This window comes from Sceloporus occidentalis, unplaced genomic scaffold, assembly GCF_023333645.1.
Source record: "Sceloporus occidentalis isolate IW3139 unplaced genomic scaffold, rSceOcc1.0.p SCAF_324, whole genome shotgun sequence".
Lineage (NCBI taxonomy): Eukaryota > Metazoa > Chordata > Lepidosauria > Squamata > Phrynosomatidae > Sceloporus > Sceloporus occidentalis.
In genome coordinates, this window is record NW_028317304.1 from 1 (window position 1) to 72,089 (window position 72,089).

Below are 72,089 nucleotides of genomic sequence, written 5' to 3' on the forward strand. Positions count from 1 at the left end.
TAGTAGTAGTGAGGGTTACAGGGTGAGATGGTGGTGTATTGCCGGCTGTGTGTGATTGGAGTAGTAGTGAGGGTTACAGGGTGAGATGGTGGTGTATTGCCGGCTGTGTGTGATTGGAGTAGTAGTGAGGGTTACAGGGTGAGATGGTGGTGTATTGCCGGCTGTGTGTGATAGTAGTAGTGAGGGTTACAGGGTGAGATGGTGGTTGTATTGCCGGCTGTGTGTGATAGTAGTAGTGAGGGTTACAGGGTGAGATGGTGGTGTATTGCCGGCTGTGTGTGATTGGAGTAGTGGTGAGGATTACAGGGTGAGATTGAGGAGGGAGAAGGGGAGGTTCTGCCCAGTTTTATGGAAATAAAGAAATCTCCTTGTTTTTTCGTTTCTGATGGATCTCCGGGAATCTGATGACAGAACCCGGCGGATTTGGATTTCTTTTTCTTGTTTTTCTCCCCATTTAACGCTGAGAACCTCTGTTTCTGTCTGAAGGTAACTCCCATCATGCAGAACCCGGACGCCCCCGACGGCTGCCTCCCAATCCATCTGGACAGCGCGGCTTTGGACATCGGGCTCGATGAGGTCGACTGCTTTGGAGAAGAAGACGAGAGCGGTGAGCCCCCCCCCCCCCCCACGTTGGGACGCTCCGGCCGGCATATACGCTTTAATGCGTATGATCGCTGTGCGGCCCCTGTAAATACTTGTGGTGGGGGTGCAGGGTGGGGGGTGGTTCATATATGCATTTGCCCTTTTCCCCGCCCCTGAGGTATTTCCCACGTAGGAGGCGTGTTCAGATCTCTCCTCCAGTCAGATCCTGCGGGTCCCAGGCAGCCCTTTAAACAAACAAAACGCAGCCAATCAGCAGCAGGATAGCGGTCCCATTGAAGTGCATGGGAGTGTTTTCCATGCATGCGCACAGGCCATAGCTAGTATATCACGTGATACGCATGCGTCTGCCCAACATACCTCCTGGGGGGCATTTAGCTAGGGGGTGAAGAAAGGAGCAACTTGTGTGTCTGCCCAACATACCTCCTGGGGGGGCATTTAGCTAGGGGGTGAAGGAAGGGGCAACTTGTGTGTCTGCCCAACATACCTCCTGCGGGGTATTTGGCTAGGGGGTGAAGGAAGGGGCAAACGCATATTTTACGTGGGACTCTGCAGAATCCCTCTGTGCATTTCCAAGGGGGGCAGACAACATGACCATTGCCCCCTTAACTAAGCGCCGTGATGTTGTTGCCCCTCCAGGCTCTAAGAAAACCCCCTTCCTCATCGTCTACGACCTGAAGCCTCTCAAACACCAGGGGTCCGTCTTCCTGAAGGGGGTCCCAGTGACGGCTCGGATCTCCCAGACTGAGCGTTACACCAGCGGCTCCAAGGTGACTCCGATAAATCTGGATTATGTTTATATGCCATAGCTGTGCCATCATCACCACGGAGAGGGTGCTAGATAAGTGGAACAGCCTCCCAGCAGCAGTGGTAGAGGGAATTTAACAAGCGTGAGATAGGCATGTGGTTATTGAAAAGTTATTGTGTGTTTTCTTTGCTTTACTAAATGCCCCGTCCCTCCGGCCCGCAGGTCAACACGAGCACCCTGTATTCGGTGATTCTTACCCACGGCCCGTTCACATGGACCATCAAGAAGAAATTCAAGCACTTCCAGGAGCTCCACCGCGACCTCCTCAGACACAAGATCTTTGTCAGCCTCCTCCCTTTCAACCCGCTCTCACGGTGAGGACCCGCGCATTTATGGAACTTTCAGTAACCTGGCCGGAAGCCCGTTATGGCCCCATGCCTCCTTGGGGCCGAAACGCCTTGTCCAGTTCCGAGCCTTGGGGCAATTCTGTTTTTGTTTGTCTATGTCGAGAGGGAAGCCCCTATAGTGTCAGAGATAGAAGGTGGACAACCAAAGGGTAATATGCAAAAAGTCCGCGGAAAGGGTGGTGGATGCCTGGAGTGGATCTCCGGTGGAAGCAGTGCAGGTGACTCCAAAGGGCAGTTAGATGGACTAAAGGGTTCTTTTCTGCCCTCGCTGTCCGTCATGTTTGGTCCATCTCTGCTGTCTTGCTGACGCCATTAATCTGCATTGTGTCTTCAGCTGCTGCGATGGTTTGGTCCATGTTTTGTGGACCAAACCAAATTTTACTCAAGCTATTTAAAGCCGGTCCCACTAAATGACTTCTACTGCCCCATGATGGCATCAAACCGTAGTTACCCTTCCTTTACACCACTCCGTTATGAATGAGGGGCAGAAATTTTGTATGGGGGCGGGGGGGTATATTAAAACGCACGGGCTCAGATAGGCAGTTCTTGGCAAGAAAGTAGAGCCCTCTTTGGAGATGGGGAGGTATATGGGAAGACCAGTGGCATCCGGGGCAAAGGGAAGAGCTGTGATCTTCAGTAGACCTCTCTACTCACGCGGCTCTTTCTTGTACCCCCAGCTTTTCCGTGACGAGATCCCACGCCGAGACCACCTCTTCCGAGATACCGTCTCTACCCCACGCCACCGGAGAGGCATCCCTGCGGACCTTCAGCAAGCAGTGCGCCCAGCTCCTTTACAGGTCCACCAACGCCCACGAGCGTGTCTCAGACTAAAGTAGTCTTCAAGAACTAAACCAAATCCAACTAGTGTGGTCCAAAGAGCTTGCGATCTGCACCCAATGAGCGTAGCCTTGAATATGTCGTTCTGATGGGCGGTGGTGGAACATTGACTATGGTCATGTGATATTTTGGGTGACTTTCCTGGCTCACACACCACACTGAGCTGCTGCTTTATGGCAATGCTAATGAAGTCCTTTCCTCCATAGACTTTCATTAGTCGGAGAGTCCGACTTGGTGATTAAGACTGAGTCATTCTATTGTTTATTACAGGCGTTGTCATATGGAGTCAGGGTGTTTTATTACATTTGTCCCAAGGGTGCAGCCGTCTTAACCTCCTGTTCTCAGGATCTGCATGATTATTCCTCCCCATGAAGTTGTCTCCCTGTTAAGTTGCTGATTGGTTCAGGCCGCTTTTGTTAGGATAGGTGGAGCAGAAGGAAGAAGACAGGAGACTGATTGGATAATTCTAGTTTTGCCTCCTTTTGCCATCGATCTCCGCTTTCCTGACATAAAATAACCCAGTGAAATGTTCAGATTCTACGTTTCTATGGATACGCTTTATATTTTCTTGAATATTTCACAAGAAAATGTTTTGATGACGGAGTCTTCGGTTTGTTTGTTTTTATTTGAGTGACAAACTGGCCAAACCTGCCGCTCCGGTATTTCTGACTAATCCAAAATTGGACGAGACTTGATCCTTGAGTCCGAGTGTCTTGGCACTCACTTTCTGAACTGTTTCTATAAAGGAAAACATGGCGGCTGCCCCAATCCCCTCAAAACCTGGAGACTTTTTTTTTTTTCTAAAGCTTTATGCGTATGTTACAAAAAAGACGAATGGAGCGGATGAGCGTGGCGGTCCGCGGTGTCGTTTTTAGGACGAGGCTACGTGTTACCTCACACGCAGCGTGTGTTTTGCGTGTAAATAAATGGGCGGGGCTCTTTCTATACATTTGGGACGTCCCATCGAAAGCGGCGTGCAATCGCGGATACTCCCCTCCATCCGGCGCGCCCGTTGCTTTCTTGTCATCGATTGGCTGGTACGTGTCCCGCCCCCGTGTTACCTAATGCATGTCTATAGCCCAATCATATGACTGAACACATCTCCTGCATGGAAAATACCTGGGGGGTGGGTAAAGGGGCAAACGCATATGGAGTAATTCCCCAGACCCCTCCCCCACGTGTTTGCAAGGCAGACGCCATGAGGGCCACGCAGCCAGCGTATGCGTTGTGATGGCCGGGTATCCCTTTAGGGATGGGCGGCTGTCTAAATTGTAAGACAGGTGGTTTCACGGAATACGCCCTTCAAGACAGGATCTTCTTGTAGAACTGGCCGTGGTAGGTAGTGGGTGGTGGATCAGTAGAACAGCCTCCCAGCTGATGTGGTAGAGGCTCATACAGTAAGGGAATTTAAACGTCCATGGGATGTACGTGCGCGTCTGGCATTGTATTCTCTTGGGAATGATGTTCCTCGCGCTGCTTTTGGTTCCAAAAGTGTTACGTTTAGCAGCGTAGGTGGGACTGCACCTTTACATAATCAAATAATATAATTGCGCCATTTCGGTTAACCCTTTGCTGGCATGACACGCAGAGCGTTTGGTTCCTGGCCCTATCCGTACTCGCAGGGTTAACACCGGGAAGGAAAGTGTTGGTTTTGGCGTGTAAGAGGTGGTTGGCGTGTAAATAAACCAGCCTCGGCAGCGTGGCGGGCGCGTGGTCACATCCGTGTCACGAAGCAGATTACAGCAGACTACACGGAAGCGCTGGCTCGGACCGGCTCGATCACATGCTGCGTTCCTCCATAGACTTTCATTAGTCAGGAAGTCCAGCTGGGTGATTAACACCGAGCCATTCTATGGGGATGGACGAGAGAAGAGAGATAGAGGGGATGGGAGAGAAGAGAGAGAGAGGGGATGGGAGAGAAGAGAGGGGATGGGAGAGAAGAGAGAGAGAGGGGATGGGAGAGAAGAGAGAGAGAGGGGATGGGAGAGAAGAAAGAGAGAGGGGATGGGAGAGAAGAGAGAGAGAGGGGATGGGAGAGAAGAGAGAGAGAGGGGATGGGAGAGACAATTAAATACATTAAGAGGTTTAATAAAGTGAAGGAGGGAATTTTATTTCAAAGGAGGAGAAAAGTTACCGAAATCTAACATTAGAGAGTCAGAGACTGAGCTGGAATGGAAGCTTTTTACTTTTTTAACTTTTACTTTACTGAGAGGGCGGTGGATAAGTGGAACAGCTTCCCAGCAGAAGTGGTAGGGGGTAATACAGCGAGGGGATTAAACATGCATGGGATAGACATCCGGCTCCTGAATCTAAGACGACACCAGCGAGTGGTTTAGGGTCTGAGTGGGGGGGGTCTGAGTGGTTACAGCGGGACAAGCGGGCAGCGATGATTTTCAGGCCTGGTAGTTGAAGCTGGTAACGTGGTGGAGGTTGATGGAGCCAAGCGCCCCTCCTCCTCACTTCATACCTCCCAACAGACCCGGTGTTCACGGAACAGTCCTCTGATCTCGAGTGGCTCATCCGGCGGGGGTCTGCGATGTTTGCCGCCGGTCTCCGGGGCTCGCTTTGGGTCTAATTCTGTAATAATTGGCCTTTATTTAGAAGCCCGTGCCCTTTCCCACACTCGCTGTTGCTAACCTGCTTTGTTCCGCTGGTTCCCCGGAGACTCCACAATGCATTCTGAGTCCAGACGTCTCCTACGGCTGCCAGGAAAACAATCATGGCGGTGGTAGATACCCGGAGCCGCTTCCCAGCAGAATTGGTTAGAGGCTAATACACTGAGGGAATTTAAAGATACATGGGATAGAACATATTTTCCATTTCTACTTTTATTTATTTTTTCCATTTTCATAACTGGATGATGTTCACCTGCTTTAGTAGAAAACTCTTTAAATTGAGCGTTTTGCGTGCAGGATCTGAAAAGCGAGCGTTTCTCGCGGGGTTTGAGATCCCTGTTTGCTGATTGGCTGGCGGCTGCGTTATTACGGCGCACGGAAAGAGAAGGTCGTGTGATATTACTGGTGTCGGTTTCTGGGGGGGTTAATATTTTATAAATCTTGCTTTATCTGGGCAGGAGGAGACACATGGGCTTGGGGTCCAAAGAGGGACTGGCCAAAAAACCCCCAAAAAACAGGGATACTTGGGCAGTATGCGTGTCATATATCAGGTGGTATGAGTTCTAATTTAGTGGCATTAACACTTAAAAAAACAAAATGCATCCGGGGGGAGTTGGTAGTCCCTGGACCCCTTAAGAGAGCCAGTGCAAGAGGCTGACCTCATCGAGTGCGGCCCCCCGGCAGTATATTTAACGTAGGTTTATACTCAGTTACTTGGTTATTCCTCCCCCATACTGCAGGTGGCAGCACTTTCCATGGTCCTGAAAAGATGTGGCCTCCCCAGTGGGCTACTGGCCTCCCCAGTGGGCTACTGGCCTCCCCAGTGGGCTACTGGCCTCCCCAGTGGGCTACTGGCCTCTCTAGTATGTTGCAGCTCTTAATAATCAGACATCACCCTGAACATTGGCCCATGGTATCTTTACAGCGTGTGAAAAGGCTGGGGTCTGGCATATGATGTCATATCCCGGGGGGCCGCATCATGAATAGGGAAGGGTGACGGACCCCCCCCCCCCGTGGAAGGATGGTGGGGCGCTGCCATAGGCAGGTGTTTATTTTCTCGATGGAGGCCACGGTTGGGGATATGAAGACGAACGTTCTTCTATCCTTTGGAATTTGATGGGTATATTTTATAATAATCTTCAGTCACCAGTGCAAAGCTTTCAAGGCCTCGGTGGTCCCTTCTTCAAGTATAACAAAAAAAAAGGGGACTCCCGAGCGTCTCTTCCCGGCCGGTTACTTATTTCTGTGTCTCCTCTTATCCTTTTCGCAGAAGTACATGGCTGAATACCTCAATGTGCTGCTGGCCAAGTCCTTCTACCGGAATTACCACGCCATGGTGAGCCTCGTTATCATGCATAGCGACTGTCGGGTACTAAAGGGTTAATATTCGAAGTCTCGCATTGAGTCGAGACAGTTTCCAGGTACGGCAAGTTGCCTTCCCTCAAGTCTTTGCTCCTCGGTTCTAAATGGCGGCATCCGGTTGCCTTGTAGGCTTTTGCTCCACCCCTTCATGTTTTCACCCAACAAGGAGGCCTTTAGCAGGTCAGGGAGGGCGGGGTCTCCGTGTTTGCCCTGCCCCCATACATCGGTAATGGATATATATATATATATACCGAGTGTCCGGACCGTGTCGTGTTTTTATTCCAGATGGAGTTTCTCGATGTCAGCCAGTTGTCCTTCATTCCTGACCTCGGACCAAAAGGACTGTGAGTCTCGTGCTAGTGGTAGTACTAGTGGTGGTGGTAGTACTAGTGGCGGTGGTAGTACTGGTGGTGGTGGTAATGACCGCATTTATTGGCCACAAATAGTCATTACATTTTCTGGCGCGTAATAATCCTGAAGCAGAACCCTCGCAATCCGTCCTTGTTTTACCCCCCCTCTCCGTCTCCCTTTTTCCCCCCCAGGGAAGGATTTATTCAGAAGCGCTCCGGAGGCCATCGCATTCAAGGAATCAACTGTTTTGGCCACCACCAGATCTGCTACCGATGGTCAAAGAGGTGAATGCGGCCCAATGAAAGGGATGATGATGATGATAGGACTCCTCCCCCTGGCTGCCGCTACTGAAAGCAGGAAGCATACTCAAGTATGCTTCCCGCACATGCTCAGTAGCACTCGCATTCTACTCAGTAGGAGTCGTAAAGACTCTGTATATCTAGCTTCGTGGGATAATAGAGCTTAGAACACGTATTTAGCACCCGGCACCAGTACTCCCAGTACTCCCAGTACTCCCAGTGGTGACGAGCAGTGGTTTTGTCCTCTCGGCAGGTGGCTGGTGGTGAAAGACTCCTTCCTACTCTACCAGAAACCCGACTCGGGAGAAATCTCCTTCGTGTTACTGTTCGACCCCGAGTTCAACATGGAGATCGGGAAAAAAGCCACAGAGGCCAAGTACGGGGTGAAGATAGAGAACTACTCCAGGTGAGAAGACGAGCGATCCAATCCGACGCGGAGACCGTCGGAAAACGGGGGCCGAACGGAGGCTTTATAGCTTTTTATTAAAAAAATAAGGTTTTAGGACCTCAGAGGTCTCTTTCTGTCATTAAAACCTTGCTGTACGTGAGATGCCCCCGGTGGCCGTGCGTGGAGTCACCACCATCTGTGAATCGTAGGGTGGGGTTGTTACTTTAATGCCCAGCTGGGTAAATACACAGAGGGGCTTCGCGGTATAGATTATGCAGATTTCGGTCAGTGCTGATCATCAGATATGTGACGTTTTTTCCCCGGGGGGGAACAGGACGCTCATTTTAAAGTGCAGCGGGTACCGGCAGGCCCTGTTCTGGGGGCAGGAGATTAGACACCTCGCCGAGGATTATGGGAAGGATTTCCTGCGCTCTCATCGATTCAACGGCTTCGCCCCGGTTAGGGAGAAAACCCAGGTGAAGTGGTGAGTGCTGTCTGTCTGTACTGACTGATACCCGTCTGTCTGTCCTTCTGTACCTGCTGAGGCCGGTCTGTCTGTACCCCTCGCCAACATCGGTTTATCTGTCTGTACCCGTCCCCGATATCCGTTTGTCTGTCCATCTGTACCCCTCCCGGATATCGGTCTGTCTGAGCGCCTATAACCCCCGATATTGTTCTGCGTATGTGTAGTTTTTCCGTGCTCTGGATGCTGAGGACTCGTACACCATGTTTTAGGATTGGTCGCCGTGTCGGTTTCCGTGCTCTGGATGAGGACACGTACACCATGTTTTAGGATTGGTCGCCGTGTCGGTTTCCGTGCTCTGGATGAGGACACGTACACCATGTTTTAGGATTGGTCGCCGTGTCGGTTTCCGTGCTCTGGATGATGACACGTACACCATGTTTTAGGATTGGTCGCCGTGTCGGTTTCCGTGCTCTGGATGATGACACGTACACCATGTTTTAGGATTGGTCGCCGTGTCGGTTTCCGTGCTCTGGATGAGGACACGTACACCATGTTTTAGGATTGGTCGCCGTGTCGGTTTCCGTGCTCTGGATGAGGACACGTACACCATGTTTTAGGATTGGTCGCCGTGTCGGTTTCCGTGCTCTGGATGATGACACGTACACCATGTTTTAGGATTGGTCGCCGTGTCGGTTTCCGTGCTCTGGATGATGACACGTACACCATGTTTAAGGATTGGTCGCCGTGTCGGTTTCCGTGCTCTGGATGAGGACACGTACACCATGTTTTAGGATTGGTCGCCGTGTCGGTTTCCGTGCTCTGGATGCTGATGACACGTACACCATGTTTTAAGATTTGTCGCCGTGTCGGTTTTCATTGCCCGCGTCTTTCTGTCCAGGTTTGTGAACGGTGCCACGTATTTCGAGTCCGTGGCTGACGCGCTGATGCAGGCGCGGGAGGAAATCTTCATCACGGACTGGTGGTGAGTCTGCCCCAGGCCCCCCGGCGGTGAGTCTGCCCCAGGCCCCCGTCGGTGAGTCTGCCCCAGGCCCCCCTGTCGGTGAGTCTGCCCCAGGCCCCCCTGTCGGTGAGTCTGCCCCAGGCCCCCCTGTCGGTGAGTCTGCCCCAGGCCCCCCTGTCGGTGAGTCTGCCCCAGGCCCCCCTGTCGGTGAGTCTGCCCCTCACCCCTTTCAGTCCCTGCCGTGGGGTCGTGCGGGGGATGCTGAATATTCTTCTTGTCTCCGTCTTTTAGGCTCAGCCCAGAAATCCACCTGAAGCGTCCGGCGCAGAACGACGACTGGAGACTGGACATCATATTAAAGCACAAGGCGGTAAATAGAGGGCTCGCTGACTTAACTATACATTATACAGGGCCCACTCGCTGATTCACCTGTACATTACACAGGGCCCACTCACTGATTTAACTATACATTATACAGGGGCTGGCTAACTGACTTAAATATACATTATCTAGGGCAGGTCTGACCTTCCATCTACCGCCTACTGGAGGATCCCAGTTTAAAGGCATAGCCCCTGACCTGCTGACATCGGCATTTTACTTATCTACAGAAAATCTTTACTAATGGATATGCAATATATTTTATATTTTTTTTTGTTTTTTTAAAGGCAAAAAAAAAAAAAAGCTCAAAAAAAACATTTTCAAGGTAAAAAAAAAATAAAAAAGGTAAAAACAATATTAAAGGTGAAAAAGTTTAAAAAAATTATTAAAAAGGTAAAAAATATATTAGTTTAAAAAAGGCTTCTAGAAAAGGTAAAGCGCAGCTTTCTGATGATGTCATTTCCGTCGCAGTGACGTCAGGTTATGTTGTTATACAGGAGGCCGGGGTTCGCGTCTGCATTCTCCTGTTTAAAGAAGTAGAGATGGCGCTCGGTATTAACAGTGGGTACAGTAAACGAGTATTAATGTTACTGCACCCCAACATTAAGGTAAGGGACCCCGCAACTGCACCCAACCCCACAGGCGGCGGTGGGCCGAACTCCCACTGACCTACCCCGGGGCGTCTTCTGTTCCAGGTGATGCGGCACCCAGATCACGTGTCCTCGCTTAGTTTCCTCTGGGCTCATCACGAGAAGATGGTGGCCATTGACCAGTCCGTAGTGTTCCTCGGGGGCCTGGACCTGGCCTATGGACGATGGGATGACCACAGCTACCGGCTAACAGATGTGGGGCCCATGGTACAGCAGCAAGTATCCCAGGTAATGCTCCTGTTACTGCATATAACTCCTTATAACGCCTCCTGTTACTGCATATAACGCCTTATAATGCCTCCTACTACTGCATATAACTCCTTATAACGCCTCCTGTTACTGCATATAACGCCTCCTGTTACTGCATATAACGCCTCCTGTTACTGCATATAACGCCTTATAATGCCTCCTACTACTGCATATAACTCCTTATAACGCCTCCTGTTACTGCATATAACGCCTCCTGTTACTGCATATAACGCCTTATAATGCCTCCTACTACTGCATATAACTCCTTATAACGCCTCCTGTTACTGCATATAACGCCTCCTGTTACTGCATATAACGCCTTATAATGCCTCCTACTACTGCATATAACTCCTTATAACGCCTCCTGTTACTGCATATAACGCCTTATAATGCCTCCTGTTACTGCATATAACTCCTTATAACGCCTCCTGTTACTGCATATAACTCCTTATAACGCCTCCTGTTACTGCATATAACTCCTTATAACGCCTCCTGTTACTGCATATAACTCCTCCTATTACCACATATAACTCCTCCTATTACCACATATAACACCTCCCTATAACTCCTCCTACTACTGCATATAACCCTCCCTATAACCAATTATTACTGCATATAACTCCTCCTATTACTGCATATAACTCCTCCTATTACTGCATATAACTCCTTATAATGCCTCCTGTCACTCTATATAACTCCTCCTATTACTCCATATAACCCCTCCCTAAAACTCCTCCTAGTACTCCATATAACTCCGCCTATTACTGCATATAAGTCTCCCTATAACTCCTCCTATTACCCCATATAATCCCTGTAACTCCTCCCATTACCCTATATAACCGTCGCTATAACCCTTCCTATTACTCTATATAACCCTCTTATTAAATCTTCCTATTACTCCATTAATCTCTCCTCGTTAACCCCTTCCTCTTACCCTTTCTGTAACTCTTGATGCTCTGCTCTCTCTTTCTCTCTCTCCTGTCTGTCCCGGCGGTCTCTTCTCCTGTAAGGTGGGTTCCCGCTGTCTCTCGGCAGAGCGGTGCCCCCTCCCCAGATGTTCCCGAGGAGGACTCCCCCATAGTCCCCCAGTTCTGGCTGGGCAAAGATTACAGTAACCTCATCTTCAAAGACTGGATACAGCTGGACAAACCCTTTGAAGGTGAGCAGCCTGTCCTCTGTGGCCCCCAGACTCGCGCACGTGGCAGGGTTACTACCCCATGGGCAGAAAGGGCATTCTCATTTTGTCAACACCCAATATTATCAATGCACAAAGAGGGGTACTTTTGTTTAGGGGGTTCGGCTAGGGGCGGGGCTTTAACCAGACTGTATTTTATTTACCCCGTTTGATTTATAAAGCCGTTGCCTGCTGTTTCTATACACATTATGGGGGCTTTTAGGGCTGTAGACCCCTGCGATCCCCCCATACCCAGCACACATTCCGAGCGGCTGTGTGGTTGTAATGCGGCCCCTGATCGCGTGTGCTTTTAGATTTCATAGACAGGATGAAGTGCCCCCGAATGCCGTGGAGGGACGTGGGAGTGGTGATTCATGGGAAAGCAGCCAGAGATGCCGCCCGGCACTTCATTCAGAGGTGGAACTTCACGAAGGTTGGTGTCGCGCTGCAGGCCGCTGCTACGTGCCTTTCCACACCTGCTATACCGCCCAACAGTCACGGCTTTCGCAGGCCACTCCTGATTTTCAGGCACTGTCTCTTGGTTAGGGCCCCCCCCCCCGCTCGATGACACTGCAACAACTTTTCTCTTTTTCCACAGACGCTCAAGACAAAATATAAAAGAGCTTTCTACCCCTACCTGCTGCCCAAATCCCACAGCACCGCTGACAAGCTGCACTACACCGTGCCGGGATCCCACGCTGCGCAAGTACAGGTGAGGTGTGTACGCCGAGGAGGGCCACCTCTGTATTACAAAGGCCCACGGCCAGCACGGGTTTCCATGGTAACCTTTGGCAGAAACGAGCCCCAAAACGTCATCTTAACTTCCCGTTCCCAGGACCTTCATGATTATTCCTCCCCATTAAGTTATCTCTCCCATATTGCTAAGTTGCTGATGGGAGAGAACTTCAGTACAGGAAGTTGATCAGATAATGCTGGCTCTGCCACCGGCTGCCACCCGTCTCAGCAGAGTGGCCCAACCTCCCACAGAGAAATAGACCCCCCCTGTACTGTAAGGGTTAAATTATTTTATTTACTTATAATAAAAGCCGTGGAGGCATTTAGTCGGTGCGGCAGTTCATTCAACTAACAGACCCGAAATATTCCGAAGCCGTATCTGTGACGCCGGTTTTGGCCACCCCGTTGGCCACCAAGCCAGGAATATTTTTCTCTGTTCCCTTTATTTTATTATAATGTTTTACTTTACGAGGTATATATTATATATTATAGTATATATTATTTATTATATTATATATTATATTATATATTTTTGCGGAGACTATTTCAAGTGCAACTGCGCCATCTAGTGGGTGAAAAAAGTAAACTGAAATTGAGCGAGAAATCACTATTTATTGATTTATATGACGCCATCAGATTCCTCCTCCGCGCTATGCAAGCTTCACATTCCTCCTTTTTAACCCTTTTTTGGATTATTATTCCCGTCTCGCTTACTTCCTCTGGGAATTCTAACATTCTGCCAAAAATCTTACGAAAGCACAAAACTGCCAAGATTTGTAACTTTCTTTCTCGCCTCTTGTATCTGCCCACATTGCCGGTTATGTTCCGTGTACTCGTTGTACAGCGCTGCGGAATATGGTGGCGCTATATAAATCCACAGAGATTAAGCACACCGTATGCGAATAGAACATCCCGGACCAGCGCATGTGTTCTTGCAGCCCAGCCGGGCCGTCATGTTTATGGTCAATGTGCCGACTCTGCCAGCCTAGAGCTAAACGCTAGAAACGATAAAGCGGTCCTTGTGGCGACCTCACAGCGTTGCTTCTGTGTCTTTAGGTCCTGCGTTCCGTCGATCGGTGGTCCGCCGGTTACAACGAGTCCTCCATTCTCATTGGCTACGTGCGTTGCATAGAAGAGGCTGAACACTATGTGTATATAGAGGTGAGCGCCCGCTGCTCTATAAATCTCGCAGAGTTTTAACACCGATCTCCCCCTGGAGTTCAGAAACCCCCCCCCAACCCAAGTCGCCCCCCCTACAAGGAGCAAGAAGGAATGGGGTCCCAGAATGTTTCTGACTTGTTCTTAAGGAAGGAATTATTTTCCCTTTAAAATAAACGGCCGTTTTATGTCCATTCGCTATACTATATATAATATATAGTATATACTATACATTCATTATACAGTTTAGCAGATAAGTACCCTTTTTTGCCCTCCCCTCCTCCTCCTCAGTAGAGGTGGGCAAAAACCACTTTCCCGTATTCCGAAAAGAATGTCCAGGAGCCCTTTCTACCCCCAGCGATGTGTACATCCCAATGCAGCCAAGTCTCAGGAAGTCGTTTTACTTTACTAAGAGGGTGGTAGGTAAGTGGAACAGCCTCCCAGCAGAAGTGGTAGAGGGTATGTAAACATGCATGAGATAGGCATATGGTCACTGAACTAAATCCAAGGACTGATTCATTTTTATTTCTCCTGATTTTCGCTCACAGCATATTTTTTTTGTTTTTTCCCCAGAACCAGTTTTTCGTCACATGCACAGGCGGTGGGACCATCCATAACACAATCGGGGACGCCATTGTGCAGAGGATACTGCGAGCCTACGGGTGACCCTCATGTGATACGGGATTAGTACAGGATGCAGTGTGTGTAGAGTTGGGGTTAGTACAGGAGGCAGTGTGTGTAGAGCTGGGATTAGTACAGGATGCAGTGTGTGTAGAGTTGGGGTTAGTATAGGATGCAGTGTGTGTAGCTGGGATTAGTACAGGATGCAGTGTGTGTAGAGTTGGGGTTAGTACAGGATGCAGTGTGTGTAGAGTTGGGATTAGTACAGGATGCAGTGTGTGTGTAGAGCTGGGATTAGTACAGGATGCAGTGTGTGTAGAGTTGGGGTTAGTACAGGATGCAGTGTGTGTGTAGAGCTGGGATTAGTACAGGATGCAGTGTGTGTAGAGCTGGGGTTAGTATAGGATGCAGTGTGTGTAGCTGGGATTAGTACAGGATGCAGTGTGTGTAGAGTTGGGGTTAGTACAGGATGCAGTGTGTGTAGAGTTGGGGTTAGTACAGGATGCAGTGTGTGTGTAGAGCTGGGATTAGTACAGGATGCAGTGTGTGTAGAGCTGGGGTTAGTACAGGATGCAGTGTGTGTAGAGCTGGGGTTAGTACAGGATGCAGTGTGTGTAGAGCTGGGGTTAGTACAGGATGCAGTGTGTGTAGAGTTGGGGTTAGTACAGGATGCAGTGTGTGTAGAGTTGGGATTAGTACAGGATGCAGTGTGTGTAGAGTTGGGGTTAGTACAGGATGCAGTGTGTGTAGAGTTGGGATTAGTACAGGATGCAGTGTGTGTAGAGCTGGGATTAGTACAGGATGCAGTGTGTGTAGAGTTGGGGTTAGTACAGGATGCAGTGTGTGTAGAGTTGGGGTTAGTACAGGATGCAGTGTGTGTAGAGTTGGGGTTAGTACAGGATGCAGTGTGTGTAGAGTTGGGATTAGTACAGGATGCAGTGTGTGTAGAGCTGGGATTAGTACAGGATGCAGTGTGTGTAGAGCTGGGATTAGTACAGGATGCAGTGTGTGTAGAGTTGGGATTAGTACAGGATGCAGCGTGTGTAGAGTTGGGGTTAGTACAGGATGCAGTGTGTGTAGAGCTGGGATTAGTACAGGATGCAGTGTGTGTAGAGCTGGGATTAGTACAGGATGCAGTGTGTGTAGAGTTGGGATTAGTACAGGATGCAGTGTGTGTAGAGTTGGGGTTAGTACAGGATGCAGTGTGTGTAGAGTTGGGGTTAGTACAGGATGCAGTGTGTGTAGAGTTGGGGTTAGTACAGGATGCAGTGTGTGTAGAGTTGGGATTAGTACAGGATGCAGTGTGTGTAGAGTTGGGGTTAGTACAGGATGCAGTGTGTGTAGAGTTGGGGTTAGTACAGGATGCAGTGTGTGTAGAGTTGGGGTTAGTACAGGATGCAGTGTGTGTAGAGTTGGGGTTAGTACAGGATGCAGTGTGTGTAGAGTTGGGGTTAGTACAGGATGCAGTGTGTGTAGAGCTGGGGTTAGTACAGGATGCAGTGTGTGTAGAGCTGGGATTAGTACAGGATGCAGTGTGTGTAGAGCTGGGATTAGTACAGGATGCAGTGTGTGTAGAGCTGGGATTAGTACAGGATGCAGTGTGTGTGTAGAGTTGGGGTTAGTACAGGATGCAGTGTGTGTAGAGCTGGGGTTAGTACAGGATGCAGTGTGTGTAGAGTTGGGGTTAGTACAGGATGCAGTGTGTGTAGAGTTGGGGTTAGTACAGGATGCAGTGTGTGTAGAGTTGGGGTTAGTACAGGATGCAGTGTGTGTAGAGTTGGGGTTAGTACAGGATGCAGTGTGTGTGTAGAGCTGGGATTAGTACAGGATGCAGTGTGTGTAGAGTTGGGATTAGTACAGGATGCAGTGTGTGTAGAGTTGGGGTTAGTACAGGATGCAGTGTGTGTAGAGTTGGGGTTAGTACAGGATGCAGTGTGTGTAGAGCTGGGATTAGTACAGGATGCAGTGTGTGTAGAGCTGGGATTAGTACAGGATGCAGTGTGTGTAGAGTTGGGGTTAGTACAGGATGCAGTGTGTGTAGAGTTGGGGTTAGTACAGGATGCAGTGTGTGTAGAGCTGGGATTAGTACAGGATGCAGTGTGTGTAGAGCTGGGGTTAGTACAGGATGCAGTGTGTGTAGAGCTGGGATTAGTACATGATGTAGTGTGTGTAGAGTTGGGGTTAGTACAGGATGCAGTGTGTGTAGAGCTGGGGTTAGTACAGGATGCAGTGTGTGTAGAGCTGGGGTTAGTACAGGATGCAGTGTGTGTAGAGCTGGGGTTAGTACAGGATGCAGTGTGTGTAGAGTTGGGGTTAGTACAGGATGCAGTGTGTGTAGAGTTGGGATTAGTACAGGATGCAGTGTGTGTAGAGCTGGGGTTAGTACAGGATGCAGTGCGTGTAGAGTTAGGGTTAGTACAGGATGCAGTGTGTGTGTAGAGTTGGGATTAGTACAGGATGCAGTGTGTGTAGAGCTGGGATTAGTACAGGATGCAGTGTGTGTAGAGTTGGGGTTAGTACAGGATGCAGTGTGTGTAGAGCTGGGATTAGTACAGGATGCAGTGTGTGTAGCTGGGATTAGTACAGGATGCAGTGTGTGTAGAGTTGGGATTAGTACAGGATGCAGTGTGTGTAGAGTTGGGATTAGTACAGGATGCAGTGTGTGTAGAGTTGGGGTTAGTACAGGATGCAGTGTGTGTAGAGCTGGGATTAGTACAGGATGCAGTGTGTGTAGAGCTGGGATTAGTACAGGATGCAGTGTGTGTAGAGTTGGGATTAGTACAGGATGCAGTGTGTGTAGAGCTGGGGTTAGTACAGGATGCAGTGTGTGTAGAGTTGGGATTAGTACAGGATGCAGTGTGTGTGTAGAGTTGGGATTAGTACAGGATGCAGTGTGTGTCAGATTATCTAATCTTTGTATCTCCGGGTTTAGCACCAACTCCAAGTTCCGAGTTTTCATTGTCATTCCGCTGCTTCCGGGTTTCGAAGGGAACATAGAATTAGGAGGCGGGAATTCTATCCAGGCCATTTTGCATTACACATACAGGTAACTCCTCCCACCTGCCCCGCATTACACATACAGGTAACTCCTCCCACCTGCCCCGCATTACACATACAGGTAACTCCTCCCACCTGCCCCGCATTACACATACAGGTAACTCCTCCCACCTGCCCCGCATTACACATACAGGTAACTCCTCCCACCTGCCCCGCATTACACATACAGGTAACTCCTCCCACCTGCCCTGCATTCTGCATACTGATGATTTCTCCTGTTGCAGCTCCATCTGCCGGGGGGACGGCTCCATCATCTCCCGTCTGAAGGATCACAGTAAGTGGGGGCTGGGAGGGGACAGATTTTGGAGCAGAGGGTCTAGAAGGAGGGGGTAAAAAACATGTTTTGAGGGCAGAATTAAATCTCCTGGAAAGGGAAAAATGGTGTTTGGCCCCACCCATTTCTGACCCAGGCCATTGGTGGCATTTCCTTTAATTCAGCGCATCTTTCTTTTTATTACCCCCAGTGGGGGAGGGTTGGCGCCAGTACCTGTCGGTGTGCGGCGTCCGCACTCACGGAGACATGCCCGACGGCTCCCTCGTCAGCGAGCTCATTTACGTGCACAGCAAGCTGCTGATCGCCGACGACAGAAGAGTCATCATTGGTAGGAAATTGGCCGGGGTATTAAAAATATATAAATTATTTATATATAATACTTACCCCTATATACCATATACTGGAGTTATTAGGTTTATTTCCTGCATGCATAGATATAACCTCCCCCTGTATAAGGGCCCCGCTCCTGTATATAGATATAACCTCCCCCTGTATAAGGGCCCTGTTACAGGGTCACCGTACCCAAGGCCGGGTCCCCCTGTTTGAGGGCTGAGGAATCACCAGTCAGTCCCTCATACGGATCGCACTCAGCTATCCACGGATCATCCAGACCACCATTCGTAGCAAACCAAGAAGAACTCTCTTTATTACAAACACACAGAACTTATATACAATCTCAATGCAATGTGTACCGAACCCAACCCCCAATCCCATCACTCCCATCCCATCACAAATCCCATCAGTATACAGGGGATGTATCAGGTGAGGGGATTACAGAATACAATGGGTTCCCCCACCTGTGTTATCCCCCCTGTAGTGCGGGGGCCGTCTGGGCAGACAGGGCTGTGTTGGCTGATTAAGAGCCCCAGCCAGATTATAGGATCGTCTCTTTGAAGGCTGGGGCTGAAGCCACATCAGTCTCTGGGCCGGTTACACAATAAACACAATATAATATATTACCGGGTCACGGTATACAGAACCGGACACAAAAGTGCTCCGTGACCCGGCTAAACTTCATATGACACATGAGCCAGCTAGCCTGGCCCTGTCACAGGCCCCCGCTCCTGTATATAGATATAACCTCCCCCTGTATAAGGGCCCCCGCTCCTCTATATAGATATAACCTTCCCCTGTATAAGGGCCCCCGCCCCTGTATATAGATATAACCGCCCCCTGTATAAGGGCCCCCGCCCCTGTATATAGATATAACCGCCCCCTGTATAAGGGCCCCCGCCCCTGTATATAGATATAACCTTCCCCTGTATAAGGGCTCCGCGCCTGTATATAGATATAACCTTCCCCTGTATAAGGGCCCCCGCTCCTGTATATAGGTATAACCTCCCCCTGTATAAGGGCCCCTGCTCCTGTATATAGGTATAATCTTCTATTTTGTTTCCCATGAAGGCTCGGCGAATATCAACGACAGGAGCATGCTGGGAAAACGTGACAGCGAGCTGGCGGTGATCGTGGAGGATACAGAGCTGGTCGCGTCGCTGATGGACGAGCAGCCGTACCAAGCCGGGAAGTTCGCACTCGGCCTGCGCAAGGACTGCTTCACGTGAGTCTCGGGATAGTCGGCGGCAGGCGGCGGCCGTGCGACCTTCTCCTCACTCGCCGTCTCTGTGTCTCTATCAGCACTCTCTTGGGCGCCCTGACCCCCCCACGCGTGGATGTCTCGGACCCGATTAGTGACCACTTCTTTAACGACGTTTGGAACCAGACGGCCGTCACTAACACAACGCTGTACGATCAGGTGAGCGCTCGCAGGCGGCCCCCGAGGGCCGACGAACGGGGGGTGGGGAGCGGACTGTAGGAGTCTCGTAGGGCTTGTCTTTCTTCCCGTCGGAATGAGAAGGCAAAGGCTGTGCTATTCATAAACCGAGAGCACTTCGTATTCGGGGCGGGGGGCACCTTCTCGAGGGTCCTCGGGGTTGGACGGCCTTCATTCAGGGGTATTAAATAACCGTCTGGTTGGAGTCCGGTGAGTACAAACCGGTGAGTCTGGCATCTTGCGGTGGACGTTAGAACGCTCTTGTGAAATGATGGATTTTATTCCAAAAAGTATCAGCGGATGTTCTTGTCTAGGCTGACAGCCCCGTTCTGTATCACGCGGGGCAGACCACCCTGTTGGGCCATCAGCTCTCTGGGGCAATTAATGGGTCGGTTGGGGAGCGCAGACATAACAAAGTTCTTACCTCCAAGGCGATTACTCTGAAAAGCCCCGTGACGGTGCCGGTGTCCCTTTACGCGTCTCCCTTTTTGTCTCCCCACCAGATATTCCGCTGTCTTCCCACCAATGCTGTTCAGACCCACCGGACCCTCAGGGAGTACAGCGCCGTTCCCAGTATGGCTGTCACGGATCCCGGCCTATCGCGTGAGCTGCTAGTCGGGGTCAGAGGTCATTTGGTGGAGTTCCCCCTGCATTTTCTGAGTTCGGAGAACCTCCTGCCGCCCCTGAACAGCAAAGAGGGGGTGATCCCTACGGATGTCTGGACTTAATTCTGTGACGGGGACGGCGTGCTGGTGGCGCCAGAACATCACGCAAAACGCAGTCGCAAGGCTAAGCGTGTCAGCTTTCCCTCCACATACAACATAGGTCATCCTGCACTGACACCAACTGTACGTACATACGTGTTCCCACAGGCATGGTATACTTATACCAACTATGCATGCGCATGCTCAGCACTAATACAGGCTGTACACGCATAATGAACCCGCCTCTATGCACATAACATAATCTGACGCCTTAATCCCAGCGTGTGCACAGTGTCCCGTACCGAGCACAGCTACACACGCTAACCCCACGCGCAGCGTCCCGTACCGGCCACAGCTACACACGCTAACCCCACGCGCAGCGTCCCGTACCGGCCACAGCTACACACGCTAACCCCACGCGCAGCATCCCATACCGGCCACAGCTACACACGCTAACCCCACGCGCAGCGTTCCCTACCGAGCACAGCTACACACGCTAACCCCACGCGCAGCGTCCCGTACCGACCACAGCTACACACGCTAACCCCACGCGCAGCGTCCCGTACCGGCCACAGCTACACACGCTAACCCCACGCGCAGCGTTCCCTACCGAGCACAGCTACACACGCTAACCCCACGCGCAGCGTCCCGTACCGAGCACAGCTACACACGCTAACCCCACGCGCAGCGTCCCGTACCGGCCACAGCTACACACGCTAACCCCACGCGCAGGGTCCCGTACCGGCCACAGCTACACACGCTAACCCCACGCGCAGCATCCCATACCGGCCACAGCTACACACGCTAACCCCACGCGCAGCGTTCCCTACCGAGCACAGCTACACACGCTAACCCCACGCGCAGCGTCCCGTACCGACCACAGCTACACACGCTAACCCCACGCGCAGCGTCCCGTACCGGCCACAGCTACACACGCTAACCCCACGCACAGCGTCCCGTACCGAGCACAGCTACACACGCTAACCCCACGCGCAGCGTCCCGTACCGACCACAGCTACACACGCTAACCCCACGCGCAGCGTCCCGTACCGGCCACAGCTACACACGCTAACCCCACGCACAGCGTCCCGTACCGGCCACAGCTACACACGCTAACCCCACGCGCAGTGTCCCGTACCGGCCACAGCTACACACGCTAACCCCACGCGCAGCATCCCATACCGGCCACAGCTACACACGCTAACCCCATGCGCAGCGTCCTGTACCGGCCACAGCTACACACGCTAACCCCACGCGCAGCGTTCCGTACCGAGCACAACTACACACGCTAACCCCACGCGCAGCGTCCTGTACCGACCACAGCTACACACGCTAACCCCACGCGCAGCGTCCTGTACCGACCACAGCTACACACGCTAACCCCACGCGCAGCGTCCTGTACCGCCCACAGCTACACACGCTAACCCCACGCGCAGCGTCCTGTACCGGCCACAGCTACACACGCTAACCCCACACACACGTGGCATCCGCCTTTTAAACACACCCAGCGCATGAGCTGCCCTCAACCTTCTGCACACCATTTACAGGCGGAGTCCCCTCCTCCACTCGCAGCGTCCTCCAATCACTATGCACGACGATGTATATATTTATTATATAGCTGCCTACGTCTTCCACACAACAACCGCGTCTGATCTGTGGTATTTATGTTTGGTAAACACTAATATATATATCATATATATATATACGGCTTCTCGGAATATATATATATATACGGCTTCTCGGAATATATATATATATATATGGCTTCTCGGAATATTAATGACTGGAACGTTACCAATAAACTTTGTATCTATTTGGTAAGAGTTTTTACGTCACGTGATCACTTTATCTGTTCACGACACACATTCTGTACACACTCTGTACACATTCTCCGTTCCGCTCTCTTGTGGTGGTCTCGAGGTGCAGCCGGACGTTGTTGCCTCCGGTGGGAGACCCTTTGGCAGAATTTGTATGAAACCATTTAAACGAGGGGGCCTTTTGGCAGTAACAACGTCCCCCATTAGTTTGTTGCCTGACTTTAGTGTCTACAACGCGCCCTCGTTTACACGGAGTCCTGTAACGCTAAGGCTTTGGAAGGAAAAAAAACTTTGAAACCGTACTCCGAATTACTAATTAACGGTAAAGGACAGAAAACATAATTACAACGCTCGTGCGCTGAACTCCTCCGGGAGAACAGATTCCCCGCGCTGCCATTATGGATCCCGTTTCACTAAATCATCTCATTCCCCGAATCCCAGATCAGAGCGAGAACGAAGCGATTGTCAGCAGACCAATTAAATCTGTTTGGCAACAAACGTTATTTATCTCTGTTCTGAGACGAGCGACGCAGCGGGTCCGTCGTTACAGAATACGAGGGGGAAGTCTGAGTATTATTATTACAGCCGCGGTATACGGGTAGTCGGAGTGTTATTATTATTATTACAGCCGCGGTATACGGGTAGTCGGAGTGTTATTATTATTATTACAGCTGCGGTATACGGGTAGTCGGAGTGTTAGTATTACAGCCGCGGTATACGGGTAGTCGGAGTGTTAGTATTACAGCCGCGGTATACGGGTAGTCGGAGTGTTAGTATTACAGCCGCGGTATACGGGTAGTCGGAGTGTTAGTATTACAGCCGCGGTATACGGGTAGTCGGAGTGTTAGTATTACAGCCGCGGTATACGGGTAGTCGGAGTGTTAGTATTACAGCCGCGGTATACGGGTAGTCGGAGTATTATTATTATTATTACAGCCGCGGTATACGGGTAGTCGGAGTATTATTATTATTATTACAGCCGCGGTATACGGGTAGTCGGAGTATTATTATTATTATTACAGCTGCGGTATACGGGTAGTCGGAGTGTTAGTATTACAGCTGCGGTATACGGGTAGTCGGAGTGTTAGTATTACAGCTGCGGTATACGGGTAGTCGGAGTGTTAGTATTACAGCCGCGGTATACGGGTAGTCGGAGTGTTAGTATTACAGCCGCGGTATACGGGTAGTCGGAGTGTTAGTATTACAGCCGCGGTATACGGGTAGTCGGAGTGTTAGTATTACAGCCGCGGTATACGGGTAGTCGGAGTGTTAGTATTACAGCCGCGGTATACGGGTAGTCGGAGTGTTAGTATTACAGCCGCGGTATACGGGTAGTCGGAGTGTTAGTATTACAGCCGCGGTATACGGGTAGTCGGAGTATTATTATTATTATTACAGCCGCGGTATACGGGTAGTCGGAGTATTATTATTATTATTACAGCCGCGGTATACGGGTAGTCGGAGTATTATTATTATTATTACAGCCGCGGTATACGGGTAGTCGGAGTATTATTATTATTATTACAGCCGCGGTATACGGGTAGTCGGAGTATTATTATTATTATTACAGCCGCGGTATACGGGTAGTCGGAGTATTATTATTATTATTACAGCCGCGGTATACGGGTAGTCGGAGTGTTATTATTATTATTACAGCTGCGGTATACGGGTAGTCGGAGTGTTAGTATTACAGCCGCGGTATACGGGTAGTCGGAGTGTTAGTATTACAGCCGCGGTATACGGGTAGTCGGAGTGTTAGTATTACAGCCGCGGTATACGGGTAGTCGGAGTGTTAGTATTACAGCCGCGGTATACGGGTAGTCGGAGTGTTAGTATTACAGCCGCGGTATACGGGTAGTCGGAGTATTATTATTATTATTATTACAGCCGCGGTATACGGGTAGTCGGAGTATTATTATTATTATTATTACAGCCGCGGTATACGGGTAGTCGGAGTATTATTATTATTATTATTATTACAGCCGCGGTATACGGGTAGTCGGAGTGTTAGTATTACAGCCGCGGTATACGGGTAGTCGGAGTGTTAGTATTACAGCCGCGGTATACGGGTAGTCGGAGTGTTAGTATTACAGCCGCGGTATACGGGTAGTCGGAGTGTTATTATTACAGCTGCGGTATACGGGTAGTCGGAGTGTTATTATTATTATTACAGCTGCGGTATACGGGTAGTCGGAGTGTTAGTATTACAGCCGCGGTATACGGGTAGTCGGAGTGTTAGTATTACAGCCGCGGTATACGGGTAGTCGGAGTGTTATTATTATTATTACAGCCGCGGTATACGGGTAGTCGGAGTGTTAGTATTACAGCCGCGGTATACGGGTAGTCGGAGTATTATTATTATTATTATTACAGCCGCGGTATACGGGTAGTCGGAGTATTATTATTATTACAGCCGCGGTATACGGGTAGTCGGAGTGTTATTATTACAGCTGCGGTATACGGGTAGTCGGAGTGTTATTATTATTATTACAGCCGCGGTATACGGGTAGTCGGAGTATTATTATTATTATTACAGCCGCGGTATACGGGTAGTCGGAGTATTATTATTATTATTACAGCCGCGGTATACGGGTAGTCGGAGTATTATTATTATTATTACAGCCGCGGTATACGGGTAGTCGGAGTATTATTATTATTATTACAGCCGGGGTATACGGGTAGTCGGAGTATTATTATTATTATTACAGCCGGGGTATACGGGTAGTCGGAGTATTATTATTATTATTACAGCCGCGGTATACGGGTAGTCGGAGTGTTAGTATTACAGCCGCGGTATACGGGTAGTCGGAGTGTTAGTATTACAGCCGCGGTATACGGGTAGTCGGAGTATTATTATTATTATTATTACAGCCGCGGTATACGGGTAGTCGGAGTATTATTATTATTATTACAGCCGGGGTATACGGGTAGTCGGAGTATTATTATTATTATTACAGCCGGGGTATACGGGTAGTCGGAGTATTATTATTATTATTACAGCCGCGGTATACGGGTAGTCGGAGTATTATTATTATTATTATATGCTCGCTCTGTTACCTGCGCCCCGATTCAGTGAGACTCACGGCAGTTACTGATTCCCAGTCCCTCCCTGCAGTCACGCTGATTGGCCCCGCCCCTTTCATTACACTCAATGAACCCGCCTGCCTGCCTACTCTGGTGATGTCACTGGAGGCGGGGAGTCGTGCAGAGATCTGAATCATTCAGAGAACATCACCGGCAGCGTGCATTAATCTTCACTGCCCCAAGATTTAGATTCCCCTTAGTTTGCGCCCCCCCCCTTTACCTGTAACTGCCCCTTAAATTAATCCTGAAAACCCCCATCAACCACAACTGCCCCTAAAATTAACCCTAAACACCCCATTAACCCTAACTGCCTGTAAGCGGCTTCATTTTTATTTTATGTTTTCTACAGAGATCACTTAAAACATTGTCTAAACCGGCAAGGGCCAAGCCAATGCTCTTTGTGATGTAGGAGACACTATGGTGGCAGCTATCGGCTTGGACAAGGAGACATTCAACATCTAGCACATTAGAGCGCGGGCGGGTGAGGGGGTTTTTGTCGGTTCAGCTTCCTGGTAACATCGTTTATAAACAAACACAACAAAGAGAGCAAGGGCGACGAGACTCAGTGACCCGACTGCCACCAACACCCACAGCTCCATCCGCCCAGCTTCCCGAGTCACGGCCAGAACCTGGCCTCGGTCTCCTCCGATGATCAGTAGGGGGCCCAGGGTGGCCAGTTTGTGGTCTGGCTCTGGATGAGGTCCTGTAGGAAAGAGTGCAATTTAAGACCAAAAAGCATCACTGATGGGTAGAAGGGCCATGGGTAGAGCTGGAAAGTCCAAACAAGTCTGACCCCAATAGATCAGCGGGACCTAACCAAAGACTTCTCTGTAATCCTGAAATACTCATGTGGGAGAAGAGGACAGCCAAACCCCTAAACTGTCAATAAACAGGTAAAGTCAGTTCAGAAAGCAAGAAGACCCATCAAGTCCTTCTCTGCCGTCTTCCTTTAGTTGGGACGGAGCCTGTGGAACCACTACTACTGTCATGCCAATGAGATGAGGACTGGATAATAAGAGGTTTCATGGAGTAGCTGATGGGGTTGTGGTACAGATTTAGCACTCACCAGATGCAGCCTCCCTTTTCCAAGGTCTCCCGTGTCTCAATCGAGATCGAAATCCCTCAGGTGGTGCACCAGGGTTACAGGTACGGGTATTACAGCATCCGCAGATATCATCGAAGCCTTCAACAGCCGACCAGCTGAAGAGACAATGTGGGAGTCATTAACAGACCAAGACCAGAACGTTGAGGAAGAGCCTGACCAGCAATCGGACAAGCCACGAGTCAATGGCCGCCAGACTGTGGTAGACTGAAATCTCGACCCGATTGAATGTTAGATACAATGATGGGCTTTAACGCCGCATTGCAATTCTAGATAGATGAAGAGTATCTTTAAACACGCATGTAACAGGTGTACAGCTCCCGACTCCAAGATTAACCAACAACCGATTAAGACACGAGTCAGTTTAGAATATATCGGGAGTTGTTGTTGTGCCATTCATATTACAGGCTAAACAGCATTACCACACTCACCTGTTGGTGGATTTGCTGTAGGAACAGGCCTTGTTTAGTGGATCTGGGACCTGGTTTTCTGCAGCAGCTCTCAGGTTACAGGTGATGTAGATTTAGATCCGGAAGGAGGACATTAGAGACACCTAAAGGAGGTATAGACCCAGGAGATCAAACTGCCAGAGATACTCACCACAGAGGCATCAGTCCCAGTAAACCTGAAAGCATCCACCATGAACTGCAGCGTGTCTGGACGGGGTCTCGGGGATCTGAAGGCAGAGGATGAATCCTCCTCTCTGCCACCCAACAAACACCTGCCAAGCAGAACCGGGTTACATGGATTTACCTGCAGCCATAGAAACACCTGGGCATGTAGTGTGACCTACCCATAGAAATCAATGATCTCATAACGGGGACCGGAGGAGCCATCAGGGGATAACGTGGCCACACAGCTGTCCACGAAGATCCTCATAGGCACGTGGTTCCCAACAGCAACAGAAGCCTGAATGTGGAATACGTCACCCAGCTTGAAGACTGTAGAGGTTCTTGGGGCCGACCAGATGTCTAAAGAGAATTCAGAGACCAGAGGGGTCAGTGGGGTCTCAGCTACACCCCCTAATCCAGACTAACCACCCCAATTACCATTCATCAGCTGCAAGGAGAAGGACAGGCGTTCCTCTGCAGATACGGTGGAGCTGAAGGGCAGCCACGTTGGCTTGATGGCGTTACTGCTGACATTCCCATGTCTGCAGGGGTGATAGGCACACAAATAGTGTCTTCTTGAGCTTCAGAAGAAAAGATTTATATAAACCATGCACAACAGGACTTGAAGTGGACCTACCTGGGGTAGTAGCACTGGATGGGCACCACAGCAGAGTTGGTCCTGGTGATGGGAGAGTTCACAGAAGGAGTTGGGCTGTAGGTCAGGTTTGTGCTGTAGACTCAGGGGTCATCCGCAAGGATTTTACAATATAGAGTTTATTTATAAAGAGCCATTCGCTACACATGAAGTCCCCCCCCCCCCCCCCCCACCCCCACCTTGCGACCCACATGCTGCGCAGGCTCAAAGGCTTACCATCAAACACCATGTTATATTAGTAGCACAGGGCGTGCGAGTACCACACGGACCAACTGCCCCGGTGCTTACCCAAAAGGCCTATCGCTATCGCAGCTACCCAACTAAAGACAGAAGTAAAACATTGTTTATGAATCACAGCTTGCAGAGACCCCACCAGACTGTTTGTCTCCCCCCCGGGATTTTGCAACACAGTTTAATATACAGCACATGACTAAAGAGGCCGATACAGTTACAAGTTTATAAACCTACCCTGTTCCTATACACAATATGGGGGCTTTCAGGGCTGTGGAACCCTCTGATACCCCCATTCAGAGCGCCTAGAAGAGAGGGGCATCAGGAGAGACCGGCAGAGACGGACCTTTTACTACAAGGGTTTGCTCCACCAAACCAGTTACCCCGGTTCCACCTTTCCAGGGTAGCATCAACAGCAGGCCAGCTGGTATTCATGCCTACGACCAAGGTAAAGGGTAACTTTCTGAATCATTACCCCCAATACCGTATTGGAAGAGCCGCCCTTTACAACCTCAAATAACCTTAATGCAGTTTCAAGAGATTCAATACCAAGAGGAACCCATCAGCAGCCTTCCTTTGAGAGTTCCTCGGCCTAAGTGACTTGTACCCCACGGGGCTCCCCACCACCCCAGCCTCACCTGCAAGCCGCCATTCACAGATCCCTGTTCACAGACACCTCCATCCTGTCCTCCATACACCGCACGCTGATAGGATGCTCTCCAGAGGCCTGCAGCTGCCTGGGCTGACCAGCCACTCCACCATGCCACCTACTGGACCCCCAACCAGACCATGGCTGAGATCCACTCCTCCTATGGTCCCACTGACGCCGGTTCCTGGCCAGGACCTGCTGGCTGGAGACGGCAAGCACCAGCCCAAAGAGCAGGGCCACCAGGACCAGCCAACTCAGTCTAACCCACTGCCCCATTCTGCCCACAAGACAATGAGGGAGAGCACAGAACAGGCCTGTATATACCCCTCCCAGCACCTGGGGCAGATAATCACAATCACCTGCCTCTTCCCCACCTGGGGCAGATAAAACTCATCCTGCCCAAAGTTAACGAACCAATCATTTAACGTTCAGACAATGAATTTGCGGAGGTTGTATTTTGCCAGGTGGAAGCACAAATCACATAATGCTCAGCCAGCATCCTAAAACAAAAGGCGCGCATGTACTGATAGCAGAGCATCGCGGAAATAGCAGATCAAGAAAAGAGGGGGGCGACAACCCCAGAGCTAAACACATTATGATGACCCACGAAGGGTTAAATTCAGGCTTTCACACCCACTGAAAGGCTTTCATGATCTCCTCACATGAACTCAGGAGAGCCGTACCCCGGAACTTTCCAAATGATCTCACCTTAAAGCCCCCGAACATTAACCCTTTATTAGGCTCTTCCGCTATAGAGACTCACTTATGGTGGCAGCCAAATGATTCTCTGATGGACCTTATTGAAACCCTAACCTCAGGATATTGTGAATGAAGTCACCTGTATTCAAGCAGGGATTCCAGCTGTGATATAACAGAGAGAAAAGAACCAGTAAGGATACTCAGATATCATTAACTCCCCCCCCAATACACCGAGACTGGTCCAAAAACCCCAAGAATCTGCCTGTTCACCCGATACCTCGAGACTGGGGTAAAAACCACAAGAATCTGCCCGTTCACCACAATAAACCAAGACTGGTCTAAAATTACAAATTCTTTATCACAGTTTTCTGACATGTTTTGTGCACGCCTCCACCATGATTTCATTCCATGTACCTACTACCCTTTCTGTTAAGCACAAAACATAACAACAGGAGGCACAACTGAGATTTGAACTCAGGATCTCCTGTTTTCCAGAAGGACGCTTTATCCAACCGAGCCACAGCGCCGCGCGCGAAGCGCATCGCAGAAATAAAAAAAAGATGAAGAGGGGGCTTCTTTAGATGAGGACAAAACCCCAAAACCAAAATGCAGAGAACCCCAAAACCTCAGTATAATCCTAAAATACAGGGGCCGCGGGGGGCCACTGCACCCATCGCCTTCTCCAAACGGTCGCGGTTATATTAAAGCACCGGAAAGAATAACAGCGAAATGACTGCCTTTAACCCCTCCACCACCAAGTATATTTTCCATGTATGAGCTCTAAACACCAGAGCAATCACCAGGATCTCTGCGACATGCTTATGCATTTATTCAGGAAGGGGTTAAAAGCCTGATTTGGTTGGGAATCTCTGGCTGATACAATGTATCTCGGCTCTGTCTCTTTCTCTGCTCCACAGAGGAGAGGAAGGGGGAGAGCAATAGGATGCGGCTAGTGATTGGCTATCGCAGTGATCCGAACACTCTAATACCCACCAATCAGGCCCCGTACACTGCAACCCTGCGTATACAGAAGCAACTGTAACCGAGGATTAAGGAGTGGGCTGAAGAGGATCCGTCTCCCGGGAGAAGAGGGGTTTGTTTTTGCAACTCTGGTGGAGGGTTATAACGGCCATCACCATCATCATTTTCTGCCTGAGGGTAACCGGACTCCACAAGAGCTCATCAGTCTCTTTATTTGTGCCTTTGTGAGTATTTTTAATAATTATTTCTTTTTCACTATATATTATGGTTGTTTGAATAATTAGCAGCAAAATGTTGTGTCCTGCCCCTTTCCATACGCAATTTACATACTAACCACACCCCCTTTATCCTTCCCCTTTCCATACTCAATTTACACACTAACCACACCCCCTTTCTCTCTCCCCTTTGCCTTTCCATACGCAATTTACATAAACACCACGCCCCTTTCCCACTCTCCTGCCCTATTACATGTCCTCTTGGGCAGAATGAGCAGACGTATGGGATTTATTTATATGTAAAAAACGCTTCTGCCGTACATTTCTAGCCTGTACTGCGCTGTAATGACATTAATAAGTAGTGATTGGCGCATTCATCAGCTTGCTGTTCAGGACGAATCTAACATGTTTGTGAAAGCAAGCTTCTGGCAGTGATGTCATAGAGGCAGTGATGTCACAGAGGCAGTGATGTCATAATGCAGGCTAGCTTATCTAGGATGTGCAGCCAGCCAGGGTCTCATTTGCAGACACGACTCGGTGCTTGCAGGTGACTCTTGCTGTTTAGCAAATTCTCAGAGAGATTTACAAAGACTTTTTATCAGACATCGTGCGAGTCGGGATTCCTACACATTTCACCTTTAGCGCAATCTAGAATTGCAGCGGACTTTACAAGGTGAAATAACAATGGACATTCCGTGCACAGAACCCAGTGACACTAATCAGGAGGAGGTGATCCTTTCACTGTGTCGGGTGATATCCTCCTTCTCCATCCTCCACCCGGAAGATGTCACTGAGGTTATACTTCAAAACCCTCTGTCCTGTTTTGGGGTAAGACATGTTTTATGGAGATCCGTGGCCAAAAACCCGCCAACAGCCAACAGAGTTCTTCGCGTCCTTCTTCAGCAGATAAACAAAGAAGTTGACCGGGGACTTTATGATGACTTGGCTGTCGCTCCTGACCACGGATATCTCGTCTCTGTCATGGCCACGTCAGCGATCTATGAAGTCGTGAACGCTCTGGATGAGACATCTGTTGACGCTGACATTCTCCCCCAGCTTCTGTGTGCGCTGATCAGGCTGATTAGCAGCACTATGAGAAGGATTGGGACAATAGACGTTGGAGAGAACAGTCCATGTGGCATGGCCGTGAACATCATCAAGACCATCTTCAAGAGACAGAAGGATTTTACAGATGTGAAGACAATGGAGAGGTTCGAGCTGATGAAGGACGAACAAACGCACCCAGCTGGAGTGATAGCGTTCAGTAAATACATGGTTTCCTCAGGATCTGGACACATTGGAGAAGTCATCCGTGGTCTCCTGCCACTATTGGAGACATCCCACCAGATGCATCTCCTGACCAGCACTGCCTTCTTTTCAGAGCTCCTTTATTACCCAGGAGTAATGGACAAGAAGACAACTAAAATGGTCATCAATGCCATGATGAGGAATTCCATCGACCCCGATCCTGTCATCTGCTCCCTCTCCTTGCGGGCTCTTGGGAATGCTGCCAATGGGGCTCACAAACTTATCAGAAATTACAAGCGTCCAATCCTGACATTGTTTGTGGATAGCATGTGTGACATTCCATTTGTCACGACCGTCGATGAAGAATCTCTGAAAGCGGCGGAAAAGTTTGTGAGGCTCCTGACCAGACGTGAAATGGGCGAGCAGTTTTATGAAATGATCGATTTTTGCCGCCGGTTCCTGGACAATAGAAAGCAGAGCATTCAGATGAACTCTATGCTCCTGCTTGGAGAGCTCGCCCGGAAATGTCAAGATAACTTCACAGAATCAGTGGTCAAATCATTCAAGACCTGCTTGGCATCTCTACTGCTGAAGCTTCAGTCTAAAGATGTTGAGATTGTCTCAGCAAGCATGTTCTGTCTCTACTACTGCTTGCCAATTGTGGGCTGCGGGGACCTGCAGACACTACTACAGGGGCAAAACATGGTCCGAGGGGACGACATGTATCTGAAATCCATCTTTAAGTCTCTGGTAGAGCAGCATTCGGAGCTGGCGCGGTTCCTTGTGCTCCAGTCCCGTAATCTCCTACTTCACCATCATCTGCTGAGTGAGGCCATCAGGCAGATCGGCTTCCTCGTAGGATATATGAACTGGAAAGACCTCCTAAAGTTACATTCACAAATCAGAATAGATGATCTCATCAACGAAATGGCGGAGCTGTCAAAGAATACCTATGACAAAGTATGGAAGGCAGCTAAATTTACCAAGAAAATTCTGAAATTCCAATGGACTTATGAACAGGGGAAAGGAGGAAACCATCGCTGATGATGTCATACCCGTCTCAGGATTCATCGACATGAAGGCGGCTGCGGTGATGTGACATCACATTTTGGGGTCAAGAAGGATTTTTTCCCCCTGGTTGTGCAAAATTGGAAAGAGCCAAACTGGGTTTTTTTTTTGCCTTCTTTTGGATCAACAGCAACAAATGAAGAGATATAGGAAAGGCTGAAGTTGATGGACGCAGGTCTTTTTTCAGCCTATATAACTATATAAGATTTAAGAGCGATGCTGGCGGATTGCAGGAGCCGATGTATCAGACATTAATAAACATCCTTTGTCTGATATATAATGACGTGTGATGTGTTTTACTTTTAAGGAAGTTATTAGCGCGATATAAATAAATGTAATGTACATATAGAAATCCCCTAAAAGAGATATACCGAAAGTCACAGACCCCCTCTGAACTCGGGACGCGGTTTGTTGGCTTTTCTTTGGTTAATTAACTCTTGTACAATTTAATGTGGAAATGAGCAAAAAGCAGGAATATAAGGGAAAGCAGAGATGTAAAATAATAATAAAAAGTGATATTTATTAAATGGAAGCTGTTTTCTTGGTGCACAACAACCACCAGAAAAGACCCATGGGGCGATACAGTCAAACCATCGCTGATGATGTCATACCCGTCTCAGGATTCATCGACATGAAGGTGGCTGCGGTGATGTGACATCACACATAAGAGCGATGCTGATGGATTTAAGTAGCTGATATGACATGAATAAACATCCTCTGTCATGAAACCCCAATCTGTCTTAACGTGTGTTAATGTAATTGCCATCTTTAAATAGTATATTAAATCGTTTTTAGGTAACGTGTAATAACAGCGCTACGGAACCAGCCGGCGCTATATACATAAATATAACGCACACATATAACTCCCCCAACACAGATATGCCAAACGTCAGATACCCTCTGAACTTGCCCCGGGTCTGTGCGCTTTCCTTGGACTAATGTCTAGAATTTGTTTTACATCATAATGAGCAAAGAGAACAAATATCAGGAAAAGCAGACAAACCAATAAAGAAGCCGTATTGATTACGCGCAGGCTGCGGATCAGCGGAAAATTATTCGGGTCCTGATAGGAAGGGAATGGAGACGTCGCCGGTTCTTTAGTGCCAGTAAATACATTTTAACCTTTTTGCTGTATTTTTCACACCCGGTATTTCTGTTTGTTGGTGTTTAGTGTTTTCTTAGTGGGTAGGTTTTGGAATTGAAGGTTTTTATTGTTTTGGATATTGTGAATGAAGTCACCTGTATTCAAGCAGGGATTCCAGCTGTGATATAACAGAGAGAAAAGAACCAGTAAGGATACTCAGATATCATTAACTCCCCCCCCAATACACCGAGACTGGTCCAAAAACCCCAAGAATCTGCCTGTTCACCCGATACCTCGAGACTGGGGTAAAAACCACAAGAATCTGCCCGTTCACCACAATAAACCAAGACTGGTCTAAAATTACAAATTCTTTATCACAGTTTTCTGACATGTTTTGTGCACGCCTCCACCATGATTTCATTCCATGTACCTACTACCCTTTCTGTTAAGCACAAAACATAACAACAGGAGGCACAACTGAGATTTGAACTCAGGATCTCCTGTTTTCCAGAAGGACGCTTTATCCAACCGAGCCACAGCGCCGCGCGCGAAGCGCATCGCAGAAATAAAAAAAAGATGAAGAGGGGGCTTCTTTAGATGAGGACAAAACCCCAAAACCAAAATGCAGAGAACCCCAAAACCTCAGTATAATCCTAAAATACAGGGGCCGCGGGGGGCCACTGCACCCATCGCCTTCTCCAAACGGTCGCGGTTATATTAAAGCACCGGAAAGAATAACAGCGAAATGACTGCCTTTAACCCCTCCACCACCAAGTATATTTTCCATGTATGAGCTCTAAACACCAGAGCAATCACCAGGATCTCTGCGACATGCTTATGCATTTATTCAGGAAGGGGTTAAAAGCCTGATTTGGTTGGGAATCTCTGGCTGATACAATGTATCTCGGCTCTGTCTCTTTCTCTGCTCCACAGAGGAGAGGAAGGGGGAGAGCAATAGGATGCGGCTAGTGATTGGCTATCGCAGTGATCCGAACACTCTAATACCCACCAATCAGGCCCCGTACACTGCAACCCTGCGTATACAGAAGCAACTGTAACCGAGGATTAAGGAGTGGGCTGAAGAGGATCCGTCTCCCGGGAGAAGAGGGGTTTGTTTTTGCAACTCTGGTGGAGGGTTATAACGGCCATCACCATCATCATTTTCTGCCTGAGGGTAACCGGACTCCACAAGAGCTCATCAGTCTCTTTATTTGTGCCTTTGTGAGTATTTTTAATAATTATTTCTTTTTCACTATATATTATGGTTGTTTGAATAATTAGCAGCAAAATGTTGTGTCCTGCCCCTTTCCATACGCAATTTACATACTAACCACACCCCCTTTATCCTTCCCCTTTCCATACTCAATTTACACACTAACCACACCCCCTTTCTCTCTCCCCTTTGCCTTTCCATACGCAATTTACATAAACACCACGCCCCTTTCCCACTCTCCTGCCCTATTACATGTCCTCTTGGGCAGAATGAGCAGACGTATGGGATTTATTTATATGTAAAAAACGCTTCTGCCGTACATTTCTAGCCTGTACTGCGCTGTAATGACATTAATAAGTAGTGATTGGCGCATTCATCAGCTTGCTGTTCAGGACGAATCTAACATGTTTGTGAAAGCAAGCTTCTGGCAGTGATGTCATAGAGGCAGTGATGTCACAGAGGCAGTGATGTCATAATGCAGGCTAGCTTATCTAGGATGTGCAGCCAGCCAGGGTCTCATTTGCAGACACGACTCGGTGCTTGCAGGTGACTCTTGCTGTTTAGCAAATTCTCAGAGAGATTTACAAAGACTTTTTATCAGACATCGTGCGAGTCGGGATTCCTACACATTTCACCTTTAGCGCAATCTAGAATTGCAGCGGACTTTACAAGGTGAAATAACAATGGACATTCCGTGCACAGAACCCAGTGACACTAATCAGGAGGAGGTGATCCTTTCACTGTGTCGGGTGATATCCTCCTTCTCCATCCTCCACCCGGAAGATGTCACTGAGGTTATACTTCAAAACCCTCTGTCCTGTTTTGGGGTAAGACATGTTTTATGGAGATCCGTGGCCAAAAACCCGCCAACAGCCAACAGAGTTCTTCGCGTCCTTCTTCAGCAGATAAACAAAGAAGTTGACCGGGGACTTTATGATGACTTGGCTGTCGCTCCTGACCACGGATATCTCGTCTCTGTCATGGCCACGTCAGCGATCTATGAAGTCGTGAACGCTCTGGATGAGACATCTGTTGACGCTGACATTCTCCCCCAGCTTCTGTGTGCGCTGATCAGGCTGATTAGCAGCACTATGAGAAGGATTGGGACAATAGACGTTGGAGAGAACAGTCCATGTGGCATGGCCGTGAACATCATCAAGACCATCTTCAAGAGACAGAAGGATTTTACAGATGTGAAGACAATGGAGAGGTTCGAGCTGATGAAGGACGAACAAACGCACCCAGCTGGAGTGATAGCGTTCAGTAAATACATGGTTTCCTCAGGATCTGGACACATTGGAGAAGTCATCCGTGGTCTCCTGCCACTATTGGAGACATCCCACCAGATGCATCTCCTGACCAGCACTGCCTTCTTTTCAGAGCTCCTTTATTACCCAGGAGTAATGGACAAGAAGACAACTAAAATGGTCATCAATGCCATGATGAGGAATTCCATCGACCCCGATCCTGTCATCTGCTCCCTCTCCTTGCGGGCTCTTGGGAATGCTGCCAATGGGGCTCACAAACTTATCAGAAATTACAAGCGTCCAATCCTGACATTGTTTGTGGATAGCATGTGTGACATTCCATTTGTCACGACCGTCGATGAAGAATCTCTGAAAGCGGCGGAAAAGTTTGTGAGGCTCCTGACCAGACGTGAAATGGGCGAGCAGTTTTATGAAATGATCGATTTTTGCCGCCGGTTCCTGGACAATAGAAAGCAGAGCATTCAGATGAACTCTATGCTCCTGCTTGGAGAGCTCGCCCGGAAATGTCAAGATAACTTCACAGAATCAGTGGTCAAATCATTCAAGACCTGCTTGGCATCTCTACTGCTGAAGCTTCAGTCTAAAGATGTTGAGATTGTCTCAGCAAGCATGTTCTGTCTCTACTACTGCTTGCCAATTGTGGGCTGCGGGGACCTGCAGACACTACTACAGGGGCAAAACATGGTCCGAGGGGACGACATGTATCTGAAATCCATCTTTAAGTCTCTGGTAGAGCAGCATTCGGAGCTGGCGCGGTTCCTTGTGCTCCAGTCCCGTAATCTCCTACTTCACCATCATCTGCTGAGTGAGGCCATCAGGCAGATCGGCTTCCTCGTAGGATATATGAACTGGAAAGACCTCCTAAAGTTACATTCACAAATCAGAATAGATGATCTCATCAACGAAATGGCGGAGCTGTCAAAGAATACCTATGACAAAGTATGGAAGGCAGCTAAATTTACCAAGAAAGTTCTGAAATTCCAATGGACTTATGAACAGGGGAAAGGAGGAAACCATCGCTGATGATGTCATACCCGTCTCAGGATTCATCGACATGAAGGCGGCTGCGGTGATGTGACATCACATTTTAGGGTCAAGAAGGATTTTTTTCCCCTGGTTGTGCAAAATTGGAAAGAGCCAAACTGGGGTTTTTTTTGCCTTCTTTTGGATCAACAGCAACAAATGAAGAGATATAGGAAAGGCTGAAGTTGATGGACGCAGGTCTTGTTTCAGCCTATATAACTATATAAGATTTAAGAGCGATGCTGGCGGATTGCAGGAGCCGATGTATCAGACATTAATAAACATCCTTTGTCTGATATATAATGACGTGTGATGTGTTTTACTTTTAAGGAAGTTATTAGCGCGATATAAATAAATGTAATGTACATATAGAAATCCCCTAAAAGAGATATACCGAAAGTCACAGACCCCCTCTGAACTCGGGATGCGGTTTGTTGGCTTTTCTTTGGTTAATTAACTCTTGTACAATTTAATGTGAAAATGAGCAAAAAGCAGGAATATAAGGGAAAGCAGAAATGTAAAATAATAATAAAAAGTGATATTTATTAAATGGAAGCTGTTTTCTTGGTGCACAACAACCACCAGAAAAGACCCATGGGGCGATACAGTCAAACCATCGCTGATGATGTCATACCCGTCTCAGGATTCATCGACATGAAGGTGGCTGCGGTGATGTGACATCACACATAAGAGCGATGCTGATGGATTTAAGTAGCTGATATGACATGAATAAACATCCTCTGTCATGAAACCCCAACCTGTCTTAACGTGTGTTAATGTAATTGCCATCTTTAAATAGTATATTAAATCGTTTTTAGGTAACGTGTAATAACAGCGCTACGGAACCAGCCGGCGCTATATACATAAATATAACGCACACATATAACTCCCCCAACACAGATATGCCAAACGTCAGATACCCTCTTAACTTGCCCCGGGTCTGTGTGCTTTCCTTGGACTAATGTCTAGAATTAGTTTTACATCATAATGAGCAAAGAGAACAAATATCAGGAAAAGCAGACAAACCAATAAAGAAGCCGTATTGATTACGCGCAGGCTGCGGATCAGCGGAAAATTATTCGGGTCCTGATAGGAAGGGAATGGAGACGTCGCCGGTTCTTTAGTGCCAGTAAATACATTTTAACCTTTTTGCTGTATTTTTCACACCCGGTATTTCTGTTTGTTGGTGTTTAGTGTTTTCTTAGTGGGTAGGTTTTGGAATTGAAGGTTTTTATTGTTTTGGGGTTATAGTGAGGTAACGGGGAGGAATTGGGATTTTAAGGAGTTCTTGGGGGTTAATGCTGGATAGAAGAGAAATATTTAGAATAAAACGAAAACTAAAATACAGAGAGTCTTAGTGATATTTATTCTTAGTAAACAAGATTCCCATCAGTACAATTCCAAAAGAAAGCCCTGCTTGGTGAACTGATCGAGAATGGAGACAATTATTACTCATAAAGACAGCCGGAGGCTCTGGCCTCAGGAGTTTGCAGGTGCAAAGTATCCTTGGTCATGAAGAGGTTAATATATTGCTGCTTAGTGTGATAAAACTTTTTTCTTGCTGGAGATCAGAATTAGCATTTTCTGGTTAGAGCTCTGAGTAGAGTGGTCAGATGGGTTAACCCTTAACTCCCCTGTCCAGACCCGACTCCAGTGGCTTTCCTGCACCTGCCGACACACAAAACAACCGGCAGATTCACTCATTTACCAGACATTTGTCACGGCTTTCGGGTGTCTGCAGCTTTAAATCTAACGAGTTTGAGACGAGGGCATGCAAGAGGAAGGGGGGTATATGCCTGTTTTTACCCAACCGCTGCTAATGGGGTTTACATTGTGTAAATATCCCTATGAGCCCCTAAATGCACCTAAAGCCCCCCTCGTTTGTGATGTTTGGAGGTTAACAGGCCAGTTTCTTAATATATTGGTGGGGGGGCAGAATGGTCTAGCAAGCCACCTCACCAACATTACAACTCATTTAGAGAATGTATCGGCTCTCATGCCCCGGCATACAAGAATCTTCCTTGAGAAATAAACCCCGGATCTCCTCTCGTTACTCTCTCGTATAGTGACATGTACACGGGATAAGAGTTCATCAACGGGCTAATGGAGTTCACATTCTGTACTCACCAGCTTCTCTTTTCCAAGGTCTCCAGGGTCTTCTGAATGGAGCTGGAAGTCCCGCAACTGGTCCGGCGCAGGTACCGGTGTCACAGCATCTGCAGATATCACTGGAGCCTTCAAGAGCCGAGCGGCTGAGGAGACAACACGGGAGTCATTAATCCACCGAGACCAGAACCTTAAGGGAGATTCAGACCAGCAAACGGACAAGACACAAGTCAATGGAAAATATGGCGGACGGCCCCTCTAACCGGGTGCTGCCTAGAACTTCCAGCTGACCAATTATATAGTCTTATAGACACCTAAAGGAGGTATAGACCCGGGAGATTACACTGCCAGATAGACTCACCGCAGAGGATAATAGAGGAAAGAATTGCCCGGCAGACATTTATCCTGGTCTAACAATAGAAACGAGGGGGACATCGATGGATCCAGTACGGATCATATGGAATTGTCACAGTCTGACGCTGATACCTCTAACCCCCCCGCCATCCAGAAAAGAAGACGAAGAAAGAAAGTTACTTTTACATGAAAAAAACAAGGAGTAACAATGAGAGACGGGGAATACGGGGCTATCACAAAAGAGAAACATCTCCAATGTATGCTCTTTCATTCTAAAAAGTAGCCGCGACTCTTTTATTGAAGGGAGAATCTTATATCCCAAACCCCACAATTTAATAAACTCATCCGGATTAAAGACAGCAATCTTTTTACACGAAAACGTCTATTACATGTAAAATGTAACAAACTCAGAGACAAAGAAGCTGGAATGAGGGTCCCGGACCCCGATCACTATCAATGTTTATGTGATGCAACATCTCACGGAGGAACAACAGGCTGCGGGCTTTAATACAGGCGGGAAACCTTCAAGTCGATACAAACCCCCTTCTCAGATTCTCCGGCTATAGATATGTTCGTCAAACAAAGGACATCAACTGAAATCCACATTCCGGGTTACTTATCTGGGGAGGAATAAGTCGCTCGGGAGGGGTTGTCACGTATCGTGTCTTTATCGCTATACAGCGACATTTGGCATGATTACGGCGTATCGGCAACTCGCTGCATTTTAGACCCGGGGTACATCAATCAGACCCGTATTTATTATCTTTTATTTTGCTAATCTAATACGTGGATAATTACACTCAATTAAAGGGTTAAAATATTTCACTAAATTCATAGAATTCAATACATTTCAACACCTGGCTTTTGCCGCTTTCGTTTGGGGGCAATTAATGCCGTTCGTTTCAGAAGATATTCGGGGGGCTTATTTTGATACGGAGCGACATTTGGGGGCTTCCCAAAGGGGGAGGTCGCTTACACCTTCTGGACTCTCCTTTCATTATAAAAATGTAATAAAAAGGTTCCCCAGAGTAAGGACGATCAAAGAGTCAAAGAGGTGCAGCAGCAGCAGCAGCAGTAGTAGTAGTAGCAGGGCACTGGGCCTGGGTAGGCAGACATTAGTAGATGATAGACGCATTCAGCCCGGTGAGTCAGGACTGGATTTCCCCGATATTATATATTATATATTTTGTCACCAATATTTATTGTCAGTAATAGTTATTTATGGATGAAAAATAATAGATGAGACCACAGAAAGAAAATACGGGAGCGTAAATGGCCGACTGTCTTCATCAACTAAACTGCGCTCAGGCAGGAAAAATGTCTGCCGCAGCTCCTGTAATCACTCCAGTAATCACTACAGCTTCTCCAATCCACCTCACAACAGCCTGTGCTAACTGTCACGTCTCGCACGCCAACTCCCATCAGCCTGTAACTTCCGCACATGACAGGTTAAAATGGCGTCCGCACACTTCTATATCTAAAGCCTGTCCCCGCCCCTTGTACATGCTGATTGGCCAGAGTGAAAAGTAGGGAAAAACTCCTACAGGTTGTTGGACCCATCAATCACAGCCATCGCCGTCAATGAGACCTCCCGCCGGCGAACGAACGCACGAATCTAACGGCTACTGCCGTATTCGCTCAATTAAAAGACGGAACCCCAAAATGTGAATATTTATTTAGGGGGAAAAAGCCTGAATACCAGACTATAGGAAAAAAAAAGTTTCCCTCGTAAATATTAATTCATGTAAACAATTTTTTCATATTTAATAAAAACTATGATTGAGAAAAAATATTTTTGTTGTTTTTTTTTTAATTTTATTTGCCAACCTGCCCCCCAGTTATGCGCATCTGCCCCCACGCTTTCCACTCTGCCTCCCTGATATGCCCTATACCCCCCTATATGCCACTCTGCCTCCCTGATATGCAATGCTGCCCCCCAGATATGCCTTATACCCCCCAAAATACCACTCTGCCCCCCAAATATGACTAATACCCCCCTTTATGCCACTCTGCCTCCCTGATATGCAATGCTGCCCCCAGATATGCCTTATACCCCCCTATATGCCAGTCTGCCCCCCCAGATATGACTTATACCCCTCTGTATGCCACTCTGCCCCCTAGAAATGCCTTATGCCACTCGGCCCCCTAGAAATGCTTTATACCCCCTATATGCCACTCTGCCCCAGATATCCCTTATACCCCCCCTATATGTGACTCTGCCTCCCAGATATGCCTTATACCCCTCTATTTGCCACTTTGCCTCCTTGAAATGCCACTCTGCCTCAAGAAATGCCTTCTACCCCCATATGTCACCCTGCCCCCGAATTACCAATGCATCCCAATGCCAGGGCCGGACTGGGACTGAAAAGCCGGCCTGGAAACATTTGGAGAGCAGCCCCATATAGTTTATCTCGCAGCCGAGCTCTTATACACACACACACCCCTTATACCCGAGTCACACTATTTACCATACAAATAACTATAAAACATTCTTTTTATCACATTATTTGTATTAAAATGCCAGAAAGCACAAGTGTTCAAAGGCCCCAATAAATGAAATACATTACACAGAATGGAATCAAAACATTTGCTGCTGCAAACATTTTTAGATGAAAAACAGCGAACAAAACAGCGATCACATTATTCTTCACGATATTCTTGTAAGAAACTTTTATTTCTTTATTAAATTAATGTAAACTATGTTTTCATATTTAATAAAAGCTATGATTGAGACATTTTAGTTTTTTTTGTTTTTATTTCCTTTTATTTGCCAACCTGCCCCCCCAGTTATGCACATCTGCCCCAGGCTTGCCACTCTGCCCCCTGATATGCCTTTTAGCCCCCTATATGCCACTCTGCCCCCTGATATGCCTTTTATCCCCCTTGATCCGAGCACTTGCCAGCTTGTGGGTCATGCTAACGGGTTTAAAACATAATGTATTGTACCATAAAATAAATGAGACGGACAACCAAATGGATTTTGAAAAGGCCACAGCTTTATTTATTGTAAAAGCACTGTGACACATAAAACTTTATTTGAATTTTAAAACGTACACAACTTTGTAACATTGTAACCTCCATGACTTAGGGTCCCTCCACCCCTACTACCACACTTCACCCCATGGAGGTTACTACCACACCCCTTAAGGATAAACCGACATCCTTTCCAGACAGCTCCACCTCCGTCCGGGAGCTGCCACCAACTTTTGCCGTGCACCCCTACCACGAGCCGTAAACCGCACCAGCATGTGGCATAAGCACAACGGCCCCCTCATTCCCTTGGGACCGTGCCCGTGGGAAACGCCCACAAAACGTGACAAATAAACACGGTTCCCATACCTCGGATGACAAACCACCCAATTATAACCAGGTACCACGAATAAGTATCCTAAAAACAGCCAACCGGAACCTCAGTTCCCCGCCAATGAAGTCAAGCTGCCTCACGTGCCCCCACCACAAGGACACCAACCGGAAACAACACACCAACAATAGGGCGGGCGGGAGGGAAAAACTTCTTCACTGCTTCCAAAATTTTAAAAAGTGGAAGGCCACGACCCCTGGCCTTCCTTAAATAGCCAAGTGGCCACACGCCCACTTGATTTGCCTAGGGCCAATCTGAGGTCAAGCCTGACCCTTACAATAATCAAGGCCGGATCATGGGGCCCCTCCTGCTATTTTGTGGTGTCTCCGGGGCCTACTATATGCCCCTCTTCCTCCAGAAATGCCTTATACCCCCTATATGCCACTCTGCCATATAGGGGGTTAAAAGGTATATCATGGGACAGAGTGGCATATAGGGGGGTATAAGGCAATTCTGGAGGCAGAGTGGCATATAGGGGGTTAAAAGGCATTTCTGGAGACAGAGTGGCATAAAGGGGGTAAAAAGGCATATCATGGTGCACTCTGTCTCCAGAAAAGCCTTACGCCCCCCTATATGCCACTCTACCTCCATAAATGCCTTATACCCCTATATGCCACTCTGGCATTTAGGGGGTTAAAAGGCATATCATGGGACAGAGTGGCATATAGGGGCTATAAGCCATTTCTGGAGGCAGAGTACCTCCCCCAGGTTAGCCTCCCCCATATTAAGAATTTTTACAAAAGATCATTGCATTTGTTAGATCTTTGTTAGATCAGGTTTGATCAACTGTTTTTTTTCGTTAGATCTACTCTAAAATAGGCAATATCAACAATCTTTTTCAGGGGGGCTAACCCGTAGCCAGCTCCCCCCTCATCAAAAATTTCAACAAAATGTTACTGATTATGATAGTTCTGCGTTAGATCAGGTTTGATCAGACAAAATTTTTGTTAGATCTAGTCTAATTACTGAAATTTTTTGAATTTTTTTAATGGATTTTGGTAGATATTCATTAGATCCGGTTAGATCAACTGTTTTTTTCGTTAGATCTATCACGCAGGAGGCGGTATTCACAATCCTATTTTGTGTGCCGGGGGTGGGACTGGCGATATTAACGGACTTCTCTTACTTACGGATACAGACGGGTTATTGGCTGGGGGAAGCAATAATCCCCTGCACACTTCCTTTCCTGCTGGATCTTATGGCTTCTCCCTACACAGTAAGTGCTCATATAGGGATGTGCAACCAAGAAATGTTTCCCCCATCCACTGAAGAACAACACGGCACATTATATACAATATGTGTAGGGGTTTAGAGAATACCCCTCTTTGTCTCATTAGAGATTTTTACCTTTAGCTCACAGCAGCGAGGTGAATTGTATAGTGTAGGACTCGCCTAAGAGGTTTGCCGTGACGTGGTAGGCGAGCTTCCATTTTAATGGCCATTGGAGTGAATCTAAAAACCTCCATTTGTCTATATAAGCACAGGTGTTTGGGATAGTGCGCAGGTAACTATTTTTCGCTGTTTGTTCACATTGTATACAATTCCAGATTCAGAATGCTCTGTATATAAGATATTTAGAACTTTGCTTTGATTTTAACCTTGACCACTGAAAGGGATAACGGCTGCTAGTAATTATTCCCATGGTCATCACGTCATTTATTTATTTCATTTATTTTTCTTCATTGCAGAAATCATCAGGTGGCGTCGGCTCCGTCTTGCATCGCGCCTGCCGCCCGGCGCTTCCTCTCCGACAGCTGCTTCTCCTCCTCCTCTTTCTTGTTGCGTTTCGGCTGCCGTTTATACAGAGGACCCAAAACGGCAACTTTTCCAACAACTTTGCGCGTTCATTCGGCGCGATGCTGCGACATGAAGGACCCCCTTCCCACCTACTCATAAGTGAAGGGTCATCAACATCACAGAAACTTTCCCTCTACCATATGGGGGCTCCATAACTAAATGAAGTAACCCCCAAAATGAACGACTTCATTACTTGGGGTCGGCGATGAGGTTAAAACACGATCTTGTATAGAGCTGTAATGTATATAAAACACTGCGCGGGGTGTTACGGAATTTATACATTCTATCGATATTTAAAGTTTACTTTTTCTGAGCTGTTTCTGTATCTTTCGATGTATTCTCGCATTGACAGCTACAGGCGGGCGCAGGTATTAAGCGGATAATCCCCCAAGTAAGGGAGACGGCGCTTCTATCATTCCAGCCGCGGAGGAACATTTAGTAAAACGGGCGGAGAATGAAGCGATGGGCCGCGGCCCTCGGCTCATAGATGGTGACGGCAGAAAAGAACCAATTGCCCCATCTAGTCGCTTCTTCCATCAAAACCACAGCCCCAGAGACGCAAACAGCGGAGGTTTTCCTAATGAAACGTTTAGGCTCTTTGTCATTAGCACACGGCGCTCTGTCCCGAGGACCCCTGTACTGGGATGAGACATCTTAAAAAACAGAACTTTTGGGGTCTCTCTGACTGCTTGGTTTGGCCGAGACCGGGGCAGAGATTATCATGAAGTAGCCGGCAATAAAAGGATTAACAAAGCCCCCGTTATACGAGGAGCACACGGGATTTTGCCTCGGAACAAATGATTAAAGACAGACTCCCACCAGTCGCGACCAGACGGCTATTCCCTGAAAGCAGAAGGTTTCACCCCAAAAAATGACCCAACTTGAAAGTAGCATAAGTGTGATGTCATTTACAGCAGATTATAGCCGATGGTGTTTTTAGCATTTTTTTTTATTTTTATTTTATATAAAATATCAGAATATGTGGGAGAATATTTTTATAGGTATTTAATGTTTTATTTTAGAATTAATAATCCTTTTCTCCGGGGCTAAATCTTTAGTGATGGGTCAACGAGATTAAATTCTATGTCTTATTCTGTAGAGCTTTGCTAATAAATTTCAACTTTTTATTGTTACCATTTAAATCATTTTGTCAAAATCTCATCATTGTATCTATTTTCCACAAAACTGATTTTTGATTCATTGTTGGCCCGTCCAGAAGTGAAATAACGAAGCGTTTACAGTGTATGCACCTCATATATATATAATACCAATTTTATTATTATCGCTTTTATTGGGGGGGGGGAACCTATATTGCGGGTTCTGTATGAAGAACTCTCCTGGTGCCGCAGGCAAAAAGTGCTGCAGACCCCCCCTACCTCACAACCAATGGAACGTTCCTGCCGAATGCCCCACATTTACTATTCTGCCCCAGAACTGCTATTTGCGCATAAATCGGTTGTCTCCAACCCTCTGACATCTGCCGGTCTCTTTATTATATATATAGGTATATATGTGTATATATATAAGGATATATATGGATATATAGACATACAGCTATTGGTCGTGAAGTAATACTGAACACAAGCATTAATCTGTATAAATAGGATCCCAGGTATCTTTCCTCCGTAAGGCATCAATAAAAATCTCCACCACAAATACAGAACACTCCACAAAATATCATCATATCTTAGATGCATTAAGATCCGCGCGTCATATTATGTATGGATTTTGCCTTTTTTGCCATCACTATTTCGGATTATTTATGATTTTGCCAATGATCCATTGTAGTGTGTATATGGCTGGTAATAAACTGTATTTAAGTTAATTTGAGAAAAATATATTTCTAGCTTTTCTGCTGTAGAATAGAATCCGGTTTCACCTCCTCTTATACCAAGAATGCAAAACATCATGGATGAGGTTCCTAGTTGACAAATTGTGGCTGCAATACCCGTCACGGCCATGTTTTCGGTGGTGGCGCTGTTTGTTTGTATTGATTGCGCCTTCGAATGAGAACGCTTGAAAACAGCGCCCCCCCCCCCCCCACACACACAACAGGCCACCAGAGGTACTGCACCCAATAAATACCCGGAAATAGTTTGTATCACTATTCTTAAGATTAAAGTTTATAAAATTATATTTTACATACACACATACCCTCCACCAGTCCCACTGACGCCGGTTCCTGGCCAGGAGATGGCAAACACCCGCCCAGAAAGTAGGGTCACCAGAGGCAAGCAGCTCCGTCTATAAGTGGGAATAAATCGCTACGACCCTCAAACGCCTTAAACCAATAGAATTAAATAATTTATCATTTATAAAGCATGGATCTTGAACATAAAAAATATATATGTATGTATGAGGGGCATGACTGAGTATAAATTGGGTCATTGGTCCAGCTGCTGCACCTACAGAATAGAAGAAATTAAGTGAAGTGTGGGTTTTTTGCCTAATAATTATGTTGTGTTTTCATGATTTTAAAAAGGCCCTACTTTTCCTGAAAATGCATAATTTTGTGCAGGTTCATCAAATACAGAAAAGGGGAATCATGATTTAACTAACATAGTAAAAAATACCCCCAAAAATCTGCTGTTTAGGTCATGAACCCCACCCAGGGCTGAATGGGGTTAAACCCAAGAAACTTGGAGTGGGTGTTGTATGAGGGGGCATCAGGGGAGGAAAGAGGGACATATTTATTAATTATTATTTATTCACGTTTGGGGAATACGCAGCATCTCTGAGCTCCTTCTGTTTTCTCGGTTAGCAGCAATCGCCAGAAAAGACCCTCCAAGCAGGTCCGGACTGGCCATCGGGCGATACGGTCAAATAAATGATTTTTATTGGTTGGGTTTAAAATATTTTTTATTCCACATTTAGTTATTTGGTGTATTTTGACAGGTTTCATGCCTGCTTTGAATAGCCGTTCTCCTTTCTATCGTTAGCTTTTACTACCCCCCATGGGGCATAATGACCAGACCTATGGGGTTTTGAAAGCCATTGATTTTTATCATATGAAGCTTAGTTCTGTACATTTATAGCCTGAACTGCGCTGTAATGACATTAATAAGGAGAAATTGGCGCATTCATCAGCTTGGTGTTCAGGACGAATCAGGACATGTTTGTGAATACAGGCTTCTGGCGGTGATGTCACAGAGGGAGTGATGTCACATTAGCAGTGATGGCTAAAGGAACAAAACTAAACTAAAATATAACCATAGTCCTATAAAAAAACAGCGGGTATACACTGCCCCAGAGAAAAATAAAGAAATCAAATAGGTGATATATAGATCCCTTGTAATTGGCTACGCTATTAGCCGCAGGATATGTTGCAGACAAAGGGTTAAAAAGGAGGCTAGGGAGGGAGTATGTATACATCCGGGTATAGGAATCCCGCTATACCTACAGATACACCCTCTACCTGCCTGCCTGTAATAGTAGAGACTGTGCATAGAATCAGCATGTACAGAAATGAAAGGGTTAATAATGTGTGCATGGAATGATTGGACAGTAGGTAACAAAATGACAATGTTTCCTCCTTTGTCCACCGGTTTAATAACAATGTATTTATTTTGAGCTGATTCCCTGAAAGCTTTACCTTCAAAGGGGGGCAAAAAATGGACTCTTTGCACGTGAAGCGGCCCCCTGAGATTCACCAGAAGAAGCTCCAGAAAAAAAACTATCAGCATCTGACACGCTCTGTTTGTTGTATTTGTTACATTAATAAAGATTTGGTTGTTCATAGAGTCAGTGATGTCATAGAGGCAGTGATGTCACAAAGGCAGTGATGTCATAATGCAGGCTAGCTTATCTAGGATGCGCAGCCAGCCAGGGTCTCATTTGCAGACACGACTCGGTGCTTGCAGGTGACTCTTGCTGTTTAGCAAATTCTCAGAGAGATTTACAAAGACTTTTTATCAGACATCGTGCGAGTCGGGATTCCTACACATTTCACCTTTAGCGCAATCTAGAATTGCAGCGGACTTTACAAGGTGAAATAACAATGGACATTCCGTGCACAGAACCCAGTGACACTAATCAGGAGGAGGTGATCCTTTCACTGTGTCGGGTGATATCCTCCTTCTCCATCCTCCACCCGGAAGATGTCACTGAGGTTATACTTCAAAACCCTCTGTCCTGTTTTGGGGTAAGACATGTTTTATGGAGATCCGTGGCCAAAAACCCGCCAACAGCCAACAGAGTTCTTCGCGTCCTTCTTCAGCAGATAAACAAAGAAGTTGACCGGGGACTTTATGATGACTTGGCTGTCGCTCCTGACCACGGATATCTCGTCTCTGTCATGGCCACGTCAGCGATCTATGAAGTCGTGAACGCTCTGGATGAGACATCTGTTGACGCTGACATTCTCCCCCAGCTTCTGTGTGCGCTGATCAGGCTGATTAGCAGCACTATGAGAAGGATTGGGACAATAGACGTTGGAGAGAACAGTCCATGTGGCATGGCCGTGAACATCATCAAGACCATCTTCAAGAGACAGAAGGATTTTACAGATGTGAAGACAATGGAGAGGTTCGAGCTGATGAAGGACGAACAAACGCACCCAGCTGGAGTGATAGCGTTCAGTAAATACATGGTTTCCTCAGGATCTGGACACATTGGAGAAGTCATCCGTGGTCTCCTGCCACTATTGGAGACATCCCACCAGATGCATCTCCTGACCAGCACTGCCTTCTTTTCAGAGCTCCTTTATTACCCAGGAGTAATGGACAAGAAGACAACTAAAATGGTCATCAATGCCATGATGAGGAATTCCATCGACCCCGATCCTGTCATCTGCTCCCTCTCCTTGCGGGCTCTTGGGAATGCTGCCAATGGGGCTCACAAACTTATCAGAAATTACAAGCGTCCAATCCTGACACTGTTTGTGGATAGCATGTGTGACATTCCATTTGTCACGACCGTCGATGAAGAATCTCTGAAAGCGGCGGAAAAGTTTGTGAGGCTCCTGACCAGACGTGAAATGGGCGAGCAGTTTTATGAAATGATCGATTTTTGCCGCCGGTTCCTGGACAATAGAAAGCAGAGCATTCAGATGAACTCTATGCTCCTGCTTGGAGAGCTCGCCCGGAAATGTCAAGATAACTTCACAGAATCAGTGGTCAAATCATTCAAGACCTGCTTGGCATCTCTACTGCTGAAGCTTCAGTCTAAAGATGTTGAGATTGTCTCAGCAAGCATGTTCTGTCTCTACTACTGCTTGCCAATTGTGGGCTGCGGGGACCTGCAGACACTACTACAGGGGCAAAACATGGTCCGAGGGGACGACATGTATCTGAAATCCATCTTTAAGACTCTGGTAGAGCAGCATTCGGAGCTGGCGCGGTTCCTTGTGCTCCAGTCCCGTAATCTCCTAATTCACCATCATCTGCTGAGTGAGGCCATCAGGCAGATCGGCTTCCTCGTAGGATATATGAACTGGAAAGACCTCCTAAAGTTACATTCACAAATCAGAATAGATGATCTCATCAACGAAATGGCGGAGCTGTCAAAGAATACCTATGACAAAGTATGGAAGGCAGCTAAATTTACCAAGAAAATTCTGAAATTCCAATGGACTTATGAACAGGGGAAAGGAGGAAACCATCGCTGATGATGTCATACCCGTCTCAGGATTCATCGACATGAAGGCGGCTGCGGTGATGTGACATCACATTTTAGGGTCAAGAAGGATTTTTTTCCCCTGGTTGTGCAAAATTGGAAAGAGCCAAACTGGGTTTTTTTTTTGCCTTCTTTTGGATCAACAGCAACAAATGAAGAGATATAGGAAAGGCTGAAGTTGATGGACGCAGGTCTTTTTTCAGCCTATATAACTATATAAGATTTAAGAGCGATGCTGGCGGATTGCAGGAGCCGATGTATCAGACATTAATAAACATCCTTTGTCTGATATATAATGACGTGTGATGTGTTTTACTTTTAAGGAAGTTATTAGCGCGATATAAATAAATGTAATGTACGTATATTAATCCCCTAAAAGAGATATACCGAAAGTCACAGACCCCCTCTGAACTCGGGACGCGGTTTGTTGGCTTTTCTTTGGTTAATTAACTCTTGTACAATTTAATGTGGAAATGAGCAAAAAGCAGGAATATAAAAGAAAGCAGAAATGTAAAATAATAATAAAAAGTGATATTTATTAAATGGAAGCTGTTTTCTTGGTGCACAACAACCACCAGAAAAGACCCTCCGAGCAGGTCTGGACCGGCCATGGGGCGATACAGTCAAACCATCGCTGATGATGTCATACCCGTCTCAGGATTCATCGACATGAAGGTGGCTGCGGTGATGTGACATCACACATAAGAGCGATGCTGATGGATTTAAGTAGCTGATATGACATGAATAAACATCCTCTGTCATGAAACCCCAATCTGTCTTAACGTGTGTTAATGTAATTGCCATCTTTAAATAGTATATTAAATCGTTTTTAGGTAACGTGTAATAACAGCGCTACGGAACCAGCCGGCGCTATATACATAAATATAACGCACACATATAACTCCCCCAACACAGATATGCCAAACGTCAGATACCCTCTGAACTTGCCCCGGGTCTGTGCGCTTTCCTTGGACTAATGTCTAGAATTTGTTTTACATCATAATGAGCAAAGAGAACAAATATCAGGAAAAGCAGACAAACCAATAAAGAAGCCGTATTGATTACGCGCAGGCTGCGGATCAGCGGAAAATTATTCGGGTCCTGATAGGAAGGGAATGGAGACGTCGCCGGTTCTTTAGTGCCAGTAAATACATTTTAACCTTTTTGCTGTATTTTTCACACCCGGTATTTCTGTTTGTTGGTGTTTAGTGTTTTCTTAGTGGGTAGGTTTTGGAATTGAAGGTTTTTATTGTTTTGGATATTGTGAATGAAGTCACCTGTATTCAAGCAGGGATTCCAGCTGTGATATAACAGAGAGAAAAGAACCAGTAAGGATACTCAGATATCATTAACTCCCCCCCCAATACACCGAGACTGGTCCAAAAACCCCAAGAATCTGCCTGTTCACCCGATACCTCGAGACTGGGGTAAAAACCACAAGAATCTGCCCGTTCACCACAATAAACCAAGACTGGTCTAAAATTACAAATTCTTTATCACAGTTTTCTGACATGTTTTGTGCACGCCTCCACCATGATTTCATTCCATGTACCTACTACCCTTTCTGTTAAGCACAAAACATAACAACAGGAGGCACAACTGAGATTTGAACTCAGGATCTCCTGTTTTCCAGAAGGACGCTTTATCCAACCGAGCCACAGCGCCGCGCGCGAAGCGCATCGCAGAAATAAAAAAAAGATGAAGAGGGGGCTTCTTTAGATGAGGACAAAACCCCAAAACCAAAATGCAGAGAACCCCAAAACCTCAGTATAATCCTAAAATACAGGGGCCGCGGGGGGCCACTGCACCCATCGCCTTCTCCAAACGGTCGCGGTTATATTAAAGCACCGGAAAGAATAACAGCGAAATAACTGCCTTTAACCCCTCCACCACCAAGTATATTTTCCATGTATGAGCTCTAAACACCAGAGCAATCACCAGGATCTCTGCGACATGCTTATGCATTTATTCAGGAAGGGGTTAAAAGCCTGATTTGGTTGGGAATCTCTGGCTGATACAATGTATCTCGGCTCTGTCTCTTTCTCTGCTCCACAGAGGAGAGGAAGGGGGAGAGCAATAGGATGCGGCTAGTGATTGGCTATCGCAGTGATCCGAACACTCTAATACCCACCAATCAGGCCCCGTACACTGCAACCCTGCGTACACAGAAGCAACTGTAACCGAGGATTAAGGAGTGGGCTGAAGAGGATCCGTCTCCCGGGAGAAGAGGGGTTTGTTTTTGCAACTCTGGTGGAGGGTTATAACGGCCATCACCATCATCATTTTCTGCCTGAGGGTAACCGGACTCCACAAGAGCTCATCAGTCTCTTTATTTGTGCCTTTGTGAGTATTTTTAATAATTATTTCTTTTTCACTATATATTATGGTTGTTTGAATAATTAGCAGCAAAATGTTGTGTCCTGCCCCTTTCCATACGCAATTTACATACTAACCACACCCCCTTTATCCTTCCCCTTTCCATACTCAATTTACACACTAACCACACCCCCTTTCTCTCTCCCCTTTGCCTTTCCATACGCAATTTACATAAACACCACGCCCCTTTCCCACTCTCCTGCCCTATTACATGTCCCCTTGGGCAGAATGAGCAGACGTATGGGATTTATTTATATGTAAAAAACGCTTCTGCCGTACATTTCTAGCCTGTACTGCGCTGTAATGACATTAATAAGTAGTGATTGGCGCATTCATCAGCTTGCTGTTCAGGACGAATCTGACATGTTTGTGAAAGCAAGCTTCTGGCAGTGATGTCATAGAGGCAGTGATGTCACAGAGGCAGTGATGTCATAATGCAGGCTAGCTTATCTAGGATGCGCAGCCAGCCAGGGTCTCATTTGCAGACACGACTCGGTGCTTGCAGGTGACTCTTGCTGTTTAGCAAATTCTCAGAGAGATTTACAAAGACTTTTTATCAGACATCGTGCGAGTCGGGATTCCTACACATTTCACCTTTAGCGCAATCTAGAATTGCAGCGGACTTTACAAGGTGAAATAACAATGGACATTCCGTGCACAGAACCCAGTGACACTAATCAGGAGGAGGTGATCCTTTCACTGTGTCGGGTGATATCCTCCTTCTCCATCCTCCACCCGGAAGATGTCACTGAGGTTATACTTCAAAACCCTCTGTCATGTTTTGGGGTAAGACATGTTTTATGGAGATCCGTGGCCAAAAACCCGCCAACAGCCAACAGAGTTCTTCGCGTCCTTCTTCAGCAGATAAACAAAGAAGTTGACCGGGGACTTTATGATGACTTGGCTGTCGCTCCTGACCACGGATATCTCGTCTCTGTCATGGCCACGTCAGCGATCTATGAAGTCGTGAACGCTCTGGATGAGACATCTGTTGACGCTGACATTCTCCCCCAGCTTCTGTGTGCGCTGATTAGGCTGATTAGCAGCACTATGAGAAGGATTGGGACAATAGACGTTGGAGAGAACAGTCCATGTGGCATGGCCGTGAACATCATCAAGACCATCTTCAAGAGACAGAAGGATTTTACAGATGTGAAGACAATGGAGAGGTTCGAGCTGATGAAGGACGAACAAACGCACCCAGCTGGAGTGATAGCGTTCAGTAAATACATGGTTTCCTCAGGATCTGGACACATTGGAGAAGTCATCCGTGGTCTCCTGCCACTATTGGAGACATCCCACCAGATGCATCTCCTGACCAGCACTGCCTTCTTTTCAGAGCTCCTTTATTACCCAGGAGTAATGGACAAGAAGACAACTAAAATGGTCATCAATGCCATGATGAGGAATTCCATCGACCCCGATCCTGTCATCTGCTCCCTCTCCTTGCGGGCTCTTGGGAATGCTGCCAATGGGGCTCACAAACTTATCAGAAATTACAAGCGTCCAATCCTGACACTGTTTGTGGATAGCATGTGTGACATTCCATTTGTCACGACCGTCGATGAAGAATCTCTGAAAGCGGCGGAAAAGGTTGTGAGGCTCCTGACCAGACGTGAAATGGGCGAGCAGTTTTACGAAATGATCGCTTTTTGCCGCCGGTTCCTGGACAATAGAAAGCAGAGCATTCAGATGAACTCTATGCTCCTGCTTGGAGAGCTCGCCCGGAAATGTCAAGATAACTTCACAGAATCAGTGGCCAAATCATTCAAGACCTGCTTGGCATCTCTACTGCTGAAGCTTCAGTCTAAAGATGTTGAGATTGTCTCAGCAAGCATGTTCTGTCTCTACTACTGCTTGCCAATTGTGGGCTGCGGGGACCTGCAGACACTACTACAGGGGCAAAACATGGTCCGAGGGGAAGACATGTATCTGAAATCCATCTTTAAGACTCTGGTAGAGCAGCATTCGGAGCTGGCGCGGTTCCTTGTGCTCCAGTCCCGTAATCTCCTACTTCACCATCATCTGCTGAGTGAGGCCATCAGGCAGATCGGCTTCCTCGTAGGATATATGAACTGGAAAGACCTCCTAAAGTTAAATACAGAATTCAGAATAGATGATCTCATCAACGAAATGGCGGAGCTGCCACAGAATCCCTATAACAATGTAGGGAAGGCAGCTAAATTTACCAAGAAAGTTCTGAAATTCCAATGGACTTTCCAATAGGAGAAGAGGAAAGTATCTCTGATGATGTCATACCCGTCTCAGGATTCATCGACATGAAGGCGGCTGCGGTGATGTGACATCACATTTTGGGGTCAAGAAGGATTTTTTTCCCCTGGTTGTGCAAAATTGGAAAGAGCCAAACTGGGGTTTTTTTTGCCTTCTTTTGGATCAACAGCAACAAATGAAGAGATATAGGAAAGGCTGAAGTTGATGGACGCAGGTCTTTTTTCAGCCTATATAACTATATAAGATTTAAGAGCGATGCTGGCGGATTGCAGGAGCCGATGTATCAGACATTAATAAACATCCTTTGTCTGATATATAATGACGTGTGATGTGTTTTACTTTTAAGGAAGTTATTAGCGCGATATAAATAAATGTAATGTACATATAGAAATCCCCTAAAAGAGATATACCGAAAGTCACAGACCCCCTCTGAACTCGGGACGCGGTTTGTTGGCTTTTCTTTGGTTAATTAACTCTTGTACAATTTAATGTGGAAATGAGCAAAAAGCAGGAATATAAGGGAAAGCAGAGATGTAAAATAATAATAAAAAGTGATATTTATTAAATGGAAGCTGTTTTCTTGATGCACAACAACCACCAGAAAAGACCCTCCGAGCAGGTCTGGACCGGCCATTGGGCGATACAGTCAAACCATCGCTGATGATGTCATACCCGTCTCAGGATTCATCGACATGAAGGTGGCTGCGGTGATGTGACATCACACATAAGAGCGATGCTGATGGATTTAAGTAGCTGATATGACATGAATAAACATCCTCTGTCATGAAACCCCAACCTGTCTTAACGTGTGTTAATGTAATTGCCATCTTTAAATAGTATATTAAATCGTTTTTAGGTAACGTGTAATAACAGCGCTACGGAACCAGCCGGCGCTATATACATAAATATAACGCACACATATTACTCCCCCAACACAGATATGCCAAACGTCAGATACCCTCTGAACTTGCCCCGGGTCTGTGCGCTTTCCTTGGACTAATGTCTAGAATTTGTTTTACATCATAATGAGCAAAAAGAACAAATATCAGGAAAAGCAGACAAACCAATAAAGAAGCCGTATTGATTACGCGCAGGCTGCGGATCAGCGGAAAATTATTCGGGTCCTGATAGGAAGGGAATGGAGACGTCGCCGGTTCTTTAGTGCCAGTAAATACATTTTAACCTTTTTGCTGTATTTTTCACACCCGGTATTTCTGTTTGTTGGTGTTTAGTGTTTTCTTAGTGGGTAGGTTTTGGAATTGAAGGTTTTTATTGTTTTGGGGTTATAGTGAGGTAACGGGGAGGAATTGGGATTTTAAGGAGTTTTTGGGAGTTAATGCTGGATAGATAAAGAGAAATATTTAGAATAAAACGAAAACTAAAATACAGAGAGTCTTAGTGATATTTATTCTTAGTAAACAAGATTCCCATCAGTACAATTCCAAAAGAAAGCCCTGCTTGGTGAGCTGATCGAGAATGGAGACAATTATTACTCATAATGAAGCCCACGGGGGCCAGAATGGACTAGAGTGGGCCCTGACAGAGTGCTGAGCAGGGCTAGGCTAAGGCAGGAATTGTGGATTTTAGGGGAGGAGTTTTGGTAGGAGGATATTTAAGTTTGGTGATCACAGGGGTAAGGATCCATTTTGTTTAACCTTACCTGGTGGTGTTTGTACCACCCTCCCTCCCTCCCATTATGTGGTTGAGTTTGTGGAGTAGTGTTGCTGCATTAGTCACAGTTGTGGGCGGTAGCTTGCCAGGTATCCATGGGGTTAATGTGGTGGTATGATCCTTGGTGGTCATAACTGGTGGGAGGTTCCTTGCAAGGAGTGGTGCTCGGAACCTCGGGTACGGGTTGGGGCATCCTGGTATGTCCCTTCCCAAATTGGTGTATGGTATGGTGTTGCTGCATTAGTCACAGTCGTGGGCGGTAGCTTGCCAGGTATCCAAGGGGTTAATGTGGTGGTATGATCATTGGTGGTCATAACCGGTGGGAGGTTCCTTGCAAGGAGTGGTGCTCGGAACCTCAGGTCCGGGTTGGGGCATCCTGGTATGTCCCCTCCCAAAATTGGTGTGTGGTTTGGTACCTGGATAACTTGGCAAGCTAGGTTGGTTTTGGTGACGTCATTTTCTCTGTTAACGCATCTATGTTTATTATTTCAGGTTTTACAGGACAATGACTGTTAAATAAAACGGCTGTGGCCTTTTCAAACCCATCTTGTGTGTTGGTGTTTTATTTAATTGAGCAAATGAGCCAAGCCTGGCCCGTGAGTCGAAGCTACATCTGTCAAGACAGCCGGAGGCTCTGGCCTCAGGAGTTTGCAGGTGCAAAGTATCCTTGGTCATGAAGAGGTTAATATATTGCTGGTTAGTGTGATAAAACTTTTTTCTTGCTGGAGATCAGAATTAGCATTTTCTGGTTAGAGCTCTGATAATCATTTCTGTCTATTTACTAAAAAGTAGAGTGGTCAGATGGGTTAACCCTTAACTCCCCTGTCCAGACCCGACTCCAGTGGCTTTCCTGCACCTGCCGACACACAAAACAACCGGCAGTCACTCATTTACCAGACATTTGTCACGGCTTTCGGGTGTCTGCAGCTTTAAATCTAACGAGTTTGAGACGAGGGCATGCAAGAGGAAGGGAGGTATATGCCTGTTTTTACCCAACCGCTGCTAATGGGGTTTACATTGTGTAAATATCCCTATGAGCCCCTAAATGCACCTAAAGCCCCCCTCGTTTGTGATGTTTGGAGGTTAACAGGCCAGTTTTTAATATATTGGGGGGGCAGAAGGGTCTAGCAAGCCACCTCACCAACATTACAACTCATTTAGAGAATGTATCGGCTCTCATGCCCCGGCATAGAAGAATCTTCCTTGAGAAATAAATCCCGGATCTCCTCTCGTTACTCTCTCGTATAGTGACATGTACACGGGATAAGAGTTCATGAACGGGCTAATGGAGTTCACATTCTGTACTCACCAGCTTCTCTTTTCCAAGGTCTCCAGGGCCTTCTGAATGGAGCTGGAAGTCCCGCAACTGGTCCGGCGCAGGTACCGGTGTCACAGCATCTGCAGATATCACTGGAGCCTTCAAGAGCCGAGCGGCTGAGGAGACAACACGGGAGTCATTAATCCACCGAGACCAGAACCTTAAGGGAGATTCAGACCAGCAAACGGACAAGACACAAGTCAATGGAAAATATGGCGGACGGCCCCTCTAACCGGGTGCTGCCTAGAACTTCCAGCTGACCAATTATATAGTCTTATAGACACCTAAAGGAGGTATAGACCCGGGAGATTACACTGCCAGATAGACTCACCGCAGAGGATAATAGAGGAAAGAATTGCCCGGCAGACATTTATCCTCATCTAACAATAGAAACGAGGGGGACATCGATGGATCCAGTACGGATCATATGGAATTGTCACAGTCTGACGCTGATACCTCTAACCCCCCCGCCATCCAGAAAAGAAGACGAAGAAAGAAAGTTACTTTTACATGAAAAAAACAAGGAGTAACAATGAGAGACGGGGAATACGGGGCTATCACAAAAGAGAAACATCTCCAATGTATGCTCTTTCGTTCTAAAAAGTAGCCGCGACTCTTTTATTGAAGGGAGAATCTTATATCCCAAACCCCACAATTTAATAAACTCATCCGGATTAAAGACAGCAATCTTTTTACACGAAAACTTCTATTACATGTAAAATGTAACAAACTCAGAGACAAAGAAGCTGGAATGAGGGTCCCGGACCCCGATCACTATCAATGTTTATGTGATGCAACATCTCACGGAGGAACAACAGGCTGCGGGCTTTAATAGAGGCGGGAAACCTTCAAGTCGATACAAACCCCCTTCTCTGATTCTCCGGCTATAGATATGTTCGTCAAACAAAGGACATCAACTGAAATCCACATTCCGGGTTACTTATCTGGGGAGGAATAAGTCGCTCGGGAGGGGTTGTCACGTATCGTGTCTTTATCGCTATACAGCGACATTTGGCATGATTACTGCGTATCGGCAACCCGCTGCATTTTAGACCCGGGGTACATCAATCAGACCCGTATTTATTATCTTTTATTTCGCTAATCTAATACGTGGATAATTACACTCAATTAAAGGGTTAAAATATTTCACTAAATTCATAGAATTCAATACATTTCAACACCTGGCTTTTGCCGCTTTCGTTTGGGGGCAAATAATGCCGTTCGTTTCAGAAGATATTCGGGGGGCTTATTTTGATACGGAGCGACATTCGGGGGCTTCCCAAAGGGGGAGGTCGCTTACACCTTCTGGACTCTCCTTTCATTATAAAAATGTAATAAAAAGGTTCCCCAGAGTAAGGACGATCAAAGAGTCAAAGAGGTGCAGCAGCAGCAGCAGCAGTAGTAGTAGTAGCAGGGCACTGGGCCTGGGTAGGCAGACATTAGTAGATGATAGACGCATTCAGCCCGGTGAGTCAGGACTGGATTTCCCCGATATTATATATTATATATTTTGTCACCAATATTTATTGTCAGTAATAGTTATTTATGGATGAAAAATAATAGATGAGACCACAGAAAGAAAATACGGGAGCGTAAATGGCCGACTGTCTTCATCAACTAAACTGCGCTCAGGCAGGAAAAATGTCTGCCGCAGCTCCTGTAATCACTCCAGTAATCACTACAGCTTCTCCAATCCACCTCACAACAGCCTGTGCTAACTGTCACGTCTCGCACGCCAACTCCCATCAGCCTGTAACTTCCGCACATGACAGGTTAAAATGGCGTCCGCACACTTCTATATCTAATGCCTGTCCCCGCCCCTTGTACATGCTGATTGGCCAGAGTGAAAAGTAGGGAAAAACTCCTACAGGTTGTTGGACCCATCAATCACAGCCATCGCCGTCAATGAGACCTCCCACCGGCGAACGAACGCACGAATCTAATGGCTACTGCCGTATTCGCTCAATTAAAAGACGGAACCCCAAAATGTGAATATTTATTTAGGGGGAAAAAGCCTGAATACCAGACTATAGGAAAAAAAAAGTTTCCCTCGTAAATATTAATTCATGTAAACAATTTTTTCATATTTAATAAAAACTATGATTGAGAAAAAATATTTTTTTTGTTTTTTTTTTAATTTTATTTGCCAACCTGCCCCCCAGTTATGCGCATCTGCCCCCACGCTTTCCACTCTGCCTCCCTGATATGCCCTATACCCCCCTATATGCCACTCTGCCTCCCTGATATGCAATGCTGCCCCCCAGATATGCCTTATACCCCCCAAAATACCACTCTGCCCCCCAAATATGACTAATACCCCCCTTTATGCCACTCTGCCTCCCTGATATGCAATGCTGCCCCCAGATATGCCTTATACCCCCCTATATGCCAGTCTGCCCCCCCAGATATCACTTATACCCCTCTGTATGCCACTCTGCCCCCTAGAAATGCCTTATGCCACTCGGCCCCCTAGAAATGCTTTATACCCCCTATATGCCACTCTGCCCCAGATATCCCTTATACCCCCCCTATATGTGACTCTGCCTCCCAGATATGCCTTATACCCCTCTATTTGCCACTTTGCCTCCTTGAAATGCCACTCTGCCTCAAGAAATGCCTTCTACCCCCATATGTCACCCTGCCCCCGAATTACCAATGCATCCCAATGCCAGGGCCGGACTGGGACTGAAAAGCCGGCCTGGAAACATTTGGAGAGCAGCCCCATATAGTTTATCTCGCAGCCGAGCTCTTATACACACACACACCCCTTATACCCGAGTCACACTATTTACCATACAAATAACTATAAAACATTCTTTTTATCACATTATTTGTATTAAAATGCCAGAAAGCACAAGTGTTCAAAGGCCCCAATAAATGAAATACATTACACAGAATGGAATCAAAACATTTACTGCTGCAAACATTTTTAGATGAAAAACAGCGAACAAAACAGCGATCACATTATTCTTCACGATATTCTTGTAAGAAACTTTTATTTCTTTATTAAATTAATGTAAACTATGTTTTCATATTTAATAAAAGCTATGATTGAGACATTTTAGTTTTTTTTGTTTTTATTTCCTTTTATTTGCCAACCTGCCCCCCCAGTTATGCACATCTGCCCCAGGCTTGCCACTCTGCCCCCTGATATGCCTTTTAGCCCCCTATATGCCACTCTGCCCCCTGATATGCCTTTTATCCCCCTTGATCCGAGCACTTGCCAGCTTGTGGGTCATGCTAACGGGTTTAAAACATAATGTATTGTACCATAAAATAAATGAGACGGACAACCAAATGGATTTTGAAAAGGCCACAGCTTTATTTATTGTAAAAGCACTGTGACACATAAAACTTTATTTGAATTTTAAAACGTACACAACTTTGTAACATTGTAACCTCCATGACTTAGGGTCCCTCCACCCCTACTACCACACTTCACCCCATGGAGGTTACTACCACACCCCTTAAGGATAAACCGACATCCTTTCCAGACAGCTCCACCTCCGTCCGGGAGCTGCCACCAACTTTTGCCGTGCACCCCTACCACGAGCCGTAAACCGCACCAGCATGTGGCATAAGCACAACGGCCCCCTCATTCCCTTGGGACCGTGCCCGTGGGAAACGCCCACAAAACGTGACAAATAAACACGGTTCCCATACCTCGGATGACAAACCACCCAATTATAACCAGGTACCACGAATAAGTATCCTAAAAACAGCCAACCGGAACCTCAGTTCCCCGCCAATGAAGTCAAGCTGCCTCACGTGCCCCCACCACAAGGACACCAACCGGAAACAACACACCAACAATAGGGCGGGCGGGAGGGAAAAACTTCTTCACTGCTTCCAAAATTTTAAAAAGTGGAAGGCCACGACCCCTGGCCTTCCTTAAATAGCCAAGTGGCCACACGCCCACTTGATTTGCCTAGGGCCAATCTGAGGTCAAGCCTGACCCTTACAATAATCAAGGCCGGATCATGGGGCCCCTCCTGCTATTTTGTGGTGTCTCCGGGGCCTACTATATGCCCCTCTTCCTCCAGAAATGCCTTATACCCCCTATATGCCACTCTGCCATATAGGGGGTTAAAAGGTATATCATGGGACAGAGTGGCATATAGGGGGGTATAAGGCAATTCTGGAGGCAGAGTGGCATATAGGGGGTTAAAAGGCATTTCTGGAGACAGAGTGGCATAAAGGGGGTAAAAAGGCATATCATGGTGCACTCTGTCTCCAGAAAAGCCTTACGCCCCCCTATATGCCACTCTACCTCCATAAATGCCTTATACCCCTATATGCCACTCTGGCATTTAGGGGGTTAAAAGGCATATCATGGGACAGAGTGGCATATAGGGGCTATAAGCCATTTCTGGAGGCAGAGTACCTCCCCCAGGTTAGCCTCCCCCATATTAAGAATTTTTACAAAAGATCATTGCATTTGTTAGATCTTTGTTAGATCAGGTTTGATCAACTGTTTTTTTTCGTTAGATCTACTCTAAAATAGGCAATATCAACAATCTTTTTCAGGGGGGCTAACCCGTAGCCAGCTCCCCCCTCATCAAAAATTTCAACAAAATGTTACTGATTATGATAGTTCTGCGTTAGATCAGGTTTGATCAGACAAAATTTTTGTTAGATCTAGTCTAATTACTGAAATTTTTTGAATTTTTTTAATGGATTTTGGTAGATATTCATTAGATCCGGTTAGATCAACTGTTTTTTTCGTTAGATCTATCACGCAGGAGGCGGTATTCACAATCCTATTTTGTGTGCCGGGGGTGGGACTGGCGATATTAACGGACTTCTCTTACTTACGGATACAGACGGGTTATTGGCTGGGGGAAGCAATAATCCCCTGCACACTTCCTTTCCTGCTGGATCTTATGGCTTCTCCCTACACAGTAAGTGCTCATATAGGGATGTGCAACCAAGAAATGTTTCCCCCATCCACTGAAGAACAACACGGCACATTATATACAATATGTGTAGGGGTTTAGAGAATACCCCTCTTTGTCTCATTAGAGATTTTTACCTTTAGCTCACAGCAGCGAGGTGAATTGTATAGTGTAGGACTCGCCTAAGAGGTTTGCCGTGACGTGGTAGGCAAGCTTCCATTTTAATGGCCATTGGAGTGAATCTAAAAACCTCCATTTGTCTATATAAGCACAGGTGTTTGGGATAGTGCGCAGGTAACTATTTTTCGCTGTTTGTTCACATTGTATACAATTCCAGATTCAGAATGCTCTGTATATAAGATATTTAGAACTTTGCTTTGATTTTAACCTTGACCACTGAAAGGGATAACGGCTGCTAGTAATTATTCCCATGGTCATCACGTCATTTATTTATTTCATTTATTTTTCTTCATTGCAGAAATCATCAGGTGGCGTCGGCTCCGTCTTGCATCGCGTCTGCCGCCCGGCGCTTCCTCTCCGACAGCTGCTTCTCCTCCTCCTCTTTCTTGTTGCGTTTCGGCTGCCGTTTATACAGAGGACCCAAAACGGCAACTTTTCCAACAACTTTGCGCGTTCATTCGGCGCGATGCTGCGACATGAAGGACCCCCTTCCCACCTACTCATAAGTGAAGGGTCATCAACATCACAGAAACTTTCCCTCTACCATATGGGGGCTCCATAACTAAATGAAGTAACCCCCAAAATGAACGACTTCATTACTTGGGGTCGGCGATGAGGTTAAAACACGATCTTGTATAGAGCTGTAATGTATATAAAACACTGCGCGGGGTGTTACGGAATTTATACATTCTATCGATATTTAAAGTTTACTTTTTCTGAGCTGTTTCTGTATCTTTCGATGTATTCTCGCATTGACAGCTACAGGCGGGCGCAGGTATTAAGCGGATAATCCCCCAAGTAAGGGAGACGGCGCTTCTATCATTCCAGCCGCGGAGGAACATTTAGTAAAACGGGCGGAGAATGAAGCGATGGGCCGCGGCCCTCGGCTCATAGATGGTGACGGCAGAAAAGAACCAATTGCCCCATCTAGTCGCTTCTTCCATCAAAACCACAGCCCCAGAGACGCAAACAGCGGAGGTTTTCCTAATGAAACGTTTAGGCTCTTTGTCATTAGCACACGGCGCTCTGTCCCGAGGACCCCTGTACTGGGATGAGACATCTTAAAAAACAGAACTTTTGGGGTCTCTCTGACTGCTTGGTTTGGCCGAGACCGGGGCAGAGATTATCATGAAGTAGCCGGCAATAAAAGGATTAACAAAGCCCCCGTTATACGAGGAGCACCCGGGATTTTGCCTCGGAACAAATGATTAAAGACAGACTCCCACCAGTCGCGACCAGACGGCTATTCCCTGAAAGCAGAAGGTTTCACCCCAAAAAATGACCCAACTTGAAAGTAGCATAAGTGTGATGTCATTTACAGCAGATTATAGCCGATGGTGTTTTTAGCATTTTTTTTTATTTTTATTTTATATAAAATATCAGAATATGTGGGAGAATATTTTTATAGGTATTTAATGTTTTATTTTAGAATTAATAATCCTTTTCTCCGGGGCTAAATCTTTAGTGATGGGTCAACGAGATTAAATTCTATGTCTTATTCTGTAGAGCTTTGCTAATAAATTTCAACTTTTTATTGTTACCATTTAAATCATTTTGTCAAAATCTCATCATTGTATCTATTTTCCACAAAACTGATTTTTGATTCATTGTTGGCCCGTCCAGAAGTGAAATAACGAAGCGTTTACAGTGTATGCACCTCATATATATATAATACCAATTTTATTATTATCGCTTTTATTGGGGGGGGGGGAACCTATATTGCGGGTTCTGTATGAAGAACTCTCCTGGTGCCGCAGGCAAAAAGTGCTGCAGACCCCCCCTACCTCACAACCAATGGAACGTTCCTGCCGAATGCCCCACATTTACTATTCTGCCCCAGAACTGCTATTTGCGCATAAATCGGTTGTCTCCAACCCTCTGACATCTGCCGGTCTCTTTATTATATATATAGGTATATATGTGTATATATATAAGGATATATATGGATATATAGACATACAGCTATTGGTCGTGAAGTAATACTGAACACAAGCATTAATCTGTATAAATAGGATCCCAGGTATCTTTCCTCCGTAAGGCATCAATAAAAATCTCCACCACAAATACAGAACACTCCACAAAATATCATCATATCTTAGATGCATTAAGATCCGCGCGTCATATTATGTATGGATTTTGCCTTTTTTGCCATCACTATTTCGGATTATTTATGATTTTGCCAATGATCCATTGTAGTGTGTATATGGCTGGTAATAAACTGTATTTAAGTTAATTTGAGAAAAATATATTTCTAGCTTTTCTGCTGTAGAATAGAATCCGGTTTCACCTCCTCTTATACCAAGAATGCAAAACATCATGGATGAGGTTCCTAGTTGACAAATTGTGGCTGCAATACCCGTCACGGCCATGTTTTCGGTGGTGGCGCTGTTTGTTTGTATTGATTGCGCCTTCGAATGAGAACGCTTGAAAACAGCGCCCCCCCACACACACAACAGGCCACCAGAGGTACTGCACCCAATAAATACCCGGAAATAGTTTGTATCACTATTCTTAAGATTAAAGTTTATAAAATTATATTTTACATACACACATACCCTCCACCAGTCCCACTGATGCCGGTTCCTGGCCAGGAGATGGCAAACACCCGCCCAGAAAGTAGGGTCACCAGAGGCAAGCAGCTCCGTCTATAAGTGGGAATAAATCGCTACGACCCTCAAACGCCTTAAACCAATAGAATTAAATAATTTATCATTTATAAAGCATGGATCTTGAACATAAAAAATATATATGTATGTATGAGGGGCATGACTGAGTATAAATTGGGTCATTGGTCCAGCTGCTGCACCTACAGAATAGAAGAAATTAAGTGAAGTGTGGGTTTTTTGCCTAATAATTATGTTGTGTTTTCATGATTTTAAAAAGGCTCTACTTTTCCTGAAAATGCATAATTTTGTGCAGGTTCATCAAATACAGAAAAGGGGAATCATGATTTAACTAACATAGTAAAAAATACCCCCAAAAATCTGCTGTTTAGGTCATGAACCCCACCCAGGGCTGAATGGGGTTAAACCCAAGAAACTTGGAGTGGGTGTTGTATGAGGGGGCATCAGGGGAGGAAAGAGGGACATATTTATTAATTATTATTTATTCACGTTTGGGGAATACGCAGCATCTCTGAGCTCCTTCTGTTTTCTCGGTGAGCAGCAATCGCCAGAAAAGACCCTCCAAGCAGGTCCGGACTGGCCATCGGGCGATACGGTCAAATAAATGATTTTTATTGGTTGGGTTTAAAATATTTTTTATTCCACATTTTGTTATTTGCCATATTTTGACAGGTTTCATGCCTGCTTTGAATAGCCGTTCTCCTTTCTATCGTTAGCTTTTACTACCCCCCATGGGGCATAATGACCAGACCTATGGGGTTTTGAAAGCCATTGATTTTTATCATATGAAGCTTAGTTCTGTACATTTATAGCCTGAACTGCGCTGTAATGACATTAATAAGGAGAAATTGGCGCATTCATCAGCTTGGTGTTCAGGACGAATCAGGACATGTTTGTGAATACAGGCTTCTGGCGGTGATGTCACAGAGGGAGTGATGTCACATTAGCAGTGATGGCTAAAGGAACAAAACTAAACTAAAATCTAACCATAGTCCTATAAAAAAACAGCGGGTATACACTGCCCCAGAGAAAAATAAAGAAATCAAATAGGTGATATATAGATCCCTTGTAATTGGCTACGCTATTAGCCGCAGGATATGTTGCAGACAAAGGGTTAAAAAGGAGGCTAGGGAGGGAGTATGTATACATCCGGGTATAGGAATCCCGCTATACCTACAGATACACCCTCTACCTGCCTGCCTGTAATAGTAGAGACTGTGCATAGAATCAGCATGTACAGAAATGAAAGGGTTAATAATGTGTGCATGGAATGATCGGACAGTAGGTAACAAAAACGCATCCACATAGTGACTGCCGGGAACGCCGACAGACTACTGAGGGGGATTCTACGGGCCACACGTGTCATAGACTACTGGGGAGGACTAAAGGAACAGAAAGAAACATGAACCAATCAATTAAAAGTCTATGTTTTAAATCAATAAAGAATTCTGGGTGTTTATCCAGCAAAATCATATTAAATAAATAAAATATTAAATTGATGCATTCCTAATGAATTAAAAAACATGAAATAATGGGATTATTATTATAGAAAAGCTGCTCCCCTTCGGCAGGAATATGCGGCTGATAAACATCCAGTAGGAGCTCCTTCAATCCTAGCAGCGATTCCTCTGCAGGGTCCCGGCTCAATCTCTGATATCCCCTCCGCTGATACAATATCTTTACACATCTGGAAGGGCTGGCCCATCTAAAATGACAATGTTTCCTCCTTTGTCCGCCGGTTTGATAACAATGTTGTTATTTTGAGCTGATTCCCTGAAAGCTTTACCTTCAAATGGACTCTTTGCACTTGGCTGTCGCTCCCAACCACGGATATCTCGTCTCTGTCATGGCCACGTCAGCGATCTATGAAGTCGTGAACGCTCTGGATGAGACATCTGTTGACGCTGACATTCTCCCCCAGCTTCTGTGTGCGCTGATCAGGCTGATTAGCAGCACTATGAGAAGGATTGGGACAATAGGGGCTGGGGAGAACAGTCCATGTGGCATGGCCGTGAACATCATCAAGACCATCTTCAAGAGACAGAAGGATTTTACAGATGTGAAGACAATGGAGAGGTTCGAGCTGATGAAGGACGAACAAACGCACCCAGCTGGAGTGATAGCGTTCAGTAAATACATGGTTTCCTCAGGATCTGGACACATTGGAGAAGTCATCCATGGTCTCCTGCCACTATTGGAGACATCCCACCAGATGCATCTCCTGACCAGCACTGCCTTCTTTTCAGAGCTCCTTTATTACCCAGGAGTAATGGACAAGAAGACAACTAAAATGGTCATCAAAGCCATGATGAGGAATTCCATTTACCCCGATCCTGTCATCTGCTCCCTCTCCTTGCGGGCTCTTGGGAATGCTGCCAATGGGGCTCACAAACTGATCCTAAAATACAAGGGTCCAGTCTTGACACTGTTTGTGGATAGCATGTGTGACATTCCATTTGTCACGACCGTCGATGAAGAATCTCTGAAAGCGGCGGAAAAGTTTGTGAGGCTCCTGACCAGACGTGAAATGGGCGAGCAGTTTTATGAAATGATCGATTTTTGCCGCCGGTTCCTGGACAATAGAAAGCAGAGCATTCAGATGAACTCTATGCTCCTGCTTGGAGAGCTCGCCCGGAAATGTCAAGATAACTTCACAGAATCAGTGGTCAAATCATTCAAGACCTGCTTGGCATCTCTACTGCTGAAGCTTCAGTCTAAAGATGTTGAGATTGTCTCAGTAAGCATGTTCTGTCTCTACTACTGCTTGCCGACTGTGGGCTGCGGTGACCTGCAGACACTACTACAGGGGCAAAACATGGCCCGACCGGACGACGTGCATCTGAAATCCATCTTTAAGACTCTGGTAGAGCAGCATTCGGAGCTGGCGCGGTTCCTTGTGCTCCAGTCCCGTAATCTCCTACTTCACCATCATCTGCCGAGTGAGGCCACCGCGCAGATCGGCTTCCTTGTAGAATTTATGAACCGTCAGGACGTCCTAGACTTACACAGAGAAATAAAAATATAATCGGCTCATCAACTACATAACGGAGCTGTCAGAGTATTTCTCTAAAGAGGAGGAGGCAGTAAAAACCGCCAGGAACACTCTGGTTCTCCAATGAACTTACGTTACCCGACGCTATTAAAATAGTATATTAAATAGTTTTTAGGTAACGTGTCGTAACGGCGCTACGTAACCAGCCGGCGCTATAAATATAACGCACACATAACTCCCCCAACACAGATATGCCAAACGTCAGATACCCTATGAACTTGCCCTGGGTCTGTGCGCTTTCCTTTGACTAAGGTCTAGAAACGCTATTTAGGGCAGTTCTCCTCCTCCCTGCCCCGGCCACTTTACCTGAACACAGCAGGCGGGGTTGTTGGGTCCTTGCCCGTCAGGTTTTTTGTTTACGGAGGAGGAAGAGTCCAGGTAAAGGAGGTAATTGGGGTTGCTTGGCCCCTCCCCCGGATTTTACATAATAGATCAATATTGGGCGTGGCCAGAGCTAAGAGACGGCTATTGGTTAGCATTGATGGCGTAAGGTTATAGCGTTGGCTGACCTATTGGACGAGGGGGGAGGGGGGCATCCCCGGGTTGTGCTTCTTATAGATGCTACTTGCACTATGTACAGGGCCAGCCCAAGACAAAATGCCGCATTTTAATTTGCGTCTATCCACTAAAAAAAGTAGAGCGTTCACATAGGATAATCCTCAACTCCCCTCATCAGACGCAACTTCTATGACTTACCGGCCCACAAGACCAGCAGATTCACTAATTTAGCAGATATTTGCCCGGGCAGTTGGGTGTTTGCAGCTTTAAATGTTGCGAGTTACAGATGAGGGCATGCAAGCTCAATAAACCATTCCTAATGAGTAGAGGATGAGGGTAAAAATATGCCTCTTTACTCATTTATATCTTCCTCCCCACTTCATACTGGAAGTGTGACAATCAAAGCCATTTATTGATTATATTATAGTAAGTCACCTTAACATTATTTGTCATTTAGAGAATGAATCGGCTCTCATGCCCCAGCATGCATTGTTTAAGCTTTTGCTGTAACAGAAGCACCAGCAGGAATTCTTATTAAATTCCATTTCCTTACCCATTAAACCCAGGATCGCCTCCCATTACTCCGTCCTACGCGGTAAGTGCCGGCACATGCCTAAATCTATGACGCGTGTCACTCACCCACAGAACGCAGGAAACAAGACCAGGAACCATTCAAATACAAAGTGCTTTCAATGTTTATTTCTGATCTGCTGCTCAGCGCCTCATTACGTATTTAACAACAACCACAGCAAAGAGAGAAAGAGCGACAAGACTCAGGGACCCGACAGCCACCAACACCCACAGCTCCACCTGCACAGGCTCCCGGGTCACAGCCAGAACCTGGCCTCGGTCTCCTCCAATCACCAGCAGGGGCCCCAGGGTGGCCAGGTCATGGTCTTGCTCTGTATGAGGTTCTGTGTGGAATGAAGAGACATGGGTACATTTTTCAACTGGCAACATGACCGGCTCATGGGTAGGTCAGTCCGATAACTGCCCACCATAGAACACAGCGTGACTAACCCAGGACTTATGTTGGGCCCTTCCTATGGCCAGGTGGGATCAAAGGTTACAGAATCCCTGCTTGTCAGTTTAAGGAGCCAAAGCCGAACACCCACTCGGAGCCCACTTAGCATTGGCAACAGACATTGAGCATCAAATGTAGGTGATCTTGCAATATGTGTTCTGTCCTAACCAGACATCCATGTCCACGGAGCTGCCCGTGTTCAGCCAGCCAGGCGATCACTCTGGCCAGTATCAAGCTGCATGGATAAGAATGAAGGTTTCATGGAGTAGCTGATGGGGTTGTAGTACAGATTCTGCACTCACCAGATGCAGCCTCCCTTTTCAAAGATCTCCCGCGTCTGAACGGAGCTGGAGCGGTGCAGGTACCGGTGTCACAGCATCTGCAGATATCATTGGAGCCTTCAAGAGCCGACCAGCTGTGGAGACAACACAGGAGTCACTAACCAACCAAGACCGGCAGACTGAGCATCACTCAGATGCTATCTATAAGAGTTTTAATTAACCAGTTTGACCCATAGAAGTTGTAAAAATTACACTAGTTTGGTACCAACTGGACAGTAGATCAAGAGCTGGGTTATCAAATTATGAGCCCCAATACTCAGGGTAATTAGATGTGGAGGTTACAAACATTCGTTTAGGTCTACAGATGTAACACTTGCCTCCATTGTTCATGTTTTATAGTCAGGACCTCTTTTTTTTTCTTAAATGGCTTCCATATTCTAGGCCAAGCAGCATTACCACACTCACCTGTTGGTGGATTTGCTGTAGGAACAGGCCTTGTTTAGTGGATCTGGGACCTGGTTTTCTGCAGCAGCTCTCAGGTTACAGGTGATGTAGATCTAGATCCGGAAGAAGGACATTAGAGACACCTAAAGGAGGTATAGACCCAGGAGATGAAACTGCCAGAGATACTCACCACAGAGGAATCAGTCCCAGTAAACCTGAAAGCATCCACCATGAACTGCAGCGTGTCTGGACGGGGCCTCGGGGATCTGAAGGCAGAGGATGAATCCTCCTCTCTACCATCCAACAAACACCTGCCAAGCAGAACCGGGTTACATGGATTTACCTGCAGCCATAGAAACACCTGGACATGTAGTGTGACCTACCCATAGTAACCAATGATGTCATAACGGGGACCGGAGGAGCCATCAGGGGATAACGTGGCCACACAGCTGTCCACGAAGATCCTCATAGGCACGTGGTTCCCAACAGCAACAGAAGCCTGAATGTGGAATAAGTCACCCAGCTTGAAGACTGTAGAGGTTCTTGGGGCCGACCAGATGTCTAAAGAGAATTCAGAGACCAGAGGGGTCAGTGGGGTCTCAGCTACACCCCCTAATCCAGACTAACCACCCCAATTACCATTCATCAGCTGCAAGGAGAAGGACAGGCGTTCCTCTGCAGATACGGTGGAGCTGAAGGGCATCCACGTTGGCTTGATGGCGTTACTGCTGACATTCCCATGTCTGCGGACATGACATACATATGAAGACCAGCAATGCCCCAGTTTCCCCCTCTTGAAGACTTCAGAAAGCCACTTACCTGGGGTAGTAGCACTGGATTGGCACCACAGCAGAGTTGGTCCTGATGATGGGAGAGTTCCCAGATGGAGCTGGGCTGTAGGTCAGGTTTGTGCTATAGACCAGAAACTCAGGGGTCATCTGCAGACAACAAAAACACCAGACATAAACACAGCCTCCTGAGGACATTTAATACGGCCAGACCAGCCATGACAGGTACATGATATAAACCCAGTGCTTGGTGTAGGATCTTATCCGTCTACAACTCCTAGCACATTCAGCTATGAGGGAAAGCAAGTGGGTTGGGTTGATGAATAGGCGCGATATCGCTTACCACCAAAAGCAATAAAAATTTACACCACCAGCCCCTTGAGCAGCATTTAATATACGCAGCAAACAGCCCTTAAAAACAAAATATTAAACAGAACAAGTTATTCCCATCGTAGAATATTTAACCATTTCTTTTGACAGACATTAAAATGAGACCCAACGCTTGTCCTTTTTAAATGCCGCTGCTTTAAGTCCCCCACTTTTTCGGTTTTGGGGATGGAGGATATAAAATGCTTCGGGGGGGGGGCTTAAAATTCCTGTTCCAAAATCAAATTGAATTAGAAGTCTTGATATTGGGGCATTATGATCACCCTTCCACGGCTTGTGAAAGGTTAAGCATAAAAATACTCCAATAATCATTAATTGCCAATTAAATAAATTCT

The 72,089-nt window shown here is 46.7% G+C and overlaps 2 protein-coding genes and 1 pseudogene across 2 annotated transcripts in view; 1 reads left to right on the forward strand and 2 right to left on the reverse strand.

The window, feature by feature from the left end:
* Positions 1-486: 486 nt before the first annotated feature.
* Positions 487-19,829, forward strand: LOC149274546 (phospholipase D2-like; the record flags this gene model as incomplete). Its single annotated transcript, XM_089505357.1, has 24 exons — positions 487-607; positions 1,240-1,370; positions 1,571-1,722; positions 2,433-2,535; positions 6,481-6,543; positions 6,855-6,913; positions 7,112-7,204; positions 7,473-7,625; positions 7,942-8,091; positions 8,972-9,055; positions 9,326-9,404; positions 9,910-10,020; positions 10,108-10,281; positions 11,347-11,470; positions 11,800-11,918; positions 12,084-12,197; positions 13,277-13,381; positions 13,952-14,040; positions 16,932-17,045; positions 17,281-17,330; positions 17,521-17,658; positions 18,735-18,888; positions 18,966-19,083; positions 19,605-19,829. Coding segments are annotated over 24 exons (2,823 nt in total), but the record flags the coding sequence as incomplete, so codon positions are not given.
* A 4,962-nt stretch (positions 19,830-24,791) lies between these two features.
* On the reverse strand, positions 24,792-27,740 carry LOC149274547 (zona pellucida sperm-binding protein 3-like; annotated as a pseudogene).
* A 41,804-nt stretch (positions 27,741-69,544) lies between these two features.
* Positions 69,545-72,089, reverse strand: part of LOC149274548 (zona pellucida sperm-binding protein 3-like) — a 3,394-nt gene continuing 849 nt past the window's right edge. The window contains exons 2-8 of the mRNA XM_089505332.1: positions 71,399-71,517; positions 71,219-71,322; positions 70,963-71,140; positions 70,770-70,890; positions 70,601-70,692; positions 70,157-70,269; positions 69,545-69,744 (exon numbers count right to left, since the gene is read on the reverse strand). Of these exons, the coding sequence (XP_089361458.1) occupies positions 69,545-69,744; positions 70,157-70,269; positions 70,601-70,692; positions 70,770-70,890; positions 70,963-71,140; positions 71,219-71,322; positions 71,399-71,517 (927 nt within the window). The remainder of the gene's footprint in view (positions 69,745-70,156; positions 70,270-70,600; positions 70,693-70,769; positions 70,891-70,962; positions 71,141-71,218; positions 71,323-71,398; positions 71,518-72,089) is intronic.